Below are 60,948 nucleotides of genomic sequence, written 5' to 3'. Positions count from 1 at the left end.
TGAACAATATGTACAGTTTCTGTTAATGCCTTTATTTTCTATTATGTTTCTTCTGATTGCATACGTTGAAATGCAATTTTACATTTACTGAAACTAATAATAAAAAATTTGGGCTTGTATTTTGCACATATTTTCCCCATTTTTCTACTAATTCATTTTTACTGTATTTTATAGAAGTATCTTTTACTGACAGATTGGAAAAACAACCCATTCTTCCCCACGGATAATCTGGGAAGCTGCTCTAAGAGGTTGATCTTGAGGCAGACAATAAAAGCGTAGTAACAGTGAGGGCCCTGGAAAAGCTCCCGGGAAAGTAAAAATCCAAAGTTTCAGTAACTAAGATTTCTTTCCTGGTTAAATACACTCAACCTGTATTTGGGCTGAGTGTTGGCCGGGTACAAACGTAGACAAAGGTTCCCAGAGTGCCGCCGCAATCCTCTCCCACAACATGGCCCTGAGCTACTCATTTTGAGATTTGCCTTTAGAGAAGAGTGAAGGAGCGGGGGCGTGGCGAGCAGCGTGAGATCATCGGAAAGCGCCCCTCGGCGCGGGCACAGCCGGCGCGTCATTGTCGTCATCGTTGCCCGACCGCTTTCCGGGAGACTGTAGTCGAAGGCCCTGAGGTATTTTTCAAAGTTGTACTTTCAGCTTTTCTCCTCCTCCTGTTTAACTCCGCTTTTCCTCTCCTGGGATTCCCCTGTAATCCTCTGGGCAGACTGAGAGAATCGGAGTTTGGCTGCATAGCCTTCCAGGAATGCAGTGTCTCACAGCTCTTCGCTGGGGCAGCATTGCTGCAGGTCCCCCACTTCCGCTTGTTTTGGGGCTGCTTGCAGGCTTTGGCTTACCCCAGCCCCTCATTTCTCTCTCTTGCTCCGGTCTTTCTCTTTCTCTTCGTTTGTTAACCACCCCCTTCTCAAATCTTGGAAGACGAAAAAATTAAAAACAACAACAACAACAAAAACATGACTTCACAATTTTCAGCTGTCTTCAAATCTTGCGTAAGGAGAGAGGCTAAAGTGGGACGTCTAGGGGAGTCACTTTACTGTGTTAGCTCCGTTTATCATTCACATTCACAGACTGCCTGCCGCTGCAGTATTAGCCCGTCTGAGATAGTGGGCTAATTTCGACCTTTAGCTGAAATCTGTGGTGGGTAATCCAAGAGAGCAGTTTTTCTTGATGACCCGGGAAAGTTCAGTGTAACTAAAACTTGCTTGAAAATACCTTTAATGTCTTCATGTTTGCTGAATACAATTCAGTTTTGGCTTGATACAGACGTATTTGTCGCAATGAGATGTCTGCTCTCCCCTTATTAACCCATTGGTACTGTCTGATGGTAGAACCAAGACTTAACCGTGATTTTTAAAAAAATTAAATTTAAAATTTTTGTGGTTACATAGTAGGTGTATATATTTATGGGGTACACGAGATGTTTTGATACAGGCAGGCAATGTGTAATAATCACATGGAAAATGGGGCATCCATCCCTTCAGGCACTTACCCTTTGTGTTACAAACAATCCAATTATACTTTTAGTTATTTAACCCTGTATTTTTGATTCAAAATTAACAGATTAGCCCTATCGAAGTACAGAGAAATATTTGCATTTAGTGGAAATGATAGAACTCATTGTTTTGTTGAAAGATAATGATAAGTGTGAATAATGGTTTTTCAAAATAAAACAAAATTCTCAGTCAAAAGATACTACAGCTGCCTTCAGTTAGCTGTGTTGTATGTATCACAGTTCAGAAGTAATGCAATTTTTTTCTTAACTGCTTTTACCTTTTCAAATGGCTCTTCATATGTATTATCTCAGCTCTGTTTCCAAACAGTTGACCCTTCAAGCATAGCTCTACATAGTCCACAATGGATTAGAGTATTTGATAACTTTCACTTTTGGTAAAATACTATCTAATTATCGAGTGCTGAGCCAGGCCCTGTTCTAATGGCTTTTATCTATATTATTTATTTAATCTATGCAGCAACCCCATATACTGTTATTTCAGAAATGAGGTGATTGTAATAAGCCACTTCCATATGTTTTGGGAGGTAATTTTGCTGCTTGATCGCTGTAATTTTGGAAATGCTTTGAATTAAACACTGAATAGAAGTAAATTTAATCTAATGTAGTTATTCATCTCAATCTTGAGCAATATCCTCATAATTTATATACTCCTCTATTATTAGACTTCTGGATACATTTATTTTTAGATGTTAATATCTTTTTTAGAAAAGGAAGAAGTCTGTATGTACTCAGAAATTGTACTGTGAGACTGAAGGAGAGTCACAGACAATACTAACATGGAGTCACTGTTTGCCCAAGACAGCAATATTTATTGAGAACTTGTGTGTACATTTCATTGTTATTTTCTCCTGAGATAATGCAGTGCAAAAAAGCCATTCCAGTAATTCATTACGAGTGATAGAATTCTGGTGCAGCAACAGCAAGTGGCTCTGAAGTTCCCAAACACAATCATGTTGGATTTATTCTCAAGCTTAGTTCATAACTGTGTATAATTATTTGGTGTAGAGATGGGAAGAGCCCCAGAACGTACATGATCATATGTTTGTTTGGATCCATGTGGTGACTTTCTAGTATCTGTAAGCTCAAACTGTAATCTGATATTAAGAGTTTCCAAAATTAGGTCTTAGGTTACTTTGGTTGGTTTTAGTTAGTTAACAAATAGTTGCTAAATACCTAATACATGACAAGACATTATGTTAGTGATGTGTTCAAAATGTACCTCGACATGAATCTTACCTTGAGGAATAGCCCAGTGAGTAAATAACCAATGGAAAGGTAAGAGCAGAGGAGTGACATGATCTGACTTAGGTTTATTTTATTTTACTTTATGTTTTATTTTGTTTTACTTTATTGTCTGTTCTTTTGTTTTCTTTTGTTTCCTTTCCTGCCCTGCCCTGCCCCGCCCCGCCCCACCCCACCTCACCCCACCCACCTCTTTTCTTTTGGAGTCTGGCTCTGTTGCCCAGGCTGGAGTGCAGTGGTGCAATCTCAGCTCACTGCAACCTCCGCCTCCTGGGTTCCAACGATTCTCCTGCCTCAGCCTCCTAAGTAGCTGGGATTACAGGCACGTGTCACCACGCCCGACTAATTTTTTGTGTGTTTTTAGTAGAAATGGGGTTTCACCATGTTGGCCAGGCTGGTCTTGAACTCCTGACCTCAGGTGATCTGCCTGTCTTGGCCTCCCAAAGTGCTGGGATTACAGGCGTCAGCCACTGCGCCTGGCCTGACTTAGGTTTTAATAGAATCTTCTCTGGCCTCTGTGTTAAGAATAGTTTGTTGTGGGGTGGAGTAGGTGAAAACCAGGAGACTAATCATGGAGGTGTTGTAGTTCAGATGAGATGATAACATCTTAATTGGAAAGAAGTGAAGATGGAGAAGCAGTTTAATTTTAGATGTATTTTCTAGGAAAAGCCAATAGAGTTGCTTACAGATTGAAAGTGAATTGTAAGAATAAGGTTATTGTCAAAGTTTGGGGCTTGAGCAACTAGAAGAATGAAATTGCCGTTAACTGAGAAGTAGAAAACTGTGGGAGGGGCAGGTTTGTGGGAAGATTTGGAGTTCAGTTAAGGAGGTGATAAGTTTGTGATGTCTGTTAGTCATCTAAGCGGAGATGTTGAGTAGGCAGTTAAGTATGTTCATTCCGGACTTCAGAGTGGTCATTGCTGGAAACAGACATTTGGGAGTTGTCAGTGAACAGATGGTATTTAAAGTTGTGAGACCAGAGACAGTCGTTAAAAGAGTAAATGTAGGCAGAAAAGAGAAGGGGCACAAGGCCTGAGTCCTTAGGCATTTTAACATTAACAAGTTAGGAAAATGAGGAATAACCACCAAATGAGACAGCCTGAGCAGCCAGTGAGGGACAAGGACAATTTTGAGTCTGGTGTTGTGGAATTTAGAGTAGAGTAATATGTTCAATTTTGTCAGGTGCAGCTGATGGATCGGGTGAAGTGAGGATTGACACCTTTGGATTTATCAAGAACTTGAGGAGTGTTATTGATAGATATGTGATTACGTTAAGTCAAGCATATAGTTGCACAGCAGTGTGATAACTGTATTACAGTTATATTCAGAGAAACTTGGGAGCAAAGAGGAAGAAGAGACTACTTTTGTTTGGGAGGTATGGACACCTTTATAGAGGAGGGAGCATTTGATGTGGGTTTTAAAGGATTGATAGGCCAAGAAAATGGAGACAGTTATGAAGAGGAGGTTGATATGATTTGGGTGTGTGTCTCCTCCAGATCTCTTGTTGAAATGTGACTTCCAGTGTTGGAGGTAGGCCCGGTGGGAGATATTTGGGTCATGGAGGCAGACTGAATGTCTTGGTTTTGTCCTTGAGGTAATGAGTTGAGTTCTCACTCTGTTAGTTCACTACTAGTGCTGGTTGTTTAAAAGAGCATGGAAGCTCCTCTTCTCTCTCTTGCCGCTTCTCCTGCCATGTCACATGTCTGCTCCCCCTTTATCTCACCAAAAGCAGATGCTGGTACTGTGCTTGTTGTGTAGCCTGCAGAACTGGGAGCCAAATCTAACCTCTTTTCTTTATTAAATTACCCAGCCTCAGGTATTCCTGCATAGCAATGCAAAACGGGGGAACACGGGTATTCCAAGTAGAGGGAAAGGGCTATGATAGCACCTCAGTTCCCTTCCTTCATGGTCATATCTCCCAGTTAGCTGTTTTAAAGATGCTTTTGCCAGTCCTCTTTCCTCTGTGGCCATTTGCTAATGCCCCATGTTCGGTAGCTCCAGGCCTACTGAACATTGCTAAGGAAGTTGGAGATTCTAGTCATGTGGAGTAGTGACAGGAACAGAAGTTGAGTGTAACGTTGCTCCAGGCCTACTGAACATTGCTAAGGAAATTGGAGATTCTGGTCACGTGGATTAGTGACAGGAACAGAAGTTGAGTGTGACGTTGGGGAATAGGGTAAAGATGGGAGTTAAGGCTGGAAGGGTTACGGGAATAGACTTTCAGGGAGGAACAAACCTTTTACATTGTATAAAAGATTTTGTCCAGAGAGCATCCTATACAAATCCACTGATGGGATTTGTGAGGGATGCTCCTCCTCCATTCGATTTGAGTTCCATTCTGCCGAGCTTTACCACTTACCAGCCCTGTGACCTGTTTCTGTTGTGCCATCTGTAAAGTGAAGCTAATTTTAGTGCCCAGTTGTAAAGTTGTGAGAACTCTCTTCGCCCGCACTACAGTTTTTGTCTGCTTAACTCGTCTCTGTCATCGAGTGCTTTCTTGAGGAAGCATTCTGTCTTCCCTCAGATTAAGTCATGTCCACTATCTCATAGCACAATTTATTTCTTCATATTACTGTTGTAATTTTATATTTCCGTGATTCTTTGATTAGTGTCTATCATCCACACTAAACAGTAAGTACAGAGCAGGCAAGTTTTTGCTTACTATTATCTTCCAAGCATCAGGGCTGCCTATCATAGAGGCTAGTTAAATATCTATTGAATAAGAGAGTCGTTAGAGGCTGGCATGTGGTAAATGCTCAGTAAATATTATTCATTTACATGACATTGTGCAATAAGTGCTGAGGAGGTATCAGGGATAAATAAAGGAACTGTCAGGCAACTGACAGAGGACCTGTTGAGGTTGGGTAGCATTAATTTATGTCTTTTGTGAATTTCGTTAGGAATGAATGTTCAGTAGGCCTAGAGCTAGAATGTTTGCGTAGGGGGCAGGAAGAGAAGATGAGAACTTGCAAAAGCATCTTTAAACCAGTTGACTGGGATGTTTAGCCATGTAGCAAGCAGGCCAGAGGAGGCTTTTGTACCATGAGAATAGAGGAAAATAGCCACTTGGTGGCTAGACAATTTAGGGGTAGAAAAAACATTTATATGGTTCTTTGAATGTAATAGTGGTAAAGAACGTAGGTTTAATTGTTGCTGCTAAGTAGGGGGAAATGACATTTTTATCTGGTATGTTTGAGAATAAAGTAAATTTCAAAATTTGAGATGATTGAAGTTTTTATAAGCTTAAGTATTATGTTACATATCTTGTAATTCAGAGAGTGTAACAAAATGTACTTCCTCACTTTCTTGCATTTTGTTTCCCAGAAGTGACCACAGTTGACAGCTTCTTTTGGATCCTTTAAGAAAACTTATATGCATATACCATACAAATATGCCTCCATACTCATATTTATTTTCTTCAAAATAAATAGGATGGCCTGGGTATGGTGGCTCACACCTCTAATCCCAGCACTGTGGGAGGCTGAGGCGGGCAGATCACCTGAGGTCAGGAGTTTGAGACCAGCCTGGCCAACGTGGTGAAACCTCATCTCTACTAAAAATACAAAAAAAAAAAAAAAAAAAAAAGTAGCCAGGCATGGTGGTGGATGCCTGAAATCCCACCTACTTGGGAGGCTGAGGCAGGAGAATCACTTGAACCCAGTAGGGGAGGTTGCAGTGAGTTGAGATCGCACCACTGAACTCCAGCCTGGGCAACAGAAACGAAACTTCATCTCAAATAAATAAATAAATAGGATGTATTATACATGATGTTCTTCAACTTTTGTTCATTTAATATATCTTAGGAATCTTTCTAAGCTGTACCTCGTACCTTTTCACTACTGCAGAGTATTCTAATAGGCGGGCATACCATAATTTATTTAACCAGGTTCTAATAATGGATGTGTGGGTTGTTCTGTTTTTTTTTTTTTTTTTTTGAGGCGGAGTCTCGCTCTGTCACCCAGGCTGAAGTGCAGTGGCCAGATCTCGGCTCACTGCAAGCTCCGCCTCCCGGGTTCACGCCATTCTCCTGCCTCAGCCTCCCGAGTAGCTGGTACTACAGGCGCCCGCCACCTCACCCGGCTAGTTTTTTTTGTAATTTTTTAGTAGAGACGGGGTTTCACCGTGTTAGCCAGGATGGTCTCGATCTCCTGACCTCATGATCCGCCCGTCTCGGCCTCCCAAAGTGCTGGGATTACAGGCTTGAGCCACCGCGCCCGGCCCGGTTGTTCTGTTTTAAAGTTTACTGTTTTAAAGATCATTGCAGTGGAAGTCCTTAAACATTATCTTGCGTTAAAATATACTTTGAGAAGTAAAATTGCTAGGTCAAAGGAGGTGTACGTAGGTGATTTTGAAGCATGGTGCAGATTGCCCCACAAAAATGCTAAACTAATTTATACCCTGACTAATAGTGAATGGGAGGCTGTTCTCAGCTCACCTTTGTCCATTTTAGTACTATTAATCTCTTTAATTTTTAAAATGGCATCAAATTCTAGCAATTTATGTTTCCTTAATTATCAGTAAGGTTGAGTAGCTTTCTTTATGCTTATTGGTCATCTGGATTATTTGTGAACTGTTGATTTTCTTTGCCCATTTTTCTTTTCGATTGTGTGTACTTTTTTTTGTTGTTGTTAAATTGATTCATAGAGGCTTAAAAAAATCTTTGTGTTGCATATGTCTTTTTTTAGTTTTTTATTTGGCGTTACTCTTGGGTGTTTATTTATTTGTTTATTTTGCCTACATTTTTAAGGGACAGGTAAAAATACAAGAAATTAGGATTTTTTTTTTTTTTTTTAAAGAAGGGAATTTGCTGGAATCAGTGTCTCACACCTGTAATCCCAGCAGTTTGGGAGGGTGAGGTGGGCGGATCACAAGGTCAGGATTTTGAGACAGCCTGGCCAACATGGTGAAACCCTGTCTCTCCTAAAAAAGTACAAAAATTAGCTGGGCATGGTGGTGTGCACCTGTAATCCCAGCTACTCGGGAGGCTGAAGCAGGAGAATTGCTTGAACTTAGGAGGCAGAGGTCGCAGTGAACTGAGATTGAGCCACTGCCTGGGCAAGAGAGCAAGACTCTACCTCAAAAGAAAAAAAAAAAAATAAGGAATTTGTGATACTCTTGAAATAAATAGACACTTCAGAATGTCAGCCTTTTGTTGGAAGTGTTAGTAATACAAACCTCATTTGAGACTATATGTTCAGCAACTATCACAGATGTAGTGAGCACCCAGTAACCTTCCTCTTCCTCACCCCAGTTATATCTGGAATTGAAATGAGATATAATGGAGCTGCTTAAATATTCTAGATGACACCTTCTCTTTAGTTATTCCCCTATATATGAACTGAGTTGTATTCTAAAAGCTAGTTTGTGGTTAGCCATCTAATTTCACTGTGGAAATAATGTACATAAGGTTCTTATCTTTTCTCTCAAAGTTGTAATAATTCGTGGAGGCTACTTTTTTTTTTTTAAAGCAAATTCAAAATGTTACGTAATTTTACCCCTCTATACTTCAGTGTGCATCCTCAAAAGATGGGGAAATTTTCTTATATAACTGTAATGCTGTTATCATAGATGACAGAATTATCAATAATCTGTTGGTGTCATCTAATACTTGGTCCATGTTCAGATTTCTTTCTCACAGAACTATCTTTTTATGCTTGGTTTATTTGAATCAAGATCCAAACAAGGTCTATGTATTTCATTTGGTTGTTATGTCTCTTAAATCTCTTCAATCTCTTCTTCCTCTTTCTTCCCCCATTTTTTTTTTGCTTCATGCCATTGACTTGTTATAGAAACCTGATCAGTTGTCCTGTAGAGTACTGTGTTTCTCACTCCATATTTGTTTGCTTTCTTGTGGTGTTAATTTGTTCCTCTATCCTTTATATTTCCTGTAAAATGGAAGTTAGCTCTGTAGGCTTAATTGTTCAGATTCAGCTTTTTTGGGAGTTGGAAATGCTTTGCAGATGGTGCTGTGTATGTTATATTGGCTCGCATCAGGAGGTTCATAATATGTGTGTTTCACCTACTTTTAGTGATCTATTGGTGGTCATTGCCTAAACCTATAATTTCATTAGGGGTTGCAAAGTCGTGATTCTTTTTTAAGTTGTCGTTTCTTCTACATTTGTTAGCTAGAATTTGAAGTCTAGTTCTGTTACTTGGGAGCCTGATAATCAAAATAACAAGCTTGTTGTGGAAAAGTATTGTCAGAGCAATAATATTTGTGATGCCAGGAATACATCTTAGTGCAATAGTCTTTTTTTTTAAAGGGCTGCAGGCGTTGCTCCGTTGCCCAGGCTGGAGTGCAGTAGTGTAATTATAGCTTACTGCAGCCTCGAACTCCTGGACTCAAGTGATTCTCTCACCTCAGCCTCCTGAGTAGCTAGGACTACAGGTGCATGCCATCATGCCCAGCTAATTAAAAATATTTTCTGTTTTAGAGATGGATCTGTCTGTGTTTCCCAGGTTGGTCTTGAACTCCTGGGCTTAAGTGATCCTCCTGTCAGTCTCCCAAAGTGTTGGAATTACAGGTGTGAGCCATGGTGCCTGGCTGTGATTGTCTTTTTAATGTTTCAAGTTGGTTTGGCTGTAGCCCACAGATACTCAGTCAAACATGAATGTAGGTGTTGCTGTGAAAGTATTTCGAAGCCATGATTAAAATCCATAATCTATTGAGTAAGGGAGATTATTCTAAATAATCTGGGTGGGCCTGATTCAATGAGTTGAAAGGCTTTAGAAGCAGAGCCGAGGTTTCCCTGACCCAAAAGAAGAAATTCCACTTGTAGACAGCAGTTTCAGCTAGTAGCCAAGAGGTCCAGCATGAGTTCCTTCCTTGATAGCTTGCCGTATGTAAACCAGTTTCTTGCCATAACTCTGTTAATACGTATCTCCTACTGGTTCTGCTTCTCTAGTTGAAACCTGACTGGTGCAAAGGGTAACTCCTCTAATGCTCCTGTTCTCTAGCTAAATGGGGTGGGAAGTGGTAATAAGGGTCAGAGAACCTACGTTGTTTAGGGTAACCATATAATTTTTTGTTCAAACTGGGACAAGAAAGAAAGGAGCTGAGTTGATGGCAAGCTGGGACAAGTTGATGGCAAACTGGGACAAGAAAGAAAGGAGCTGAGTTGGTGGCAAGCTGAAACAACAGGCATAAGGTGGAACTGTCTTGGGCAAATTGAGAGATACAGTCACCTTGTGTGTCAGCCATTGGGGATACAACAGGAACATGACACAGCCCCCCCCTCAAGGAACTTGTAGTCAAAAGGGAAGTCAAGTAAATAAAAATACATTAAGAGATAGTGTTTTAAGTGACATGACAGCTTATAGTTGTTATATTTGTCCAGACAGAGAGCATAGAAGGAGAGCATGCAGAGAAGTCTTCACTGGCCGAACTGAACTATTTTTTACCTCCAAAGATAAGCAGGATTTGAACAAAGTGGAGTTGGAAGGGCGTTTCAGGCTTAGAGTGTCACACAGGTCAAAGTTGAGAGTGAGAGAGCATGGCACATTTGGAAAACTGCCATCATGGCCACAGCTCTAGGATTCAAAGAGGGGAGCCATGAAAGATGAGGTTAGGCAGACAAGCAAGGGCCACATCATAATGGGCCTTGCATCTATGCTGAGAGGTTTGGAACTATCTTCCATGTGGTAGGGAACTGTTGCAGAATTTTAAACAGAGGAGTACCATGACCAGACTGTTTAAAGCATATTTTGTAATATTCTAGAACTGGGAGTGGAGAAAAATTGATAGTAGGGACACTACTCAAAGACTGTTGAAATAATCTAGCCCGTGAGAATGGAGGAAAGCTTGTGGTGTGAGGAGATTAAGGAAGCCATATTGCCAGGACTGATTGGATTTGGGGTGCCTCCCAGGTTTCTGCCTGGATTGGCCACCCTGAAGTGGAGAATTGAAGAAAAGAGGTAGCTGATGACTTCAGTTCTGTATGTGATGCTATGCACTCTTCTTTTCTGCTATCGGTACTTTGGCTTCTGTATAACCAGTGAGAAGAGGGACTGAGTGGCAGTAACAGCTGTTAGGGTTACTGGGCAGCATCCCCCCAACCCAGATCCTTAGTCTCAGCCACACCCTACTGAGTGGTGAAGAGAAGCAAGTTTTCTCACGCCCTCTCCGTCTGTCTCTACCTCTGCAGCCAGTGTTTTAGAAGGAGTGTGTGGAAGGGCGAGGAGTACCTATAGAACCCGGGAGGAGGGTGAGGAGCAGAGCTGGGTGAGTTATTTTCTTCTTTGGAAATTTTAACATGTATAACCTTAGGCATGTTCTTTAACTTCATTGTGGCTCAGTTTCTTCATCTGTGAGGTTTGGATGAACAAGTGCATGTGGAATGCTTAGAATAGTGCCTGGCACATAATCAGTGCTATTCAGGTGTTTGCTGCTGATACCATAGAGTCATTGCTTGATCCTGGGGTCAGAGTAGCTAAGGGGATGGAGGGAAATTTCTGCGCTTTTTCTTTGGAAGGAATAAATATTCAGCAACTGCCTATATAAAATGTTAGTAGAAATCACTTGAATTAGGAGGAATTTCTCATAATAGAAGAGCCTTTATTTTTTAGTCCCCCTTGCCTTTTCTAACAACAAATATCTGCTTGTTTATTGGGGCTTAGGGATAGGGAATAATTGCAGGAAAAATCTCTACTGTGTTCTTCTGAAGAAAGGAAATGTTTTCTAATAGGAAAATTTGATGAAAAAATTCACATTTAAATAAAGACCTTTTGTGTTTTTAAAAAATACATACAGTATTTGTTAAAAGCCAAAATACTTTATTGTGCCTTTATTTAAATGTTTTTTATTAAAAATTTAATATGTGCTTTTTGAAATAAAATATAAACAATGAAGAATGAAGAGTTAAAAAAATGGGTCTGCTTTGAACCTATTCCCTAATCCTTGTCTCTTTTCAGAGAAAATGTCTGTTTTTTGTATGCTCCCTCCAGACTTTTTTCTACATGTATGTATATAGCTTTTTTTTTTTAAAGCCAAATGGCATATATTAGGCACATTATGTGTTATATACAATGTTCTCTGTTCTCTTTTTCCTTCTTATTGTGTGTCACTATATATAGATTTACTTCTTTATTTTTAGAAGACATGTAATATTCTCAAGGATGAATATGCTGTAATTCATTTAACTGTTTCCCTGTCGATGAATATCTAGATTATTTCCAATATTTTGTTATAGTTTATTTCAACAAATGTTTATTGACTGTCAGGCAGTGCTTGTGAACAAATCACAAAAATTCCTGCTCTCATGTAGTTGCCTTTTGGAGGTAGACTGGCAACAAATAAATACATGTTAGTTGATATAGAGGAATGTAAGGTGGGGAAGGAGATAGGGAGTGAGGGGGAGTGGTGTGCATTTTAAAATGGGGTGGTTAGGAGAGAGATACCAATAGGTAACATTTGAGTGGAGATCTGGTGAAGGTAACATAATAAGCTCTGAAGGTGTTGGTAAGGGAGGAAGAGAGGAATAGAGTATTCTAGGAAGGAGAGAAGTCCAAAGGGAAGTAGGCATGTGCCTGTTGTCATGGGGGAAGAACAATGAGGCTATTGTGGCTGGAGTGAAATAAGCAAGGGAGAGTGGGAGATGAAGTCACAGAAGGTGATGGGGAGTCAGGGCAAATTGTGTTGAACTTTTTGAACCCACTGTAAGGATTTTTAAAAGATAAATATTTATTTTTTTTTGATTTAAAAAATAGAGTTGGGGTCTCGCTGTGTTGCCCAGGTTGGTCTCGAACTCCTGGGCTCAAGCTATCCTCCTGCCTTGGCCTCCCAAAGTGCTGGGTTTACAGGCATGAGCCACCTTGTCGGGCCCACTGTAAGGATTTTTGTCTTATTTCGAATGAGGTGACAGGCCTTTGGAAATTTCTGAGCAGAAGCATGGCATAGTCTGATTTACATTTTGAATCATCTCTCTATATTCTTGATAATAGACTTTGGCCAGAAGCAAGAAAGCTATTTAGGAGGGCATTCAGGCATGGTTTGATGGTGGTTTGGACCAGGATAGTAGCAGTAGAGGTGGTAGGACATGGTTAGATTCTGGGTGTGTCTTAAAGATGAAGTGAGAGAGAGTAGTCAAGGATCACTCTGAAATTTTGGGACTGAACAATTGGAAAGTTAGAGTTGCCATGAAATGAAATGATGAAAACCGCAGTAGGCAAGGTTAGGAATCTGGCTTTGGGCAGGTTCCATTCGAGAATTTATTAGACATCCTACCAGAGATACTCAGTATCTCTGTATGAATTTCATATTTACATTCAGCTGAGTATCTCTGCAGCTGGAAATGTAAATATGAATTTCAGTGGAGAGGTCAGGGTTGGAGAAAGAAATGTTGGAGTCTTCAGTTTACTAAAGCAATTTAAAACCCTCAGCTCACCTAGGAGTAAATTAGAGAAGAAAGTCAGGAACAGCATCTGGGCACTTCAAGCTTGGTTAAGGGGCTGAGAATGTGAGAAGGCTGCATCTAAGAGACCAAGAAGGGAGCCAGTGAGATAGAAAGGAAACCAAGAAAACCAAGAGAAGGGAGTCAACAGTGTCACTCAAGGAGAACTGAGAATTGACCATTGAATTTAACCATGTGGCAGTGTGGGTGACCTTGCTAAGTATAATTTTGAGAGAAAAGTAAGGTCATATGTTTGTAAGAGATTTGAGAAAAGATGGAAGGAGAGGAATTAGAGACTTAGTATAAGCACCTCGAAGTCAAGATCTTTTTTTTCTTTTTTTTTTGGTTTCTTTCTTAGATGGAGAAATAAAACATTTAAACTTACAGGTAGTAGTCCAGCAAAGGGACAATTTGATACAAGACAAACTGGAGGAAGTTCAGAGACAAGTTTAAGGAGGACATTTTAATTTATATGCATATGTGCAAGGATTTTTATAGGCTAGATTCTTTTTTTTTTTTTTTTTTTTTTTTTGAGACGGAGTCTCGCCCTGTCGCCCAGGCTGGAGTGCAGTGGCGCGATCTCCACTCACTGCAAGCTCCGCCTCCCGGGTTCAAGCCATTCTCCTGCCTCAGCCTCCAGTATAGCTGGGACTACAGGCGCCCGCCACCTCGCCCGGCTAATTTTTGTATTTTTTTAGTAGAGACGGGGTTTCATCGTGTTAGCCAGGATGGTCTCGATCTCCTGACCTCGTGATCCGCCCGTCTCGGCCTCCCAAAGTGCTGGGATTACAGGCGTGAGCCACGGCGCCCGGCCTATAGGCTAGATTCTTAAAAGGATTTCCTGAGTCAAAGGGTATGTGCATTTTAAAAACCGGTACCAATTTATATTCCACTTTCAGTGTATAACCTTTCTAACACTGAACATTCTTAATCTTTAAAATTATTGCCAATCTGATAGGTGATATCTTCGTTATTTTAATTTGTTTTATTGCTTTCTAGGAACTGTTTATTTAGTCTATCTAATTCTTTGTGATATTTTGTCAGATACTTTCTCCTAGCTGTCTCTTGCCTTTTAACTTTACTTATGGTATCCTTTTACCATGTATGACTTTTCAAAAAAGTTTTTATGTAGTTAAGTTTGTCAGCCATTTCCTTTTATAGCATTTGGGTTTCATTTAGATATAAATATTTGATATAATCTAATATGTTTATACATTTACATTTTTAATTCATTTGGAGTTTATTTTTGTATATGTTAAGAAAAAAGTTTTCCATCTTTCTCTATATTCTTAAACAGCTAAATACCGTAGGAGTTAACTGTTTCTTGAAGGTTTGAAGGAAATTACGTATAAAATCTTCTAGGACTAGAGCCTCTTTGGAGGGTAGGTCTTTGACTACTGTGTAATTCTTTTTCTGTGGTTAATGATCTGTATGGTTTTTATGTACTTCTTTTTAGTTTTGGTAATTGATATCTTCCCAAGAACGTCATTCTTTTCATTTACATTTTCAAATTTATTGGTTCAAAATTCTACATAAAGTGAGGAAATACCAAGTCTTCTTTACAGTATATCCCTATACTTACACCTTTATCTAGGCAATAAATGCTGGAGCTGTCCTTTCACAGATCTGGAGATTAGGTTAGCTATTTTCAGCCCTTAATGGCTCTGTTCTTGGGGATATTTCTAAATTCTCATTCTCTTTTGTTTGTAAGGTTTCTTGGCTTTGTTTCCTGTTTCCAGTCTGATCCCATTTGCTCTTTTTTTTTTTTGTTTGAGAGACAGTCTAACTCTGTTGCCCAGGCTGGAGTGTAGTGGCACAGTCTTGGCTCACTGCGACCTCTGCCTCCAAGGTTCAAGCAATTCTCCTGCCTCAGACTCCCAAGTAGCTGGGAGTACAGGCATGTGCCACCATGCCTGGCTAATTTTTGTATTTTTAGTAGAGACGGGATTTCACCATGTTGGCCAGGCTGGTCTCGAACTCCTGACCTCAGGTCATCTGCCCGCCTCAGCCTCCCAAAGTGCTGGGATTACAGCGTGAGCCACCATGTCCAGCCCAGTTTGCTCTTTAGCTTACAGTTTCTACTGTTAAAGTCTGCTGGTAGATCTGTGCTTTTGTTGGTTTCCAGCATTTTTATTTTCGTGTTTTTATATTTCTTCTGTCATATTGTAGGGATTTGGGGAGGGATAAGAGGCAAATGCATATTTTCAGTTAACCTTTTGAAATTGGAAATCACTTCTTTTCTGTGTAGTTTTCTTATTGCCTTGTTTAATTGCTGGTTGCACAATAGTTGGATAGTAACTTCACAACTCAAGTAGTAATAGATAGACTTCACTTTATTTTTTTAATGAAACCAGATGTCTTAGTGGAATATACTCATTCAGAAGAAATGTTGATATATTGTCACTAAATATTCAAATAGTACTTTTCAAACTTAAAAGTAATCATAACATTTAGAACTGTAAGGGACTTTACAGATCATTAGACCAACTGCCTTATTTTATGGATGAGGAATTTGAGGCCGAGAGAGATTCAGTGATTTATCTCAGGTGACAAAGTTGGTGATCAAGACGGAAAGCCTGAGTCTCTTTACTTCCATTCTGCTATGCTATTTGCTGTCATACACATTCATGCTGTTCTCCTTACCTATGTGATAAAGAGGTATTTCTGTTAATACAATTTTTTTTTTTTATTCTAAAGATGTTACCTATGGCTTAGAATTGCTTCTAAAATTTGGACTTAGATACTTTAATAATACATTGATATAGGTGAATTTTTAAAGTATGGGCTGTCAGAGTATGCACTGGCACAAATGAAAACCATATTGTTTATTTGCCCCAAGTTTCCTCTTTTCTGCTTATGGGCTTTATATGATTTATGGACTCTTTGGATTTCTTATTAATATTTTAAAGAAGCTTAAGGAATATAAATATAAATATATATAGGCTTGAAAAATGATGTCTGTGATACATATTTTAGACCTAATATTTTTACTTTTTTTGTTTAATATAACATGCTCTCAGATCGACACCTATATTTAGAAGGACTGAAATACATATTTTTCTTTAAAAAGTGCTTTGCTTACCATTTCTTTAGCAATCATTAGGAGATCTATTTATCAAACTTTAATTGCTTTGCTAATTCAACAGTTTTTAAAATGTAGGATTTTGATTATTGCTATCTCATGTTTGGTAATCATGTCTTTAGTTCTTTAAAAGTTCTTTAAAAATACAAAAAAATTAGCTGGGCATGGTGGCAATGGGCCTGTAGTCCAGCAACCTGGGAGGCTGAGGTGGGGGGATCCCTTGGGCCCAGCAGGCAGAAGTTGCAGTGAGTGGTGATTGCATTATCCTGGGCGACAGAGAGAGACCCCATCTCAAAACAAAACAAAACAAAAATGTTGAGAGTTTGGTGTGCATAGCATTAGTGGGCTTCGGTTGGTTCTTCTTCCACAGCCCCCAGGAAACTTAAGAAGGGGACAAATTGGAATGTATTTAATCTAGAATTAAATTCTAAAAAGATTTGTTTATCTTCAGGTTTTAACTCTTAGTGTCTTTGAAATACATGGTATGACCTATTGATTTTTTTTTTTTTTTGTAAACTAAAGAACAAGCTCTGTCTCTAATACGAATTCAAAGAATTTAATTTTTTCTAGTCAGCCATAATGGCAGGTGAAGAAATTAATGAAGACTATCCAGTAGAAATTCATGAGTATTTGTCAGCGTTTGAGAATTCCATTGGTGCTGTGGATGAGATGCTGAAGACCATGATGTCTGTTTCTAGAAATGAGTTGTTGCAGAAGGTATTTTAAAAATGTAATTTCCTAAAAATGAATTTCATAAAACAGAGTGCTATTTTATGAAACATGTGGAAGAAGAAACAGATTAATGACCTATGCCCCTTTTCCCCTTTATTTCAATTTTATTAGTGTTTGGGTATTTTTAGGGGGGAAACAAAACACAACTCCAGCCTTAGGAAATAACCTCCTAACTGTGTTTTTAACTTGGTTTTGGAAAAAAAAGGAGCACTCACAGTATTCTTTTTGACAGACTCTATCTTTGACCTTTTAAGTATTACAATGATGTGATCAGGGTTTCTGGAAACCCTATAGGACAAAAACAGTAAATTGACTTTGACAGTCTAAAACAAATCTCATTATGTTTCTTCTGTCTTTGGTATTGCCTAAGCATCTTAGCCTGCTTCTTATACATAAATGCATCATGTACAATGTTTATATTGATAAATTACTTTTGACATACAAAACCCAGATCGTAACTCTCGAAATTAAAATAATTCAAAAGAATTTTTCTTGGGTTGTACACTTTCCTTGTCTAACTAAAGATGATACCCTAAGGTGAAAATTTGTGGACAAAAGTCACTCATTAAGAAAACTTCTTTTTACAAATTATTTTCAGATCATTTGGTTATTGGATTATATGAATTGAAAAAAATTCTTTGATACCTTGTACTTGGTAAAAGTTTAAAATGTTATCAGATGGTGTTCCAAGTTTGTGTATTTTTTTTCTGTCTCACTTTCTCTCTTTCCCCCCTCTCTCTTTTTCTTTTTTAACAGTTGGACCCACTTGAACAAGCAAAAGTGGATTTGGTTTCTGCATACACATTAAATTCAATGTTTTGGGGTATGTGTGTTACTTTGGAATTCATTAGAAAGCAAATTACTTATTGTGTGAAAGATGATTTATTTTTAAAATGCTAACAATTTACATACAATTATACTTAATAACAATTTTAATAGATATTTATTTTTAAATCTGGATGCCAGTGAGCCACACATAGATTTAGTATTACATGGAGATTGAATAATTTAAAGTTTAATTGTTTGTAGGACTTTCCTTTTTTGTGAACAACTAGTTTCTTTAATTGGAATGTTTTAAATTAATACATTCACCATTTTATTCCATGAAATTTTTCTATTTTAGTTTATTTGGCAACTCAAGGAGTTAATGCTAAGGAACATCCAGTAAAACAGGAATTGGTAAGATTTTATTTCTTTTTATTTTATGTGTTTGCTGTTGTATTTCTGAAGTTTGTCACACTACCTTTGTCATACAAATTAGGGAGAACAGAATTTGAGTTGAAATTATGAAAGTGAGCCAGACCTTACTATCTTTGAGTTTTTTTTTCTCTTACCTTTTTCAGATAATTGGTATTCCATATATTATATAAATCTCAGAATGGGAAAATGTTATGATTCTAGTAATTATTTATAACTTACATATTATTTTTCGTATAAATTCTTGAAATCCTGTTTATCTCTAGAACTACTTTTTAAAAAAGAAAAAAACTTCTATACAGTTCTTAAAAGTATATTCTAGTTGATTTACTAGCAAAGACGGGAAAGTTTCTCCCCCCACCTTTTCAATTCCTCCATTAATTCATTTTCTCAGCAGTAAAGAATCCAGTTCAGCAACAAAGCTAAAAGCTTTTTTGGCACCAGCTGTATGTGTACTGTCCAGTAATTCTGCATTAGACATATTTACAACCTGTAATAAATCTTCTAGGTTTGTCTTTGTATTCCATTTAGATGTATAAGTACAGTATATAAGGTCTGGTATCTTGGAGTTTTTGCTGACTTCAAAAATTAAATCAAATCATTCAATTTGAAGAGAAAAATTAGAAATCAAACTTACGGTTACCTTCTTGACTTGGTTTTATGAATAAGAATATTAATAAATTGATTCTTTGTGTTTATAAAATATAAGGCAGATATAGATATGAAATACACTTGACATTGTATTCTTGTTCTCAAGTCTTAGGGTAATTGATATGTATGTTATTTACAACTTAGTAAAGCACTTGGTCATTTATTTTTTAAAAATGAGTAAGCCAGATCTGTTGTGTTCAGTTTTTCAACATGTAGTCTAAGACATTTCCTTCTTTTAAAGTTTTTGCAGGGGGGAAATAAATTTATTTTTAAATAAAACAATTGTGAAAAAATATTTAAAGCAAAAGTGTAAAGCAATATGATATACAGATCTGAAAATAATGGCTTGTATCTGTTTTCAACTTCATAATATGGACTTTACATGCAGTTTCTCTTTTTTCCATTAATATGAAGTTATTTGGAGTACTTGATACTGTCTTTGTGAAAGGACAAGGTCATTTGTTTTCTTTCTACCTCAGAATCTACTTTACGAAGTAGTACGTTAATATTCTAGATAAGGGTTGGTGAATAAAAAGCATGCATAAACCTGTTCCCCTTTTCTGACCTTATGTAGATGATACTAATTGATCACAGACTTAGTATGTGATAGGAAACTTATTTACCGTATATATCACAAATGGGAAAAGTCAGTTTACTCATTCAACAAATATTTGAGGGCTTACTGGGAGGTAGGCATTATTTCCAAGTGAGATGATTCCTCTGTGAATATTGCTGATCCCTGCCCTTGTGGCAGACACCAGACGTATCTAATGGAGAAAAACAATAAACATAATAAACAAATAAGAAATATATATGAATATGTAGTATGTTGGAAAGTTATGGGAACAAAGAAAAAGAGTAGGGTAAGGGGGACTGGAGTGCTTTAATAGGACTGCAGTTTTAAATGCTGAAGTCAGGGCCTCAAAGACAAGGTTAACATTTGAGTAGACTAGAAGGAAGAGAGGGAGTGACTGTGTGGGTAATTGAGGAAATATCTTTCTAGGCAGAGGAATAAGCAGGGCAAAGACCCCAAGGCAGGGTTGATGTGTGTGTGCTGCAGCTAGTATCTACCATTGTAAGCACTGTGCCTTTATTCAGACAGAAATGGGGCGTCACTAGAGAGTGTGGAGCAGAGTTGCCAGTCTTTCACAATGAAAACATTATAAGATTCTGCATTTTTCTGTATATGTTTATGTAACTGTTGATTATTTTAATGATGCTTGTTTTTAAGCAGTGATCAGTTTTTTACTTTGCTATTTTATGGCTCTCCTCAACTTTATTTCTCCATTTGAAGCATAAGAGCCATTTATGCTGATTAATGGTCTCAGAAGATTCAGTGGAACAGCAACAGATTATGTTTCTCATCTTGTAAAGTCTGATTACAACTGTGTATTTTAGTAGAAAATTTCGTGTATTTACCAATCAAAATTATAAAATTGAATAATTTGTATTTTCATTCTTCCTAATGGTTACACTAGATGGTAGCATGAAAAGATAGTTAAGTACTACCTCATGTATTTCCTGTTTAGAAAAATTTCAGGATAGTTTAGTTTGTATTTTGCAAGTATATGAAAGCTCCGGTTTTTTACTTTAGATTCAAAACAGTTAATATATAGATTTGTGTTAATGGTGATTTTAAAAAATGTATAACCACCTAGAATCTTTCAATTCAATGTTTATTTGTGGAGTAATGTCTTAGTGTGATTCTTCCTCTTTGGAAACAGAAGACTTCTGAAATGACTTTTTAACATCTGTCTTTCCCCACCCTCCAACTGTGAACTGCAGGCAAGCAGGGAGCATATTTATCCTATTCATTTGCATTTCCTAGCACCATGCACTGTAATAGGCAATAAATACATATATGTTGAATTTAACCGAGGTGTACAGCATAGTAAAATCTAGTGGTGGCGAACAGCTTAGTAAATCTATTGCCTTTCTTTTTTATCTTTAAGGAAAGAATCAGAGTATATATGAACAGAGTCAAGGAAATAACAGACAAGAAAAAGGCTGGCAAGCTGGACAGAGGTGCAGCTTCAAGATTTGTAAAAAATGCCCTCTGGGAACCAAAACCAAGAAATGCATCAAAAGTTGCCAATAAAGGAAAAAGTAAAAGTTAACTTTTTGGTTTTGATGTACACATATTCAAAAAGTACATCTTTTTTTTTCCCCCTCCACAAAATAATTCTGTGGCAGGACAAGGTTTAAATGTATTTCTTATTGAATTAATATGTAAATTTACAGTAAATATGTAAAGCTAAATACTTTCCTTTCCAAAGGTTGTTATCTTTATTGATTTGCACTGAGGATTTTAACATTGTGATATATTATATATTTATAATTTACCATCTCTTTTGATGAGACTCTTATTTCTTTATATAGGTCAATCTTGCAAGTACCATTTTATAAGCAGCTGTGAAATTTAAGTGAAATGTTCTTTGTAAACATTTGTACTATTTTAAATGAATAATGACCTTATGATGTATGCTATCTGTAGGCCAAAATTATGGGTACATCTGTTTTCACTATATGACATTAAGAAAGCATGAAATGACTTAAATGTTCATTTTTTTCTGTAGTTATTTTATCATGTTTTCATGATTTTAGGAATTACTGCTTTGTTGATATTCAAAGTGTGAAACTAAAACTTTATGGTTGTACTTTAATTCTTGGCATGTTGCCTCTATGTCCCATTTAAAATAAAATACATTCTCATTAACTTTAGATGGGAAATAAGGTTGTATGTTGATGGATGAATTTTGGCATGATGACCATACTCTCTCAATAAAGGCTGAAAATGTTGTATAACTGACCTGTGTATTTTTATCTTTTGAATAAATTTGCCTTCCAAATTAGGAAGATAGGTTTTAGAAGTCACCACAAATAGAGAAATTCATGAGTTTTTGTTCCTGATGCATGGTGTCCACAGTTCTTTTTCATCTCATTTTTTTCAGATTTTTTTATTTCATGTTTTTGAGGCTGTATCAAGTACATACAAGTGTTTTGGAACAACGTCTTGTGTTACATAATGCCACTTAAGCAGATGAGAAGTCCAAAGGAGATTACATCGTGTTTATATTGTGGTTTATTTTTCTGGAGTATTAGTTACAGAGAGTACTACATAGTAAAGCTCTTTTTAAATGTCTAAGTGCATGAATTTTAATTACATGCCCTTAATGCTTTCAGTGTTTGAATCCATATCATTATATGTAGGAATGCCAAGTATAGTAAAGTACTTTAATTTTTGAAAAAGGAGTTGTTAAAATTTTCTGTGTGATTAATTCTCCATAAGTAAATTTGAATAAATGGATTCCTTGATTTATGATAGCAGATATTGGAAATGATCTTAAAATGTAATGGATTTTGTAAAGCATGTTGAACTCTTTCTATGACACATGAAGAGGAAGTCACTGATAGACGCAGAAAGTCTTTTCTAGCTCTGATGTCAGACAGTTTTTGAAGTGGAAGAACATTAATGAACATTTATAGTTATTTTACTCCTTTTTTTGCCTTTGTCTCCAAATTTCTAGCTATTTTAAAAAATAACTTCTACATGAGAAATGTGTTACTGTTAAGATCAAGTGTAGTGTACATGTCTTTGTGTTACTGCAAAGAAATGTATTTGGATTTCTGTATATTTTCTAATTTTGTAAAAGAAAAACAGCTTAAATGAAAAATGTTATACAATTGCAGAAAATTGTTATTGGTTTTAGCTGAGTTATTGGTTTATGAAAGTCCAACTCTACATTCTATTAAATTGTGTATTCTTAAGTGAGCAATTCTTTCATTATTAGTAGAAATGAAAGTTTGAGTATATTCCATTTTATTATGTATAATTTTAAATACTTAGCACATAATAAGGAGCTGAATGGCTGTAGTGCATTGGGTTGCTTATTTTTTTTTTTTTTTTTTTTTTTTTTTTTTTTTTTTTTTTTTTTTTTTGAGACGGAGTCTCGCTCTGTCACCCAGGCTGGAGTGCAGTGGCCGGATCTCTGCTCACTGCAAGCTCCGCCTCCCGGGTTTTAGGCCATTCTCCTGGCTCAGCCTCCCGAGTAGCGGGGACTACAGGCGCTCGCCACCTCGCCCGGCTAGTTTTTTGTATTTTTTTTTTAGTTGAGACGGGGTTTCACTGTATTAGCCAGGATGGTCTCGATCTCCCGACCTCGTGATCCGCCCGTCTCGGCCTCCCAAAGTGCTAGGATTACAGGCTTGAGCCACCGCGCCCGGCCTGGGTTGCTTATTTACTTGTCGTTTGTCCATTCTTTTGACAAATATACTTAATGACATTTATATTGCCAGATACAGTGCTACTTAATGACATTTATATTGCCGGATACAGTGCTAGGTGCAAGGTTCCAAAGACGATAACTACAGGCTTTATCCTGTTTTTATAAGGTGTTAAGAAAAAAATAGTCTTTTTATTCAATTCAGTTTTTCAGAGTTATGGAAAATTTTATGACAAATTGTGCTCATTAACCTTATTCAGAACCGTAAAGGATGATGTGTGTGGTTGATCTATTTGACTTTGGTGCAGTTATTGTTAACAGTTTGTTCCACATGATAGTCTGCTCTAAGTTTAGGTGTTAATTACATCTTTTATTAATCTCTTTGGGAATTAACAAGTTGGAGAAGTTGCATCTATAGATATTTTTAAGATTAGAATTATAGTCTATTAATCTTGTACTAAATAATGAGATCTTGCATTTTAAGATTATTTTAAGTACAATTTTTTTCTTGTTCATAGTTGTAAGGTGGGAAATCCTTTTAGTAAAACAGAGTATGTTAAGTGAAAAATTGAAGCTTGAATTATGTTACATTCCTGGAATTAGGAGGTTATGTCAGGTTGATTAGTTTTTAAGACGCCCTGTAGATTAAAGAATCCTTCTACTTAGCGATTAGAAATGGATTGGCATTATTTCTAAATAAGGTATTTGAAATTGACCAGAAGTGTAGGAAAGACTTCAAAAATGGACAGTGTATTGAATATAAATACGTTTTTCTTAAGTAGGTCACTGGAGAAAAAGGAATTTAGGAATCACTCAGTTTATCTTACAGTAAAATTATAATTTTATTCAATAACCAGAAATTCTGGCTTTGCAAAGTGACATTAACTGAGAAAGATGTGAACAGTGACTCTGAGCCTCATGTAATAGTTAAATTTGGTATATAAAGGGAAGAAAAAGCACTGACATCTCATTTTCTCCCTTCATAGCATAGTTAGAAAACCTGCTCAGATAAATTCAGTGACTCTTTTCCTGAATGATCTTGGTAGCAACCTATTTTATATCAATGTGATGTGAATATAATTTACAAATATAAACATTTATCTTTCCCTATATTCTGATCTAAAACTCTCCAGTTTTGGAAATACAGGCCATATTTTGTTTATTTTATATATTAGCATTTTATGGTTGTCATTAACAATTATGTTGGCGGAAAGTATACAGAATTTTTTGATGGAATTCTGTAGATACGTTTCATTTGAATAATTTGCTATTATATTACCTGTTAGTGGGATTTCAAGAAAATGGTTTGAATGTTTTTTGGTTTGCAGGTTGATTTTCCTATCAAAGTAGGGGTACAGCCATAGACTACTCTTTGGAATAGCCACCCTCTGACTTGATGTGCCTTTTTAAAGTGCTTATTTATGGCATAACTTTTTATTATTCCCTCAAGAAGTCTGAGATTATGGCGTAATTTTTAACACAGCCAGAAAGATTAGTAAAGTGTTCAGAAAAGAGAGCTATAGTGATAGCTATTGGCAATTGAGGTTTAATTTTTAACTTCATATCTCTCTACTCCCTGCCCAGCTAGAAACCTAAAGCAACCAGCTCTGTGTTAGTAATCTGTTCTTAAAAGGTTGAAACGAGATGCTAGTTTTTACTCCCCCTCCCCACAATAAGCCTTGAAGTTTAGCAAATCTATCATAGCAGAATAACTGCATGCAAGATGTCAATTTTGTAAAGTGATACATTTCAGACAGTATACAAAATTTGATGGTGGGAAGAATAAGCTTTTATGAATGAAACATTTAAGAGACTCTTTTTTATTATTTGCTTTTCAGTTTAGTGTTGCCTTTAAGGTGTACCGTTTCAGTTTGGCAGCTGCAATAAATGACAAGAAAATTGAAGATGATAATTCAGCATTTCAAGATGTTTCTGCTGAAATGAATGTAGACCTATCCAGAGCTTGAATTTCAAGTTTATTGTAATACAATATTTTAAAGCCAAGTACCCAGGCAAGTCATAGTGATATGATTTGAATGAGATTATTAACAGGAATAGGAAAGAATGCCTTCAATTTCTTGTTATGTAGGTATCTATTGAGATGCTATGTTGAAAAATGTTACTGTAGAAAGAATAGAAGCTTGTTATACCCAATTTGCTATAGAGTACATTTGTCTTGGACCTTATTCAAAAAACTTTAGTTATTAAAATAGCAAAATTATAACAAGGAATCACCTCTGATTTAGTGCTAGAGCAGTGGATTGCCTATAGACCATGTTCTAATGTGTGTCTGGTATTTTTTTCATTTGGTGGCCTTTAATTTCACTAATAATTCCTTGACTTATTTAAACAGAAATAACTTGCATTCCCTAGTTTTGATACTTTATTGTTTTTCCCTTAAGAAAGAGATAATTATTTAAAAGTTGCTGGATTTTGTGGGTTTTGACATTTGTGACTTTTAACACTTGTGATTTTTACTATTTGTGAGTGACTTTTAGAGGTCCATGGAGTATACAGTTATTTTGTAATTTTGCCAAGACACAATCTTAATTCCTGCTAAATTCCATGCAGGAAGGCATTAGTCAGCTAATGATTTAGCTTGGCTAACCTCTTAGCATCCACAGTTGTTTTTTCCCTGATTCACTTATTCACTCATTCATTCAACAAATATTTATTGAACTCCTCCTGTGTACCACGTTCTGTTTTAGGTATAGGAGATTTCAGCAGTTATCCAAACATGGTTGAAGTGGTTGGGAGTTGTCAGACTTTTTATCATGCAATAAATGGCTTCTATGGCTTGAATTGTGTTCCCCTAAAATTCATAGATGGAAGTCCTAAGCCTCAATACCTCGTAATGTATCCTTATTTAGAAATAGGGCCATAGTAGATGTTATTAGTAAAGATGAGGTCATTAGGGTGGATCTTAATCCAATATGCCTTTATAAAACTGGGAAATTAGGACACAAATAACATGCACACAGGGAGAACACCCTGTGAAGGTTAAGGCAGAGGTTGGGATTATGCTTCTGTAAGCCAAGGAACACCAGAGATTGCCAGCAATCACCAGAAGCTAGATGAGAGGCCTGGAGCAGATTCTCATAATCCTCGGACGGAACCAGCTTTGCTGATCCTGTGACTTTGGACTGCTAGCCTTCAGAACTGCCAGACACACATTTCTGTTGTGTAAGCCACCCACTTATTGATACTTTGTTACGGCAGCCCTAGGAAACACACAATGGCCATTAGATGAGTTGACACTTGAGAAGATTAATAACCTGGGTGTGAAAATATGTGTAAAAATCTTTGGCCCAAGATGAACGTGTAATTCTGAAGAAAACCAGGCACCTGGGTAAAGTTATTGAAGAATGCTTTTTAATTTGGGCAAAGATCTTAGAACTTACACCTTGAAATGTCAAGGGTCTGTTATACTCTTTCTGAAGCCAAAATGTTCAGACCTTTCTGACAGATATTGTCAGTTATGATTGAGTGTTGAGTATGCCATCTCTTAATCTTTATCGTGCTTGAAGAAATTTACTTAAAGAAAATCCTGTCAGGTTTCCATGGAGAGGAGATTTTCACCAAGCCTATTATCATCATCTGCCATGTGATCTTTCCCTAATGTAATGCAACAGTCAGGTTCAAATAATGAAAATCCTGAAAAAAATCAGCCAGAAGTTGTGTATAATTTGTCCTCTTGGATGAGCACACACCACTTAAAAAATCTCGTATTGGATTCATCCAGATAAGAGATTTCTTAAAAAAATTGTATGTGTATATAAATTCTTTTTTTTTTTTTTTTTTTTTTTTTGAGACGGAGTCTCGCTCTGTCGCCCAGGCTGGAGTGCAGTGGCCGGATCTCAGCTCACTGCAAGCTCCGCCTCCCGGATTCCCGCCATTCTCCTGCCTCAGCCTCCCAAGTAGCTGGGACTACAGGCGCCCACAACCGCGCCCGGCTAATTTTTTGTATTTTTAGTAGAGACGAGGTTTCACCGTGGTCTCCATCTCCTGACCTTGTGATCCGCCCGCCTCGGACTCCCAAAGTGCTGGGATTACAGGCGTGAGCCACCGCGCCCGGCCAATAAATTCTTAACTGTATAGTGTGGTATTCAGTTTTCTTTATTTTTTATTTTTTTGGTTTTTAAGACGGAGTCTCACTCTGTCACCCAAGCTGGAGTGCAGCGGTGGGATCTCAGCTCGCTGCAACCTCCGCCTTCCAGGTTCAAGCGATTCTCCTGCCTCAGCCTCCTGTGTAGCTGGGATTACAGGCATGTCACCGCGTCCAGCTATAATTTTTGTATTTTTAGTAGAGATGGGGTTTCACCATGTTGGCCAGGCTTGTCTCAAACTCCTGACCTCAAGTGATACACCCACCTCAGCTTCCCAAAGTGCTGGGATTAGAGGCGTGAGCCACGGCGCCTGTCCCAGTTTTCTTTCTTTAAAGTTAGGTATTAGACAAAATTAGTAGCCTGGCATGGTGGCGCATGCCCGTAATCCCAGCTACTCGGGAGGCTGAGGCAGGAGAATCGCTTGAACCCAGGAGGCAGTGGTTGCGGTGAGCTGAGATTGCGCCATTGCACTCCAGCCTGGGCAACAAGAGCAAAACTCTGTCTTAAAAAATAAAAAAAAAGTAAGTTAGGTATTAGACAACTCAGAGGCTGGGCGCGGTGGCTCATGTCTGTAATCCCAGCACTGTGGGTGGCCAAGGCGGGAGGATTGCTTGAGTTTAGGAGTTTGAGACCAGCCTGGGCAACATAGGGAGACTCCATCTCTATTAAAAAAAAAAGAGAGCGAGAACTCAGAGGTGGACTCTTAACCTTAATGATTTAGGGTCAAAGTGGGTTCATACTCTTAATAGTTTGGGCCCAGTTTAAGTTTTATTTTTTTTTAAATTGTAAATGTTGCTTTATTGGTTTTCAGCGTTTAGAATCAAATTATAGATAAAACAAGAAAGTAAATGAAATTGACCTTGCCAGTATAGAAGTAAAGGTAGAATAGGCAGAAGTGAGTTAGAAATAGGGAATAGATTAGAGGGGCATCCTTATGTGGTGAGAAATACAGATGCTGTACAAAACCGGTGGATGAATACGGTCTTACGTTTATTTAAGTTTCAAAGGTAATGGTGATTTATTCTTTTTAATTCTTCTATCAAAAATTGGAAGGAGTTGGGAGAAATTAGTATAAATTAAATCCTGAGTTTTCAGGTTGGGGAGCTAGTAGAGGATATCCTAGTGATACAGCAAATGTAGGTGAGTGTTAGGAAGGTTATCACCAGAACTAAAGACAGGAAAGGTTTACAAGTGAGAGTCCTTCACACCAGCAGGAGTGAAGTAGGTCGTTTTTTTTCTATTTTTTTCTGTTTCTATTTTTTTCCCCCATCAGATTCTCATGGTGGATGTTTTTGTTTTTGTCATAAACATAATTTCTTTGATAAAACGAAAGAGAAAAAAAGTTGTACTGACCAGCAACAAAATTCATTCAAAGAAGCAGCATGACAATGAGGTACTCCCGTGAATAAGAGTTATTTAGTTACTGAAATTTTAAGCAATACAACATTTGAATGATGGGGAAATAATATAAGAATACTTAAATGTGGTGGCAAATATTTCATTATCATTCATATATATATAGTCTGTAGGCATTTAATATGTTTCCTAAATTTAGGCTCAGTTTACTTTTAGACAAGTTGCATTCCAGATATAGTTAGAGAATAAGAACTCTTATTTGGAAGTAGGTCTCTTTCAAATCTACCTTCCATGGTATTTTGAAACTTCTAAATCTTATCAAGGTAAGTTTAGACACGGCAGCCGTAGGGTTATCATATGTAAGTGATGGTGTGATCTTTGCTTGAATGTCTTAATAATGCTAAATTGAAAGGGATTTTTATTGTACCTAATTTTCATCAGGGGAGGTTAGTTTGTAGGAAATGTGTTTATAATCTGTTGTCTCACTGGAACCTAACTGGATTATAATGGAAATTGAATATTACTAAATATTATACCTCATCAGAGATGTGGCAAAATGTAACATCATTTTAGAATTTGTCCTAAGAACAATTGAAATTTGGGTTTATATAATCGGAATTGCTAGATTTTATCTATCACCTTTTAAAATTTGTAGACAACACTAATAAAGGCTAACCTAATACTTTCTTAGTTATTGATACCACTTAAAATTTTATTTTAGCAAGGCCGGGCACAGTGGCTCACGCCTGTAACCCCAGCACTTTGGGAGGCCGAGGAGGGCGGATCACGAGGTCAGGAGATCAAGACCATCCTGGCTAACATGGTAAAACCCCGTCTCTACTAAAAATACAAAAAATTAGCCAGGCTATGTGGCAGGCACCTGTAGTCCCAGGTACTCGGGAGGCTGAGGCAGGAGAACAGCGTGAACCTGGGAGGCAGAGGTTGCAGTGAGCCGAGATCCCACCACTGCACTCCAGCCTGGGCGACAGAGGGAGATTCCATCTCAAAAAAAAAAAAATTATTTTAGCAAAAGTTGTTATTTGAGGTTTCCCAGCTATGTGATGTTGCCTAAATATGTAACATTAGAAATACCTGTAATTAAATTTTATTCTTTCAGCTAGGCATTTACAGTAACTTAACAGAATTAAAATATATACTTTTTTTTTCTTTTTGAGATGGAGTCTCACTCTGTTTCCCAGGCTAGAATGCAGTGGTGTGATCTCAGCTCACTGCAACCTCTACCTCCCGGTTTAAGCGATTCTCCTGCCTCAGCCTCCTGAGTAGCTGGGATTACAGGCGCCCGCCACTGTGCACGGCTAAGTTTTGTATTTTCAGTAGAGACAAGGTTTCACCATGTTGGTCAGGCTGGTCTCGAACTCCTGAGCTCAGGTGATCCGCCTGCCTTGGCCTCCCAAAGTGCTGGGATTACAGGCGTGAGCCACCGCACCCAGCCTAAAATATGTAACATTGAAAAAAGATGTTAAAAGCATCTTTTGGAAATAGTGATAAAGTATGTGTTAATTCTTTTGTGGTAAGTACTGTGTACAGCTTAATACATATCTTAAAGTTTGGTTTGCTAAGCTTAATTGTTACATACTGCCTTGACATTTACAGAAACCATTCTATAATTGTGTGGGATTTTTTGTTTTTGCCTGTATTCCTCTTCCCTTTTGTATATAATTTAAAAAATTAATTAGTAAACTTTATTTTTAGGGCAATTTTAGATTCACAGAAAGTTCCTCTAGACCCCAGTCCCCATACACCACAATCTTCTCCGGTAACAACATCACATACCATAATGGCACATTTATTACAACTGATGAACCTACATTGACACGTCATAATCACCCAAAGTTTATCATTTACATTGGGGTTCACTCTCAGTGTTGTATGTTCCATGGTTTGGACAAATAAATAATGACATGTACCCACCGTTGTAGTATCACATAGTAGTTTCACTGAGCTCCACCTATTTATCCCTCTTCCCACTCCCACCTCTGCCAACCACTGACCTTTTTAATGTCTTCATAATTTTTCCTTTTCTAGAATGTCATATGGAATCATACAGTATGTAACTTTTTCAGATTGGCTTCTTTCAGTTAATAATTGCATTTCAGTTTCCTTCACGTCTTTTCATGACTTGATAGCTCATTTCTTTTTAGCACTAAGAAGTATTCCATTGTCCAGGTATACCACCCATTTATTTATCCTTCACTTACTGAAAGCACCTTGGTTCCTTCTAAGTTTTGGCAAATACGAATAAAGCTGCTGTAAACATCATGTGTAGGTTTTTGTGTGGACATAAGTTTTCAGTTCATTTGGGCAAATACTAAGGAGTGTAACTGCTAGATTCTATGTTAAAAGTATATTCAGTTTTGTAACTGCCAAACTGCCCTTCAAAGTGGCTATACCATTTTGCATTCCCAGCAGCAGTGAATGCGAGTTGCCATTGCACCCCCTCCTCACCAGCATTCAGTGGTGGTGTAATTTGCTTTTCAAGCTTTTGTTTATGGGTTCTGCCATACATTTTTGTAGAGATTAAAAAATATGATGTAAATAATCAAATGAGATGTAGAAAAATCTTAAATTTCTTAATAAGAAAATTGGAAAGGACTAGGGTCTGGCTCCTGAGATGCTGGGAAATAGAACATTTCATTTGGAATAAGACTTGGACTTTAACTTAAAATACATCTTGAAATTCCTTGAATTCCCTGACGCATTGGAAGACATTTTCAATATGTTCAACTTCCTAAAAGGCAAAGAGTAAGAATCCTCTTCCACGGATAGATCTTTTTGTCAGAGATAAATAAGAAATGCTTGTTAACATGTGAGTTGGGAAGTATAATTGAATTTACTGAGGTCTTGTTTTTGATGCCCTTCTCAATTGTTTTAAAATTTTTGCCTTTTATTATGATAAAGTGAATAAAGTGGAATAAGTGAGATCTTAAAATTCCCACTGGATTGTCATTTTCGCATCTGAACCCAGGCACAATGTTTATTTTTTTGTACTAGTCTTTAAAGTATAGGTTATTAAATGTAATAAATGATTTACAACGGAGTAGAAAGATTCTCCAATCATTCCCTCTACTCTGAATAGTATCTGTTCTATGTGTGTGTCCGTTAATGCCATGTATGTGTGCGTGTGGTATATATGCATTTATGGCAGCTAACACTGAGTCTTTGCCAGGCACTGTGTTCCTCATTTGTGATCTCCACAAGAAGCCAGTTGAGGTGGGTATTATTTTCTGTTTACAGGTAAAGTTATCAAGACTCAGGCTAGGCCTTGTCCAAGATTATGCAGTTAGTGAGGCTAGGATGTGGGGCCATTCTGGAGGCTGCGCCTTAACCACTGTTGTCTTCCCTTTAAGCCTAAATACTGGCCGAGGAGCTACATGGAGGAGGTTTTACCGGAGGAGAGGACCTAGGTCAGTCATGAATTCTATTTGCTGATTGGCCAAACTTGCACTGAGTTTTCAAACACTTGTCTCGCTGGTTTCAGTTTGGGTTAGGGTGGTGTCAGTGTTACACTTGCATATCGACTACATAATTTGGAGCCACATCACATTTTTGATGGTGTGCTCTATTGCTAGTGTCAGCAATAGAAAAATTCTGACTAGCTTTTTTTTTGTTAGTTTTTTGTAAATTTTGAGACACAGTCTCACTCTGTTACCCAGGTTGGAGTGCAGTGGCGTGATCTCTGCTTACCGCAACCTCCGCCTCCTGGGCTGCAGCGATTCTCATGCCTCAGTCTCACGAGTAGCTGGGATTACAGGCACGCACCACCATGGAAGGCTAAGTCTTGTGTTTTTAGTAGAGATTGGGTTTCACCATGTTGGCCAGGCTGGTCTTGAACTCCTGGCCCCAAGTAATCTGTCCACCTCTGCCTTCCAAAGTCCTTGGGTTACAGGCATGAGCCACCCTGCCTGGCCCTGAATAGCCATTTTTGATAATGTTTGGCAGTTTGTTCTCCAGCTTAGACCATCTTAAAACTATTCAAGAAACATAGTATTGATACACCTGGTTATATTTCTTAAAAATAATTCTTTCCTTAAACTTACAAACTCTCTCTCCCCCTCCAATTCCTGCTCACCGCTATGTAAAACTGCTCTGTATAGAAAGTAAGAAATCCCCACACCAGGAGACAATTGGCTAAATTACACTCAACTGCAAAAAACTTTGCATTGTGCTTCCCCCACTCGTGATTATAATTAGCATTTTAATGAATCAGTTAAGAGAAAAGCTGTGGTAAGCAAGTGTTTCTTGAGTGCCTACTAAGTGCTGATGCCTAGCTAGTCTGTGACAATGGGAGAGCGAAGTTCAGTGTCCTCACTCTTGCTTTAACTTACAATCTAGGGGAGGTTTTCCCTCAATCTTCGTGCAACACAGAGGAACATTTTATAATGTAACTATCCCATTGAAAACGTATCACTTTTAACAATTTGGATTTTCATGCTTTAGGCTTTCTTTTTTTTTTTTTTTTTTTTTTTGAGACTGAGTCTGGCTCTGTCGCCCAGGCTGGAGTGCGGTGGCCGGATCTCAGCTCACTGCAAGCTCCGCCTCCCGGGTTCACGCCATTCTCCTGCCTCAGCCTCCCGAGTAGCTGGGACCACAGGCGCCCGCCACTTCGCCCGGCTAGTTTTTGTATTTTTTAGTAGAGACGGGGTTTCACCGTGTTAGCCAGGATGGTCTCGATCTCCTGACCTCGTGATCCGCCCGTCTCGGCCTCCCAAAGTGCTGGGATTACAGGCTTGAGCCACCGCGCCCGGCCTGCTTTAGGCTTTCTTGAAGGTGTATGTGTATCTCTTTCAGATTCATATATTTTTCCGTCTCATGTTAGATTTATCATCATTGCATTTATCAATCAGAACCACTGGATGGCAGCAAAAGAACATAGAAGATTTTCTATCATGCTTTTGTGTACACAAAAATGAAGTGAAAGCTATTCTTTGTATTTCATGGATGGTGGAAAGAAAACGATACAGTGATTAAAACTTGACAGCTATCTACAGCAGAGGAGACCCAAGCAGATCTCATGACTAAATATTAATATGTTACCCTAAGTGTGAAAAGTTAAATTTATGCTTTATTATTACCAAAGCCACACTGTAAATTTCTCCTTTTTCAGTTTCTTTTGGTCACAAAAATATCTTCCAAGATTTCTATGCAATAATGGTATTTATAATGGTAAAAAAAGAATCCAAGTCAGATACTAAGTAAAACTAGTTAGTGAGAACTTGCCAAGAGAGATTTTTAATGACAAGGGACAATGGAAGAGTCTCTTCCTTTGATAGCCTGTTTTAAAGAGCATTCTTAGAGAAAAATCAGAGTTTGGAGAGACCCTGTTCGTAGTTGAGAATTTTTCATTTTTCTTTTAAAAAATCACTTAGCAAGCAGATTTTAAGTAATGTGAGCCTCTTTGAAGATTTCATACCATTTCTATAAATGTACAATGGCTTAGTTCCGAAGTGAGTACCGTATATATCTCCATACATATAATAAATCTCTCAAACTACAAAGGGGAAATAGTCATGAAGCAGCAATGAGGTAAAAAACTTTTTAGTTTGATTTCAGTACAGAAATTTGAAATCTGTTTAGTTGAAAATAGAGCTTCCTATTTCTCCCAAGTATTTTTCAAGCTTATTTGCTTACTTTAAAAGAATCTTTTAATTTTTGGAAAAAAAATATATTTAGCCTAACTTTGAACCTCTGAATGAGTTACAAAAAATAAGTGCAGAATGGAAAAGTTGCTTTTGTCCAGAGAGCTGAGTTTTGAACGCAGCCAAGGTATTATCATTCTGGGGCTTATTCTCAGAGGGTTATGGAAGAGCGGAGTTTGTGTTTCTTCCCCTGTTGAGCTTGGGGCCTTCTGGGTTACTTGGAGCCTGAACGCTTCTTGATTTATTTCTTGTTGGCAACATTATCATTGCTTTTTGATGTATGTAGGATATGGATCAGTGGGCTTTATGTTATTTGACTCTTAATGGAAATAAAGTTTGGGAAAAGAGGTAAGTCCTCCCCCAATGCCCTGCAACAAGGTATATGGCCACCAGAGCCTCGATGTTCACTTTCCTTTAATAGTACTCAAGACACTTCAGCAGTATTTATTGGTACTGAGACCTGGACCCGCAATCTGAAACTATAGTTGAACATCTTCCTGGGCTTGGACTACATAGTTTCTGGAGAAAAAACTAATGTAGTCCATCAATATCTACTAAAACCAAGAATGAGGAGAGATAAATAATTATTCTCACCATTCCTTCTGTTTGGATATTTTTTTTTTTGAGGGAGGGCTAGGAGGAGGAACATTTTCATTGTCTTAATGCAAGATAGATTGTGTGAAGCGTATTTAGTTTCGTCTCCAGAAACTATGTAGAGTCACTATGCTGAAAGAGTCTAATTTGCTGTCTCTACTAGTTCAGAGTATTTGGGGACAGAAGTCTGTAAATCCTCTTGGAAATTTTCTAGAAAATAAATTTCTATGCCCTTCCTCAGTAACAATCACTTGTAATTCCCCCCATACTTATCATTTTGTCACATTATTTCTATTAGCTATCTGTTAAGAGAAATTATAAATATAATGAGACAAAATTCATTTTGAAAGTCAGTGATGGTAAAACTAAAGGGTAAAACCACATATAATTTGTATGTGTCTTTACAGATCATAGAGGCCTATCCATCAAATTGCAGGATTTATTTTGTTCCAGATTTATTCTTTTTATGGCTCTTTTAAATTTCACTGAATTTTGTGATCTAGCCTTAAATCATGATTCCTAAAATACATCTTCAGGTAAATATCTTGGTAGAATATTTTTTAGTATGAATTGTAGAACATCAGAAAGAACATAGCTTTGACTTTTTCATTCTGTCGGTGACTGGTGACTTTGAATAGATCACAGAAACTAGATGTGCATTTCTCCATCTATAAAGTGGATACAACCATGCTAATTTTCCTCCATTGCCTATACAAACTCAAATGAAAAGAAGTCGTGTTTTCAGAAGAAAATGGTATTTAAAATGTTAGGTTGGTGGTAGTAAAATTAAGGTGACATTTTACATCAAAACTGGGCAAATTGAATGAACGTTTCTCTTATACTTTGTTCTCTATTTTGTTTTGTCCTGAATAAGATTTCTGAGTTAATAGATGAAAGGGTCATTTGGGGGAAGTTAGAGTTCTCAGACCTTGCATTTGTAAGGTTCTTTGGCTGAAACCTGACCCTAGAGTCTTACCAATTCTGCGTGGACAGCTAAGGTTTTGCTAGGTGGTTTGAGACCACGGACCAATCTTTGAAGGAGTCAGGTGGTGAAAAATTTCTAACAAAAGAAAAGGACTTTATCTTATATGAGAGAGTATCAGCCCTTCTGTAATTCATTTAGAGAAAGCAAGCCCACACTATAAAGAACAGGTTCCCTGTTTTTGCTACTAATGGAAGTTGTCCCTCTTGACTAGAGCAATGCAGAGAGCAGTGGCTGTCAGCTCCAGCTCCACATCACTGTGGGAGCTTAAAAAAAAATCCCCATGACCAGGCCCCACTCCAGACCAAGAAATTGGGCTTCCTGGGGATGGCCCAGGCATCAGCATTCCTTAAAGCTCCTCAGCATATGTTATTGTGCTTCTGAGGTTGAGAACCACTGATCTAGAGACTGCGGTAGAGAATAACTTGGCAAAAGGCTTACACAACAGAAACATTTTTAAACATCCATTACTTTGTCCTTATTTGTGTTATCTTACTTTTCCAAAAGGGGACCTGTAATTTGAAGACAAACAAAAAATACAGTAGGAAAGAAGTGCTGAAAATCTTGTCATCTAGCCATGGTCTTCTCTGGGACAATCCTAACTTTGCTGCACCACTGTGAAGGAAGGGATGCTTCCCTCTTTCCTCCCAGCCTATTTATTATGCTATTAAAGAAACATAAAAATGAACATAAGGTTCATCTGAACCATCTCAGATACTGCTGAATTTCTTATAGACACAAAATGATAAAAATAGTCTTCCCAACTTGAACATGAGCCTACTTGATGATTATAGGTCTTCAGAAATTGGTGTTTTCTCTATTCTGTTTGAAATGATAAAAAGAAAAGGACCCCCAGACCTCAAAACATTCAACAAAATTATTTGTATATACACACCAGTGAAAACACATTCAGAAGCTATCAGTTATAGAATCAATATGCTCAATTTCATTGTGTGCTACAAAAAAGATTGACCTGGGAGATAGAAATGGATTCTGGACTTGAGCTGGCCTTAGCTATAGAAATGGATTCTGGACTTGAGTTGGCCTTAGCTATAGAAATGGATTCTGGACTTGAGTTGGCCTTAGCTAGCTGGGACCTTAAAACTTTCCTAACATTCATTCAACTTTCATTTCCTCACTTAAGAGGGCATCTATGACTCTGGCAAGCCAGATACCTAATCTGTTACTTCTACAATCCTTATCCACTTCTCAAATGAACCCTGCTGTAGAGACAAGTTCCAATTAGCTATAGACTTGCTTTAGAAATATTCCAACCACAGGTCATAATTTTTGCTGGGTGAGTAGAAAAGAATGTTGATGTCATTTACTATCAATTGCATTTGTCCCCTTTTATGAGGAAGGTAATGCAGACATTGGATTAAATTTCAAGGCTGTCTTAAAAAGACACATTACACAGAGAACTGGGAAATATTCTTTTCACTGATTGTATTACAGATAGTAATGTTTAACATGGCACATAAATCAGCAAAGTAAATGAGCAAGAGTCTGATATATTTTTAAAAGGAACTTTGTAATATACTTGTATGTTTGACGTATAGTTGGTGCTCAACAAATGTTTGTTAAATGGTGAATGAATTTGAAAGATTAAAAAGCAATTTCTTAGTCTCAAATGCTAACTTGAAGAGGTTCTAAAGATCAAAGTTTTCTGATCATAAAATATGTTTTTTATTTAAATCAGCTTTTCTTAAATGGTTAAAATTTGAGTAGAGTAAAATTAGAAAAACTCATTATTGGACAGGAATGGCAATTTTGAATTAGTGCTTGAGCTACTATAGTTATGTAATGATTTTGAAAAGTTTAAAATAGTTACACAAGCTTTGAAATATCTTTAATCTGTTTTATTAAAATCATAATCTCAAATCCCAGCACTTTGGGAGGCCGAGACGGGTGGATCACAAGGTCAGGAGATCGAGACCATCCTGGCTAACATAGTGAAACCCTGTCTCTACTAAAAAATACAAAAAACTAGCGGGGTGAGGTGGCGGGCGCCTGTAGTTCCAGCTACTCGGGAGGCTGAGGGAGGAGAATGGTGTAAACCTGGGAGGCGGAGCTTGCAGTGAGCTGAGATCCGGCCACTGCAGTCCAGCCTGGGCAACAGAGCGAGACTTCGTCTCAAAAAAAAAAAAAAAAAAAAAAAAAAAATCATAATCTCAATGAACAACTCAAAGTTAAATTTTTCTTACGGGGTGTATATCTATCTAGTATTCTTATGGTTATATCAGTGATGATAAACTTTGTGGCTATGAAGCACAGTTTTGATTGAAGTGAAAGTCACATTAATATTCTGATATGACCACTTGTTTGAATTAATGCGTTCTAAAAGAAATTAATTTGGTCAAATGAGTATTTAGTTCCTCTAGATTAAGTAATTACAAATTGAGGAACCATTTGGGAATAGGAAGAATTAGGAAGCTTTTTGTTTTCCTAGCTCCTCTTATTTAAAATTAAAAATAAAGAAGATAATTATATTTAAGTGCATTCTGCCTTCAGTAATGGTAGAGAAAGTAACTCTGATTGACCCTTCTGCTGAGTACAATTTGAAAACAAGCCAACAAATGAAGCACATCTTTCTGCTTAAAGATCCCAGAGAGCTAACAAGATAGTGACGATCCCAAGGCCAGGATCTAGAGATGGGGCAAGGCTCGGAGAGATGATCCTGTAGCTGGGGCTTCTTTTCTTCTTTTCCTGGTAATAGAGTCTGAGAGGTCAAGTGGGTGTGTAACGGTTTTTTTGGGGGCGGACAGAGTTACTCTGTTGCCCAGGCTGGAGTGCAGTGGCGTGATCTCGGTTCACTGCAACCTCTGTGCCTCCAGAGTTCAGGAGATTCTCTTGCCTCAGCCTCCCTAGTAGCTGGGATTATGGGATTACAGGTGTGCACCACCATGCCTGGCTAAGTTTTCTATCTTTAGTAGAGATGGGGTTTTGCTATATTGGCCAGGCTGGTCTCGAACTCCTGACCTCAAATGATCTGCCTGCCTTAGCCTCCAAAGGGCTGAGATTAAAGGCAGTGTGTAATGGTTTTGATACCCTTTGAAGCTAAAGCAACAGGGATTGGTGTCCAGGGCCCACCAAAGTTGAGAAAGAGTTCTAGTAGTTCTTTTCCCCAGTTTGGGCTGGAACCACAAAGGGTTGCACTCTAGAAGCATGGAAAGGCAAATGAGAAGTTGATCCTTGCAGGTGATCCCCAGGCACCAGCTAAGGAAAATTAAATCTCTCCTAGAGAAACATAGTATCATCATTTAAGGCCTTAAGTTACTTCTACAAGGAATTTTGTAAATACAATATTCAGGGCATACTAAAAAAAAAAAAAAAAAAAAAAATCTAGATAGGAGGCATAAGTGAAAGCTGACAAAGATAGCACAATGGAAATAGATTCACAAAGGCTCCAGACATTGACATGATCAGATATAGAATTTTAAATAAATGTACTTTGGTGAAGATGGCAAAGAATGAGATTGAGAATTTCTTCAGATGTGGAAACTATAAATAAAAAATCAAACAGAAAATCTGGTAGAGAAAATTTAATGACAGAAATAGGAAAATCTCAGTAGTCAGGTTTAAGAGCAGATTGACACAACTGATGAGGGAATTAGGAACAGGCTGATGGGTTAAAGAAAATATCCAGAGGGAAATACGGAGGTACAAAAAGGATGGAAAATGAGAATGGGGTGAAAACCATGAGGATGAAGTGAAAAGCTCTACCTTATGAGTAGTTATAGTTACATAAAAAGAGGAGAAAGGGGATGGGGTGGGAGCAAAATCTGAATAAATTAGAGATAAGAATTTCCCATAACTAACGAAATTCATCAAGCCACAAGAAGCCCTATAAATCCAAATCAAGATAAATATAAATAAAATCATTTAGGTATATCATGACAATATTAACAAAAACCAGTTTAAAAATAAAATGCCAGGTTAAGAAAAAGATTGCCTTTGAAGAAGCAACAATTTAATTCACAATTGACGGGAATGGTGGAAACCAGAAGACAATGGGATCATATTTTGAAGTGCTGAAAAAGAAAATTGCCAACCTTAAATTCTAAGCCTAATGAAAATATTTTCCTTTAACGAGGGTAAAGACCTTTCAAGGAAGCACTAACTTTAGAAAATTTGTCATTAGCAGACTCACACAAATGAAAATTCTAAAGGTTATTCTTTAGAAAGAAGGAAAATTATTCTAGATAGAAGATTTTCCTTCTGTCTAAAGAACACCCAAATGGCTATATATCACAGCAAAAACTGAAAGCCTTTCCTCTAAGATCTGGAACAAGACAAGGATGCCCATTTTCACAACTGTTATTCAACATAGTACTGGAAGTCCTAGCTAGAGCAATCAGACAAGAGAAAAAAATAAAGGGAATCCAATCTTGAAAGGAAGAAGTGAAATTATTCCTGTTGGCAGACGATATGATCTTACATTTGAAAAAACTAAAAAAATACATCCCAAAACTATTAGAACTAATAAATAAATTCAGTAAAGTTGCAGGATACAAAAATCAACGTACAAAAAACCAGTAGCATTTCTATATGCTGACAGCAAACAGTCTGAAAACAAAATCAAGAAAGTAATCCCATTTACAATAGCTACAAATAAAAATGAAATAACTAGGAATAAACTTAACCAAAGAAGTAAAAGATGTCTGCAATGAAACCTATGAAACCCTGATGCAAGAAATTGAAGAGGACACAAAAAAAAGGAAGTATATTCCATGTTCATGGATTGGAAGAAGCAGTATTTTAAAAATGTCCAAGCTACAAAGTAATCTACAGATTCAATGCGGTCCCTATCAAAATACCGATGACATTCTTCACAGAAATAGAAAAAAAAATCCTAAAATGTATATGAAACCACAAAAGACCCAGAATAGCCAAAGCTATCCTGAGAAAAAGAACAACACTGGAGGAATCACATTATCTGACTTCATATTACACTGATCTAGTGTAACCCAAAGGGCACAGTAGTGGCATAAACACAGACACAGCTCCAGAGATCTTTTCTTACCTCCCGGTCTGGGACCAGATCCGGGTCTCCAGGTGCAGCCCCGTCCCCGCCTTCGGGGGACGGGGCGGGGTGGGGGCGGGGAAGGCCGGGCGGAGGGCGCACCTGGTACCTGGAGATGCGGGTCCCGCCGGGGGCCTGGGTCGTTCTCACCGCAGATCCCTTTCCTCAGGGTCTGTCACCGCTGGAAGAGGCTGGTGGACGACGGTGGCTGTGGCGACACGTCGACCTTACGCTCTACACGGTGCGATTTAAAGTCATGTGGCACCTGCTTGGCAGGTACATGGCATTCTGGCTCCATTCCCTGCAGATGGGCGGCTACCTGTTCTCTGGCTCCAGGTCCCCCAGTTGTCTCCTCTCCTGATGAGATCTCTGAGCCAGAAGTGCCCCAAACTGAAGCTCCTCTGCCTGCACGCAGCCGACCTGAGCACGGTGCCCATCACCAGGCTGCCCAGCGCCCTGAGAACCCTGGAGCTGCACAGCTGCGAGATCTCCATGGTCTAGCTCCTCAGGCAGCCGAATCCCACTGTGCTGCCCCTGCTCGAATGCATCATGCTGAACTGCGTCCCTGCCTTCAGCGACGAGCACCAGCAAAGCCTGTCAGGCTTCCAGGCCCTGCGCTCTCTGGTGGGGCGCACCTACCGCGTAAGGGAGCAGTGGCTGGACTCCAGCCTGCAGGCGCTCAGCTACCTGCAGGGGCTTGAGTTGCTGGGCTGTACTCTCTCTGCGACAGCACCCTGCTGGCCATCAGCTGCTACCCCTGAGACATGCGCAAGATCAGGCTGATCTTAAGGGGCCTCTCTGCCCCTGGCCTGGCTGTCCTGGAGGGAATGTCAGCTCTTGGAGAGTCTGTGCCGGCAGGGTCTCCTCATCGCCCTGGAAATGCCCTTCTCCACGGAAATTCTCTCCTCCTGCCTCACCAAGTCCAAGTTCCGAGTCCTTGAGCTGCAGTGGCTGGGGTGGGAGAGTCAGGAGGACAAGAGGACCCTGGGTAAGGGTCTGCTTCACTGTAGGGTCATCGTCAGGGCTTGTCCCAAAGAGTCCATGGACTGGTGGGTGTGACCACCTCATCTATCCCTGGGACCCATCCCACCTTTTATTGTTGAGCCCCAGACCCTCTGAGCAGCACTTTGAAGAGGGCAGATAATCAGGCTTGAGGGAACTGAAAGCCCCAAGTAGAGAGAACGAGGCCTAGGGACCCCCAGACCATTGGAATCATTGTTTACCAGCTGTGAGGCATTGGTCATGAGTTAGCCTCTTGGAAGCCTAGTTCCTACAAGTGGAAACAAGTAAGACCACAGCTACCTCCTGCTACATTGCAAAGCCTTGCTCTAAAAGCTCCCAACCTCCAGAAGGTGCTCAATGAAGACTCATCTTCAGGGTTGTCCTCAGGAACAGGGCGATGCATAAGGGTCATCTGCAAGAGACAGGGCAACTGTGACTTGCAGTTTGATGATCAAAATGCTCATAAAGCTTCTCAATTGTATTTTCTGTATTTTCTATCCTGCATTTTCCATGTTTTTCAAGACATGTATTATTTTGCTATTAAGGAAAAAAATCATAAAAAAACTAGACTCATACACCAATGGAACAGAATAGAGATCCCGGAAATAAATCCATACATCTACAGTGAACTCATTTTCAACAAACGTGCCAAGAACATGTATTGGAGAAAGGACAGTTTCTTCGATAAATGGTGCTGGGAAAACTGTATATCCATACGCAGAAGAATGAAATCAGACCACTCTCTCTCACCATATATAAAAATCAAATAAAAATGTATTAAAGACTTAAATCTAAGACCTAAAATCATGAAACTACTAAAAGAAAACATGGAGAAAATTCTCCAGGACACTGGTCTGGGGCAAATATTTCCACAAGCACAGGCAACCAGAGAAGAAATGGATAAGTGGGATCACATCAAGTTAAAAAGCTTCCACACAGCAAAGGAAACAATCAACAAAGCAAAGAGACAACTAACAGAATGGGAGAAAATATTTGCAAAGCATCCATCTGACAAGGGATGAATAACCAGAATACATAAGGAGCTCAACCCAATAAGAAAAAATCCGATAAACTGATTTAAAAATTGGCAAAAGATCTGAATAGATATTTCTCAAAAGCAGACATACAAATGGCAAACAGGCATGTGAAAAGGTGCTCAACAGCACTGATCATCAGAGAAATGCAAATCAAAACTACAAAGAGATATTTCACCCCCGTTAAAATGGTTTTTAACGAAAAGACGGAATAACAAATACTGCTGAGGATGTAGAGAAAAGGGAACCCTTGTACACTGTTGGTGGGAATGTAAATTGGTACAGCCACTATGGAGAACAGTATGGAGGTTCCTCAAAAAACTAAAAATAGAACTACCATATGATCCAGCACTCCCAATGTTAGGCATATACCCAAAAGAAAGGAAATCAGTATGTCAAAGAGATATCTACACTCCCATGTTGCAGCATTGTTCACAATAGCCAAGATTTGGAAGCAACCTAAGTGTCTATCAACAGATGAATGCATAAAGAAAATGCAATACTTGTACACAATGGAGTACTGTTCAGCCATAAAAAAGAATGAGACCCTGTCGTTTGTAACAACGTGGATGGAACTGGAGGAGATTAAGTGAAATAAGCCAGGCACAGAAGGACAAACTTTGCATGTTCTCACTCATTGGTGGGAGCTAAAAATTAAAACAATTGAATTCATGGAGATAGAGAGTGGAATGATTGTTAGCAGAGGCTGGGAGAAGTGTGGGGGGTGGGAAGAAGTGTAGGGGGGATAATGGGTACAAAAATATAGTTAGATAGAATGAATACGATCTAGTATTTGTTACCACAACAGAGTGACTACAGTCAACAATAATTTATTGTACATTTAAAAATAACTAAAAGAGTATAATTGGAATGTTTGTAACACAAAGAAATGATACATGCTTGAAGTGATGAATATCTCATTTATCATAATGTGATTATTACACGTTGTATGTCTGTATCAAAATATCTCACATACCCCATAAATATACACACCTATTATGTACCCATGTAAATTAAAAATAAAGAATACCCAGATGAAGATTTGGAGATAAAGAGAAGAATGAAGATCAAAAGAAAAAAAAGGAAAACATATGGGTAAATTTAAATAAATATTAATTGAATACAATAGTAATAATAATATCTTGTGGGGCTTTAATAAACAAATAAAAATATATAAAATATATAAAAAAGCCATGTACATTTTTAAGGGCAGATATATGGAGTTAAAGTATTCTAAAGTCTTATCTATCAGAGGGTAAAAGCAGAAATTAGTATTAAATTTTGTTAAGCCAAAGGATGCATATTGCTATCAAAAGACACAACTAGAAGGACACAAAACTTCTAAATGAATAGAAGAAAAGCTGGAATAATAGAATTTTTCAATTGAATTTGGAAAGTGGAAAAGAAGAGAAAAAGAACCATGGAACAGGTAGGTTGAGCGAAAATTGTTGAGTAAGATTCCAGACTTAAAATTTAAAATAATCAGTCATTACATTAAATCTAAAAGAATCAGTCATCACATCAAATGTAAATGAACTAAAATTGTCAATTGTGTAATAATTTAAACCCAAATAGATGATATTTTCAAGAAACACATCTGTCTTAATCCATTTAGTGTTGTATAACAGAATACTTGTAGCTGGGCAATTTATAAAGAAAAGAGGTTTGTTTGGCTCATGATTCTGATGGCTGGAAGGTTCAAGATTGAGCAGCTGCATCTGCTGAGTGGCTCAGGCTGCTTCAAGTCATGGCAGAAAGTGGAAAGGAAGCAGGCACATGCAAAGAGATCACACAGTGAGAGGGAAAGCAAGAAAAGCAAGAGAGAGAGAAACCGAGGAAGGCAGACCCTAGCAACCTGCTCTCTCAGGAACTTATTCATTACTGAGAGGGTAAGAACTCACCACCGTTGGAGGGCATTAATCTATTCATGAGGAATCTACCCCTGTAACTTGAATATCTCCCAGTAGGCCCCACCTACCAACACTGCCACATTTGAGTTCAAATTTCAACATGAGTTTTGTTGAGGACAAACCATATTCAAGCCATAGCAATATCGAAAACAAGGATACAGAAAAGTTGAAAGTAAAAGATGATAGTGTTCGATGTACTAGGAAGTAATCTTAATTTTGCATGTAATAACCTAGTCTCAAAATATATATAGTAAAAATTGAGAGAAACTAAAAGTGATAGAATAACAAGTGGTTGGAGAGCTCTCAGTAATTGATAGAACAAGCAGAAAAACAATTGTCAAGGTATGGAAATTTTGAATAACACTATTAGTAAACTTGACTTACATGTCATATAGAATACTGCAGTGAACACCTGTAGAATTCTTTTCAAACACACATGGAAAATTTTTTAAAAAATTGAATATGGGTCTTAAAGCAAATTTCAAATATCTGAAATTAAACAGAATACATCCTCTGATCATAATACAAACTTGAAAGGTACCTAGATAATTAATTAGAGAAGCATTACTACAAAATCCCCCATGTATTTGGAAATTAAGGATTATAGTTCTGAAGAATCCATGAGACAAAGAAGAAATCACAGTGAACAATAGAAAATATTTTGAACTCAGTGAAACTGTGACATATCAAAAATGATAGCATGCAACTAAAGTAATCCTAAGAAGGGAATTTATGGCCTAATATATTAGAAAAGAAGAGAATTTGAGTCAATAATCTAACTTGTATCCCAAGAAGGTGGAAATTATACCCAGAGAAGGAAAAAAAAAAAAAAAAAAAAAAAGAAAGAGCAGAAATCTGTGAAATAAAAATACGTACAATAGATAAAAATCAGTAAATCAGAAATTAATAAAATTAATAAAATCTTTAGCAATGCAGACCAAGAAGAAAATATGTAAGGCACAGATAACCAATGCCAAGAATGGAAAAGGAGACATTATCAAAAATTATCTCAACAGATGTGGAGTAAGCATTTGATGAAAGTAAGCATTTATTCATGATAAAATTTCTGGGTGAACTAGGAATAGACAGACACTTCCTCAGTCTAATGAAGGGTAACTACAAAAAAGCCCACAGCAAAGATTATACTTTCCCTTTGAGTTTGAGGACAAGACAGAAGTCTGTTATCACCACTTTCATTCAAAATATTATTGGGGGTGGGGTCCAAGCCAAAAAAGTGAAAGGTATAAGAAATAAGAAATAAGGCTGGGCACGGTGGCTCACTCCTGTAATCCCAGCACTTTAGGAGGCCGAGGAGGGCGGATCGTGAGGTCAGGAGTTCGAGTCCAGCCTGGCCATCATAGTGAAACCCCGTCTCTACTAAAAAAAATACAAAAAGTTAGCCGGCTGTGGTGGTGGGTGCCTGTAATCCCAGCTACTTGGGAGACTAAGGCAGGAGAAATCGCTTGAGCCCGGGAGGCGGAGGTTGCTGTGAGTCGAGATCACGACATTGCACTCCAGCTGTGAATTCGGCTGTGAATCTATCTGGCCCTGAACTTCTTTTGGTTGTTCGGCTATTAATTATTGCCTAAATTTCAGAACCTGTTATTGGTCTATTCAGAGATTCAACTTCTTCCTGTTACAGTCTTGGGAGGGTGTATGTGTCCAGGAATTTATCCATTTCTTCTAGATTTTCTAGTTTATTTGCATAGAGGTTTTTATAGTATTCTCTGATGGTAGTTTGTATTTCTGTGGGATCGGTGGTGATATCCCCTTTATCATTTTTTATTGCGTCTATTTGAATCTTCTCTCTTTTCTTCTTTATTAGTCTTGCTAGCGGTCTGTTTTACTGATCTTTTCAAAAAAACAGCTCCTGGATTCATTGATATTTTGAAGGGTTTTTTTGTGTCTCAATCTCCTTCAGTTCTGCTGCGATCTTAGTTATATCTTGCCTTCTCAGCATTTGAGTTATTAGCATTTGGTCAGTCTTACTTCCTTTCTTACCCCCTCCTGCCTCCCACAATAGATTCTTTTGAAGTAAAATTAGATATTGTATCATTTTATCTGTAAAAACTTCAGCAGAAATCTTTGTTAAGCATAAGTATAATACAGTGATCACATTTAAAGAAATTGAGACTACTTCTCAAAATTATCAAACATATAGAATGTTTTTGAATTTCTCCTCTTATTTTATTTGTTAAGAAAATGGTTGCACAGTTTTGGTTTTCCTCCATGATGTGGTTTAATATGTTCCTCCACCCTCTCCATTACCTGTAAAATGGTCATAGATCTAGTGGAGACTTGATGACATATGCCTTTTATTTATTTATTTATTTATTTATTTATTTATTTATTTATTTTGCAAGAATGCTTCATAGGTGGCGTAGACATTCTATGGCATCCCAGAGAAGGCAAAGAACCAGAGCTTCTATTTTTCATGACATTAAGATTTATCAGGCAGTTTGTCATCAACTTTTCTCCTGCTGGTTTTTAGCAGGCATTGATAATGACTGCTCAGATCTATTACTTCATTAGGGGTTGCTAAATGGTGGTATTCTAATTCTATCATCTTACTTATTTATTGGGTAGAATTCTTCTCCTAAAGATTTTTCCAGTATCAACTACTGATCCCATGATGTATAATTCCTGCAGAAAAGCCGTGATAAATCCTTGATACTTTTCCTTTATTTGTCAGACTTAGAATAATGAGTTGATTCTCTAGCATCCTCAAAAGACAACCCATTTTTTTTTTCTTTAAGTATCATTATCAACTCTGGATTTTTTCCTTTTACTGTGCAGCAGAGTTTTGGTAGATATCATTCTTTTCGGTGTCCCAGTTGTTCCATCTTTGGCTAGTGTGAGCCTTTTCAACTTGTCATGTCCTTTTGGTATACCCTCAACGAGCCCAGTTCACTGTTTTGCATTTATGTTCTTTTCTGGTCCACGAAGATTTTTATCTTGCTGTTGAGCTCAACTTTATATGTTTGTTTTTCTGTCTTTAGCTATCATTGCTTCCTTTATGGAACAGAGTGGCGAATCAAAGCATCAACTCAGTGCACCATTTTGATTGAAAAGTCTAAAAGAATTGTTGATATGATCAACTATGTGCAAGATACCTTAAACAAGTAAATGAACATTTCAGTGCATGATGACCTTGGACACAAGTTTTGTGACCATGAATCACACAGAAGACAAACGGGTCTAGGAAGACTAGGCTGAAGACATAGTCTTGAGCACAGTGGCAGAGGAGGAGCAGCCATCAGAATTCCATGTTTGCTGTGTGTGTTTCCTCCGGGTCAGCCATAGAACATGCTTATATTCTCATTCTAGAGTTTGAGTTAGTCATCTCAACAAGTCATTTTGTCTTTTTTAAGTTTTGGCTTAGAGGATTCTTCTAGATCATGTTTATCTGTAGATTCTTAGATGGGGAAACCTATGTATCTGGTGTGGGTAACAAACAAAGCAAAAGCCAGGAAAAAACATCTCCTCAGAACTCTGTCTCATGAGGTGTATTTTTGTTGGTGTGTGCTTTACTTGACAATTATGTATCCAATATTTTAAGTTCTCAAGTGGTACTGCAGAAATAATCCACTCACAGTTTGTTTTTAAAGAATCCTTTTATCTAGCTTACATTAACTATTGAATAGTTAATATTTCAAGAGGATGAGTGGTTTTAGTTAAAATGATATATATTTTATGCTGAATGAAAGTGTCTAAACTATGTTTATGATCTAAAAAGACAAATGTGTGGGTGTGTGTGGTGTTTGAAGTATTCTTTTACCCCATCTCTACAAAAAATAAAAAAAATTAGCCAGGCATAGTGGTGCACAGCTGTAGTCCTAGCTGCCCAGGAGGCAGAGATGGAAGAATCACTTGAGCCTACAAGTGCAAGGTTACAGTGAACTGAAATCATACACCACTGCACCCTAGCCTGGGTGACAGAGGGAGATCCTGTCTCAGAAATATATATAATAAATAAAGTTTTATATATATATATATATTTTTTTTTTAGAGATAAGGTGTCTCTCTGTCACCCAGCCTGGAATGCAGTGGTGTGAGCCTCCCGAGTAGCTGAGACTACAGGTGTGTGCCATCATGCCCAGCTAATTTTTAAATTTTTTGTAGAGATAGGGTCTCTCCATGTTGCCCAGGCTGGTCTTGAACTCCTGGGCTCAAGCATTCCACAAGCCTTGGCCTCCCAAAATTCTGGGATTACAGATAGATAGATAAATGGATAGATAGATAGATAGATAGACAGATAGATAGATAGATAGAGGTTTTCATGGATAAGCCACGATTCCTGGCTCATGATTCCTGTAGCCCTTGTTACAGTCTTTTGTTAGAATGTTGGGTGCATTAGGGCTCAGGAAACAGAATCTCTCTGACCTTCTCTTGCCCTCCTTTCACCTGCCCCAAGGCAGGACTCTAGTCTTTACCCAACTTTCTGGCCATGGGTCTTAAGAATCTCTTCAGAGAGGGTCCCATTAACACCCTGGAGGAAGGAATGCTGATGTCATGAAGCTTCCCTCAAACCCCAAGAGGACTGGGTTCAGGGAGCTTCTGGATAGCTGAACATGTGGAGTTTCCTGGAGGGTGGTGCCCAGGGAGGACATGGAAGCTCCACGCCCCTTCCCCCATACCTCGCCTGACCATCTCTTCCTTGTTATCCTTTGTAACATTATTTATAACAAACCAGCCAACATTAAGTAAGTGTTTCCTTGAGTTCTGTGAGCCATGCTGGCAAATTAATCAAACCCAAATGGGATCTTGGAAACCCTGATTTGAAGTCAGTTGATCTGAAGTTCCGATGGTCAGAAGACTTGGACTGGTATCTGGGGTGTACGGGGCAGTCTTAGGGACTGAGCCCCCAGCCTGTGGGATCTGATGCTATCTCCAGGTGGATGGTGTCAGAACCAAATTGCACGACACCCAGCTGGTGTCCGCTCCTTGGTGTGTGGGGAAAACTCCTGCACATTTGGTCACAGAAGCCTCCTGTGTTGCTGTTGTGATGGTGTGAGAGCAGAGGAAAAACATGGACTGAGAGAGTTTTTCCCTCAGAGCAGCAAATACAGAAATAGACACATTGATAAATATTATTTTCTGAGGTACTTTTGAAATCTGAAAATTCTCTTTAAATTTACTTTAAATGTCTCCTTTATATCACTCAGTTAAATTCTTTTTAAGTTTAGGATAACTTAGAACTTTCCTTCGATAGGATAGATGCTAAAATTAATCCTAGACTGATTCTGAATTTTTCTGACTAGAATCATAATTTAAATCGATTCACCTTGTGTTAGTTATTACAATTAAATCTAGTTCAGTTGGTTTTAAAAAATATCACATTTCCTTACGATTTCTATCTCCCTTTCCACCTATAAAACGACTGCACATGTCCCCCTTTATTAAAAATAAAGCAAAAAGCTGGGCATGGTGGCTCACGCCTGTAATCCCCGCACTTTGAGAGGCCGAAGCAGGCGGAACACCTGAGGTCAGGAGTTTGAGACCAGCCTGGCCAACATGGCAAAACCCTGTATCTACTAAAAATATAAAAATTAGCCAGGTGTGGTGGAGGGTGCCTGTAATCCCAGCTACTTGGGTGGCTGAGGCAGGAGAATTGCTTGAACCCAGGAAGCGGAGATTGCAGTGAGTCGGGATTGTGCCACTGCACTCCAGCCTGGGCGACAAGAGCAAAACTCTGTCTCTAAATACATAAATAAAACAACAACAACAACAAAATCTAAATGGAAAACAACCCAGACCATCGAAGTCAGCATTTCTCAAAAGGCAATTTGGGCACTTTGGGCGCTTGTCAAAAGGGCCTGGGCGTCACCATAGGCCCGCTGAATCAGAGTCTAGGGCCCAAGAATCTTCTCAGAGCATCCTTGTGCATGCCGAAGTCTGAGAACCACTGATCAAGATGGAAGAAGGAAAGTGGATGCCACCAGGAACCTGAGATAAATCACTTCTTCCAAATAGTATGGCTGTGGGTTTCGGCCGACATTTCCTGGAAGCTAAGAGAAAAAAAAAAGCCAGGCTGGAAGCAGTGGCTCACGCCTGTAATCCCAGCGTTTTCGGAGGCCGAGGCAGGCAGATCACTAGGTCAGGAGATAGATACTATCCCGGCTAACACGATGAAACCCTGTCTCTACTAAAAATACAAAAAATTAGTCAGGCGTGGTGTCAGGCGCCTGTATTCCCAGCTACTCAGGAGGCTGAGGCAGGAGAATCGCTTGAACCCGGGAGGCGGAGGTGGCAGTGAGCCGAGATCGTGCCACTGCACTCCAGCCTGGGCGACAGATCGAGACTCTGTTTAAAAAGAAAAGAAAAGAAAAAAAATCACTTTGGCTTATGTGGTTTTTAGCTTCTGTCCGCAGAATTATATAAGTTCATCAGCAGAGTTCATGCTTCTCAGGAATTACAGTCACGGTCTTTGTACAGGAAACATGCGGAGACTTCGTGGGTAATATTCTAAGCTCTGATTTTGTAAGATTAACATTTAAGTTCTTTAAATGCACCATCCATTCATGACCTAGAAAGGCTGATTGCATATATTAAGATGAAGTCTTTCCTGTAGGTGGTGAACATTGCCCAGATACTTTGCTTTATGGCAGTCTAACTTGTGAAGGGATGGAACTTGGACAATTTGGAAGAATAGTTAGTTGGCACATTCATCAGATTATTGTAAAATATTAATAGAGTATTTTGAGGGAGCATTTGGCAGAATGGAAGTATGGTTTATTCATTACTAAGTTCCCCAGTAAGTATCAGGTGAGAGCCATATGCTTTGCAATCAGACGTGTTGGGGCGGAATCATCATTTGATTGTGAAAGAGCCTCATCTGGAAGAAGGTCCAAGTCCAGAGGGCAGGCCTGAAAAGCAGGGAGTCTACAGGTGAAGGCTGTAGAGCCAGCATTCAGGTTTATAAAGAGTTTAGAGTCTTTGGACCAAAACTCTATTTAGCAAAGTGGAAATGACTTTTCCCCCAAAACGTGTAGGATATATGCCAACTGCTCTATGACTACCATAATATTTCTGGAAATGAAAGGGTGATTCCTGTGAAACATATATTCTTAAGAAGTGTATCTTTTTTATTTTTAAGTTCTGGGGAACATGTGCAGGATGTGCAGGTTTGTTACATGGGTCAACACGAGTCACGGTGGTCTGCTGCACGTAGCAACCCATCACCTAGGTATTAAGCCCAGCATGCATCAGCTATTTTTCCTAAAGCTCTCCCTATGCCCACTCCACTCCCCTAAGATATAGGCCCAGGGAGAACTGTATCTTAATAAGTTAGCTCCAAATAACCAAATAAATTGATCTGTAAAGTGGAGTATTTTGTGACCACTACCAAAACAAAACAAAACAAAATCCAAAAAACCCCAGAAAACCACACCTAGTTGTAACTGATGCTGAATGACTCCTGTGGGCAGTAATAAGCCACTGAGCCCAATTGCTGCTTATGACCTCTTGTAGGCTAAGTAACATCTTTGGGCCAGCCTTTCCCTTTTTAGTTGCAGGTAACAGAAACCCAGTTAGTTAAACAACATCAGTGGCGTCACATCAACAAGTAGGAATTTATTGTCAAGATTCAGAGAAGGAAAAGAACATGAAAGAAGTTGCATGATGTTTGCAGTTGACAGACTGGTCTCTTTTCAGGCCTCCCCAAAATTGTTTAGAGGCTGTGTGTGTGTGTGTGTGTGTGTGTGTGTGTGTAGGTATGTGCGTATCTGTCTTGAGAAGTTTGTTTTACAGGAGTGGAGGTTTAGACTATTGGGCATTAAAAAAAAATGTGAAAAATGTTAAAAATAAAATATTTGATGTCTGACAAGGACTAAACTTCCTGGTCATGTTGTATATGAATTCACAAACATCAGACTTTGGAAAATGAGGTCTCACTAAACGAACTGGGTAGCTTTGGTTGCACCAACGTTGAGTGAAATCAGTTACTTTCCCTTTAACAGTCTTGTCTCTGCCTGAAACTTGCAGTAATGTTTTTTGTTGTTGTTGTTGTTGTTTTTGTTTTTGTTTTTTTTTTTTGAGACGGAGTCTCACTCTGTCGCCCAGGCTGGAGTGCAGTGGTGCAATCTTGGCTCACTGCAACCTCTGCTTCCCGGGTTCAAGCGATTCTCCAGCCTTAGCCTCTCGAGTAGCTGTGATTACAGGCATGCACCACTGCGCCCAGCTAATTTTTGTGTTTTTTTTTTTTAGAGAAGGGGTTTCACCATGTTGGTCAGGCTGGTCTCAAACTCCTGACCATGACGTGATCTGCCCACCTCAGCCTCCCAAAGTGCTGGGATTACAGGCATGAGCCACTGTGCCCAGCACAGTAATACTTTTTAATAAGTGTTCAAATTTTTCAAATTTTCTGGAGAGGTGATCCAAAGCCAGGTATGAAAGGCCCCTGCCTTTGTTTCCTGTTGCCAGGAGCATGCATATAGCCACCAGGAACATGACTGAGAAGATCCTCCCCCACTTGAAACTTCATGGCACATGAGTGACAGATCCACAGTGACCGTGCTTCCAACACCACGTGGTGGGTAACCTCTACTTCAAGTTGGGTGAAATATGATTCTGAACTTGTTTATCCTTAGTTTTGTATTAGGCAGTTTAAGTGATATTATGAGCAACATTTCATCCTATCTTTTAATTTTGCTTTTTACTTTTCCCTCTGGTATTTTTAGTCATGAATGTTTTATTCTTGATATTAATGTAATAAATGAAATTGTAAATGTTCAAACATGAGAGACATACAATTTATCAAATGAATGTGCCCCGAAATCCCATTGTAGCAGATGCTATTGGTACCCCCATCTGTAGACACTCACAGTTATCAGTTCCATTTACACCAGCCTGACTTTCAACCACCTGCACCTGAGATGCTTTGTCTGCAGGCTTTCTTGGAGATCCCCCTCTACCTGTGTTTGGGGCAGCTGGAAGTGCTGGGGAATTAATATCCCTTGGGGCCAGCCCTCAATGAATGACTGATGAGATGTGTGAGTGCATACCTCAGCTTCCTTGCGTCTTGTTTGGGATAACTGAAGATAATGTTCTATATTCTCTCCTGACATTCCCTAGTGGGATAAAGCTTCAGTTGCCTGCAGTATTAACTTGCTTGATAACATACCCTCTAATGCCTTCCTTCCCTTCCTGGTCTCTCTTTTCCACTCTCCCACTGAGGTTTCTTTTTCTTTTTTAAATTTTTTTCTTCGGGATACATGTGCAGAACGTGCAGGTTTGTTACATAGGTGTACGTCTGCCATGGTGGTTTGCTGCCCCTATTGACCCATCCTAAGTTCCCTCCCCTCACCCCCCACCCCCCAACAGGCCCTGGTGTGTGTTGTTCCCCTCCCTGTGTCCATGTGTTCTCACTGTTCAACTCCCGCTTCTGAGTGAGAACATGTGGCGTTTGGTTTTCTGTTTCTGTGTTAGTTTGCTGAGGATGATGGCTTCCAGCTTCATGATCTCATTCCTTTTTATGGCTGCATAGTATTCCATGGTGTATATGTGCCACATTTTATTTATCCAGTTTATCATTGATGGGCATTTGGGTTGGTTCCATGACTTTGCTATTGTAAATAGTGCTGCAATAAACATACGTGTGCATGTATTTTTATAGTAGAATGATTTATAATCCTTTGGGTATATACCCAGTAATAGGATTACTGGGTCAAATGGTATTTCTGGTTCTAGATCCTTGAGAAATTGCCATGCTGTCTTCCAAAATGGTTGAACTAATTTACACTCCCACCAACAGTGTAAAAGCGTTCCTATTTCTCCACAGCCTTGCCAGCATCTATTGTTTCTTGACTTTTTAATAGTTGCCATTCTGACTGGCGTGAGATGGTATATCACTGTGGTTTTGATTTGCATTTCGCTAATGATTAGTGATGTTGAGCTTGTTTTCATGTTTGTTGGCCATGTAAATGTCGTCTTTTGAGAAGTGTCTGCACATGTCTTTTGCTCACTTTTTGATGGGGTTGTTTTTTTCTTGTAAATTTGTTTAAGTTCCTTGTAAATTCTGGATATTAGACCTTTGTTGGATGGGTAGATTGCAAAAATGTTCTCCTATTCTGCAGGTCGCCTGTTCACTCTGATGATAGTTTATTTTGCTGTGCAGAAGCTTTTTAGTTTAATTAGATCCCATTTGTCAATTCTGGCTTTCGTAGCAATTGCTTTTGGTGTTTTTGTCATGAAGTCTTTGCCCATGCCTATGTCCTGAATGGTATTGCCTAGGTTTTCTTCTAGGGATTTAATGGTTTTGGGATTTACATTTAACTCTTTAATCCATCTCGAGTTAATTTTTGAATAAGATGTAAGGAAGGGGTCCAGTTTCAGCTTTCTGCATATGGCTAGTCAGTTATCCCAGCACCATTTATATAACAGGAGATCCTGTTGCCATTACTTGTTTTTGTCAGGTTTATTGAAGATCAGGTGGCTGTAGATGTGTGGTGTTATTTCTGAGGTCTGTGTTCTATTCTATTGGTGTATTGTCTGTTTTGGTACCAGTACCATGCTGTTTTGGTTACTGTAGTCTTGTAGTATAGTTTGAAGTCAAGTAGCATGACGCCTCCACCTTTGTTCTTTTTGTCTTGGCTATACGGGGTCTTCTTTGATTTCATATAAAATTTAAAGTTTTTTTTTCTAATTCTGTGAAGAATGTCAATGGCAGTTTAAGAGGAATAGCATTGAATCTATAAATTATCTTGGGCAGTATGGCCATTTTCACGACATTGATTCTTCCTATCCATAAGGATGGAAAGTTTATCTGTTTGTTTGTGTCCTCTCTTGTTTCCTTGATCTGTGGTTGGTAGTTCTCCTTGAAGAGGTTCTTCACATCCCTTGTTAGGTGTATTCATAGGTATTTTATTCTTTTTGTAGCAATTGTGAGTGGGAGTTTATTCATGATTTGGCTGTCTGCTTATCTATTGTGGGTGTAAAGGAATGCTTGTGATTTTTGCACATTGATTTTGTATCCTGAGACTTTGCTGAAGTTGCTTATCAGTTTAAGGAGTTTTTGGGCTGAGATGATTTTTTTTTCTAAAAATAAAATCATGTTGTCTGCAAACAGAGACAATTTGACCTCCTCTCTTCCTATTTGAATACCTTTATTGCTTTCTCTTGCCTGATTGCCCTGGCCAAAACTTCCAATACTATGTTGAATATGAGTGGTGAAAGAGGGCATCCTTGTTTTGTACTGGTTTTCAAAGGGAATGCTTCCAGTTTTTGCCCATCCAATATGATATTGGCTATGGGTTTGTCATAAATAGCTCTTATTATTTTGAGATATGTTCCATCAATATCTAGTTTATAAAGAGTTTTTTTTTTTTTTTAACATGAAAGGATGTTGAATTTTATCAACGGCCTTTCTGCACCTATTGAGATAATCATGTCTTTGGTTCCGTTTATATGATGAATTACATGTATTGATTTGTGTATATTGAACCAGCCTTGCATTCCAGGAAAGAAGCCTACTTAATCATGGTGGGTAAGTTTTTTGATGTGCTGTTGGATTCAGTTTGCCAGTGTGTTTCACTGAGGATTTTAACATCGATGGTCATCAGGGATATTGGCCAGAAGTTTTCTTTTTTTGTTGTGTCTCTGCCCAGTTTTGGTATCAGGATGAAGCTGGCTTCATAAAATGAGTTAGGGAGGAGTCCCTCCTTTTCAATTGTGTGGAATAGTTTCAGAAGGAATGGTACCAGCTCCTCCTTGTACCTCTGGTAGAATTTGGCTGTGAATCTGTGTGGTCCTGGGCTTTTTTTGGTTGGTAGGCTATCAATTACTGCTTCAATTTCAGAACTCATTATTGGTCTATTCAGGGATTCAACATCTTCCTGGTTTAGTTTTGTAAGGGTGTATGTGTCTAGGAATTTATCCATTTCTTCAGATTTTCTAGTTTATTTGCATAGAGGTGTTTATAGTATTCTCTGATGGTAGTTTGTATTTCTGTGGGCTCAGTGGTGATGTCCTTTTTATCATTTTTTATTGTGTCTGTTTGATTCTTCTCTCTTTCCTTGTTTCTTAATCTAGCTAGTGGTCCATCTAGTTTGTTAATCTTTTCAAAAAGCCAGCTCCTGGATTCATTGATTTTTTTTGGAGGGTTTTTTTCTTGTTTCTATCTCCTTTGATTCTGCTCTGATCTTAGTTATTTCTTGCCTTCTGCTAGCTTTTGGATTAGTTTGCTGTCGCCTCTCTAGCTCTTTTAATTGTGATGTTAGGGTGTTGACTTGAGATCTTTCTAGCTTTCTGATGTGGGCATTTAGTGGTATAAGTTTTCCTCTTAGCAGTGCTTTAGCTGTGTCCCAGAGATTCTGATATGTTGACTCTTTGTTCTTTTTTCTTTTTTAGATGGAGTCTCACTCTATTGCCAGGCTGGACTGCAGTTGCACAACCTTTGATCTTGGCTCACTGCAATCTCTGCTTCCCAGGTTCAAGTGATTCTGCCTTAGCCTCCTGAGTAGCTGGGACTACAGGCACGCACCACCATGCCCGGCTAATTTTTTTTGTATTTTAGTAGAGATGGGGTTTCACCATTCCCTGACCCCGTGATCCACCTGCCTTGGCCTCCCAAAGTGCTGGGATTACAGGTGTGAGCCACTGTGTCCCGCGACTCTTTGTTCTTATTGGTTTCAAAGAACATCTTGATTCTGCCTTAATTTCATTATTTACCCAGGAGTCATTCAGGAGCAGGTTGTTCAATTTCCATGTAATTGTGTGGTTTTGAGTGAGTTTCTTAATCCTGAGTTTTAATTTCATTGCATTGTGGTCTGAGAGACTGTTTCTTATTATTTCATTTCTTTTGCATTTGCTGAGGATTGTTTACTTCCAATTATGTGGTCAATTTTAGAATAAGTGCCATGTGGCACTGAGAAGAATGTATATTCTGTTGATTTGGGGTAGATGTCTATTAGATCCACTTGATTCAGAGCTGAGTTCAAGTCCTGAATATTTTTGTTAATTTTCTATCGTGTTGATCTCTCAGTTGATTGACAGTGGCATTTTAAAGTCTCCCACTATTATTATGTGGGAGTCTAAGTCTCTTTGTAGGTCTCTAAGAACTTGTTTTACGAATCTGGGTGCTCCTATATTGGGTGCATATATATTTAGAATAGTTAGCTCTTCTTGTTAAATTGTTCTCTTTACTATTATGCAATCTCTTTCTTTGTGTTTTTTTGGTTTTTGTTGGTTTAAAGTCTGTTTTGTCAGAGACTAGGATTGTAACCCCTGCTTTTTTTTGCTTTCCATTTGCATGGTAAATTTTTCTCTGTTCCTTTCTTTTGAGCCTTTGTGTGTCTTTGCACGTGAGATGGGTCTCCTGAATACAACATACCCATGGGTCTTGACTCATTATCCAATTTGCCAGTGTGTGTCCTTTAAATGGGGGCATTTAGCTTTACGTTTAAGGTTAGTATTGTTATAGGTAAATTTGGTCCTGTCATCATGATGCTAGTTGGTTATTTTGCACACTAGTTGATGCAGTTTCTTTATAGTATCATTGGTCTTTATATTTTGGTGTGTTTTTGTGTGACTGGTGCTGGTTTTTCCTTTCTATATTTAGTGCTTCTTTCAGCAGCTCTTGCAAGGCAGGTCTGGTGGTAACAAAATCCCTCAGCATTTGCTTATCTGGAAAGGATTTTATTTCTTCTTTGCCTATGAAGCTTAGTTTGGCTGGATATGAAATTCTGGGTTGAAAATTATTTTCTTTAAGAATGTTGAATATTGGCACCCAATCTATTCTGGCTTATAGAGTTTCTGCTGAGAGGTGTGCTGTTAGTCTGATGGGCTTCCCTTTGTAGGTGACCTGGCCTTTCTCTCTGGCTGCCCTTAATTTTGTTTCCTTCATTTTGACCTTGGAGAATCTGATGATTATGTGTTTTGGGGTTGATCTTCTCATGGAGTATCTTAGTGGTGTTCTGTGTATTTCCTGAATTTGCATGTTGGCCTAGGTTGGGGAAGTTCTCCTGGATAATATCCTGAAGTGTGTTTTCCATTCTTCCTGTCTCCTTCAGGTACTCCAATAGGCTTGGTTTTTTATGAAGTTCAATATTTCTTGGAGTATTTATTCATTCCTTTTCATTCTTTTTTGTCTAGTCTTGTCTTCATGCCTTATTTCAGCAAGGTGGTCTTCAAACTCTGATATCCTTTCTTCAGCTTGGTTGATTCAGCTATTGATACTTGTGTATGCTTCATGAAGTTCTTGTGCTGTGTTTTTCAGCTCCATCAGGTCATTTATTTTCCTCTCTAAACTGGCTATTCTAGTTATCAGTTCCTCTAACCTTTTACCAAGGTTCTTTGCTTCTTTGCACTGGGTTAGAACATGCTCCTTTAGCTTGGTGTAGTTTTTTTTTTTTTTTAAACCCATCTTCTGAAGCCCACTCCTGTCAATTCATCCATCTCATCCTCCATCCACTTCTGTGGCCTTGCTGGAGAGACACTGTGATCATTTGGGGGAGAAGAGGCACTCTAGCCTTTCAGGTTTTCAGCATTTTTTCGTTGATTCTTTCTCATCTTTGTGAGTTTGTCTAGTTTGGATATTTCAGGCTGTTGACCCTTGGATGGGGTTTTTGTGGGGGCTTTTTGTTGTTGTTGATGCTGTTGTTGTTGCTTTCTGTTTGTTTGTTTTTCTTTCGATGGTCAGGTCCCTCTTCTGTAGGGCTGCTGCAGTTTGCTGGGGGTTTGCTTCAGGCCCTATTCATCTGGTTCACTCTTGCACCTGGAGATGTCATGCAAGGAGGCTGGAGAACAGCAATAATGCTTGTTCCTTCTTCTGGGATCTTTGACCTTGATGGGCACCATACTGATGCTAGTAGGATCGCTCCTGTATATGTTGTCTGACAACCCCTGTTAGAGGGCCCCACCCAGTTGGGATGGGGAACAGGACCTATTTAATGAAGTACTTTGTCCCTTGGTGGAGGGGGTATACCTTACTGGGGGGACACCTACTCATCTATGCTGCCAGATTCCTCAGAACTACCAGGAGAAAGGCTAAGTCTGCTGGTCTACAGAGACTGCAGCCACCCTTCCCCCTAGGGGCTCAAGTCCAGAGAGATCTGGGTTCTGTCCCTAAACCTCTGGCTAGAGTTATTGGAGTTCCTGTAGAGAAGCCCTACCCAGTGAGGAAGGATGAGTCAGGGTCAGGCCTGAAGAGGCGCTCTGGCCACAGTCTGCCACAGCCGGTGTGTTGGGCTGTGGGGGACATGTCTTAGGACCAAGCCATACAGCCTCCCTTGCTCCAGCAGGGGAAAAGTGTGGCCTGGAGCTATAGAAATGGGTGCTGTCCTTCCCTTGCCCAGGGAGCTTAGCGTATTAGGCAGTTGTGAGTCCCAATGCTGGCTGCTGCCCCTCCCACAAGGAGCTCAAATGGCTTAGACAGCAGGCAGCCACAGCTGTGGTGCTGGTCGCCCCTCTCCCCAGGAGCTTGGTAGGCTAAAGCAGATTCCAGCTGAGAGGCTGTTGAGAATCTATGCAGCTCTGGGGTTGGGACACTAGGTCCTGGTGGCGTTGGTTCATGAGTAGGATCTTCCGATCTGTGGGTTTTATGAAACTGTTTGACTGTCATAGGAAGTGAGCTATAGCATCCCCTGCTTTACCGTCTATGTTAGTGGTTCTCAAAGTGTAGTTCCAAAACCAGTGGCAATACCATCCCCTGGAAACTTGTTAGATATGCAAATTCTTGGGCCCCAGCCCAGACCTACTGAATCAGAAACTCTAGAGATAGGCCCAGCAACCCGGGATGGAACAAACCCTCCAGGTGATTCTGGTTTACGTTCAAGTTTGAGAACCACTGGTCCGTGTTCTGGTGGAAAAGACCAAGTGAGAATGCTTCCATCTCCAGTCACAGGCTCCTGGTTGCAAGGAGGCCCTGATATTAGTCCCTAAAGGAAGACTACTCCTCTCTAACTCAGACCTGTCTGTAGGACCTGGGACATAGATACTGGGAAGGAGGGTTCTGGGGACCAGGGAGCAAGGACTGGCTACCTTCAGGTAAAAGGCAACAAACTCTTTTGTTGGAAATGTCATTGAAACCACTTGCCCAAACATGGCTCCGATGGGGTGAACAGTGATGCCGACCTGTAGACATGCTTCCTCTGCCCACTCCCTAAAACAAATAAGAACAAGAAAAACAGCCACCTTCAATGTGTTCCAAGGATGGGCCAGGCACTGTGCTACATAAGCTCTGTCTGAGCCGTGATATAATAGTATTTGGAGGTGGGGTCTTTGGGAAGTGAATGGGTTTAGATGGGGTCATA

At 38.7% G+C, this 60,948-nt stretch overlaps 1 protein-coding gene and 1 pseudogene across 4 annotated transcripts; both read left to right on the top strand.

The window, feature by feature from the left end:
- The first annotated feature begins 552 nt into the window (after positions 1–552).
- C1D (C1D nuclear receptor corepressor) lies at positions 553–21,623 on the top strand. 4 transcript variants are annotated; one of them, XM_025355047.1, is made up of 6 exons: positions 553–623; positions 2,305–2,309; positions 16,809–16,951; positions 17,723–17,789; positions 18,090–18,145; positions 20,767–21,623. In XM_025355047.1, exons 3-6 carry the CDS (start codon positions 16,814–16,816, stop codon positions 20,929–20,931), a joined length of 426 nt encoding a protein of 141 aa, XP_025210832.1. In that variant the 5' UTR covers positions 553–623; positions 2,305–2,309; positions 16,809–16,813; the 3' UTR covers positions 20,932–21,623. The 4 variants fall into 4 exon arrangements, with proteins under 4 accessions (XP_025210832.1, XP_025210829.1, XP_025210828.1 ...); XM_025355044.1 differs by lacking the exon at positions 2,305–2,309 and adding an exon at positions 10,909–10,985 and having other exon boundaries at positions 556–623; positions 16,805–16,951; XM_025355043.1 differs by lacking the exon at positions 2,305–2,309 and having other exon boundaries at positions 562–623; positions 16,805–16,951.
- Positions 21,624–34,479: 12,856 nt separating this feature from the next.
- On the top strand, positions 34,480–41,814 carry LOC112604505 (annotated as a pseudogene).
- The last annotated feature ends 19,134 nt before the right edge of the window (positions 41,815–60,948 follow it).

Source organism: Theropithecus gelada, chromosome 13 (assembly GCF_003255815.1).
Source record: "Theropithecus gelada isolate Dixy chromosome 13, Tgel_1.0, whole genome shotgun sequence".
Taxonomy (NCBI): Eukaryota; Metazoa; Chordata; class Mammalia; order Primates; family Cercopithecidae; genus Theropithecus; species Theropithecus gelada.
This window is presented reverse-complemented; position numbering and strand designations above follow the sequence as displayed.

Coding starts and splice junctions, on each gene's coding strand:
- C1D (XM_025355047.1), top strand. CDS start 16,814: ATGGCAGGTGAAGAAATTAATGAAGACTATCCAGTAGAAATTCATGAG. Junction 17,790..18,089: donor ATTAAATTCAATGTTTTGGG/GTATGTGTGTTA, acceptor TTTCTATTTTAG/TTTATTTGGCAACTCAAGGA. Junction 18,146..20,766: donor ATCCAGTAAAACAGGAATTG/GTAAGATTTTAT, acceptor TTTATCTTTAAG/GAAAGAATCAGAGTATATAT.